The following is a 63,117-nucleotide window of genomic DNA, read 5'->3' on the forward strand; positions in this document are numbered from 1 at the left end:
ATCATTTTGTGCCAAATTTGGCGCTTTTAGATGATTTTGCACGAAAATGTGCTTAAGGCCCCCAACTACTATAAATCTATATTAAAAGTAGTACTCACATTTAATGTGAAAGCTTAAGTATGAACACAATAAGTATGATGTTGTTGGTGATGATAAAACAACAAATTTACATATCGATGTCGGGCGGAAACCTCGTATTTAATTAAATACTGTCGTCGAAGTTGGTATTGTCGCTTTACACTCACCGGCCACTTTATTAGGTACACCTGTCCAACTGCTCGTTAACACTTAATTTCTAAGCAGCCAATCACATGGCGGCAACTCAGTGCATTTAGGCATGTAGACATGGTCAAGACAATCTCCTGCAGTTCAAACCGAGCATCAGTATGGGGAAGAAAGTTGATTTGAGTGACTTTGAACGTGGCATGATTGTTGGTGCCAGAAGGGCTGGTCTGAGTATTTCAGAAACTGCTAATCTACTGGGATTTTCACGCACAACCATCTCTAGGGTTTACAGAGAATGGTCCGAAAAAGAAAAAACATCCAGTGAGCGGCAGTTCTGTGGGCGGAAATGCCTTGTTGATGCCAGAGGTCAGAGGAGAATGGCCAGACTGGTTCGAGCTGATAGAAGGGCAACAGTGACTGAAATAACCACTCGTTACAACCGATGTATGCAGCAAAGCATTTGTGAAGCCACAACACGCACAACCTTGAGGCGGATGGGCTACAACAGCAGAAGACTCCACCGGGTACCACTCATCTCCACTACAAATAGGAAAAAGAGGCTACAATTTGCAAGAGCTCACCAAAATTGAACAGTTGAAGACTGGAAAAATGTTGCCTGGTCTGATGAGTCTCGATTTCTGTTGAGACATTCAGATGTTAGAGTCAGAATTTGGCGTAAACAGAATGAGAACATGGAACCATCATGCCTTGTTACCACTGTGCAGGCTGGTGGTGGTGGTGTAATGGTGTGGGGGATGTTTTCCTGGCACACTTTAGGCCCCTTAGTGCCAATTGGGCATCGTTTAAATGCCACGGCCTACCTGAGCATTGTTTCTGACCATGTCCATCCCTTTATGGCCACCATGTACCCATCCTCTGATGGCTACTTCCACCATGTCACAAAGCTCTAATCATTTCAAATTGGTTTCTTGAACATGACAATGAGTTCACTGTACTAAAATGGCCTCCACAGTCACCAGATCTCAAACCAATAGAGCATCTTTGGGATGTGGTGGAACGGGAGATTCGCATCATGGATGTGCAGCCGACAAATCTGCGGCAACTGTGTGATGCCATCATGTCAATATGGACCAAACTCCCTGAGGAATGCTTCCAGCACCTTGTTGAATCTATGCCACGAAGAATTGAGGCAGTTCTAAAGGCAAAAGGGGGTCCAACCCGTTACTAGCATGGGGTACCTAATAAAGTGGCCGGTGAGTGTATATAGCTATGGTCAGACACTTGCAGGTGTCATTATAAAATGACATTTTATGAAAATCAAGCTCAAATTGAGTTACAAGGTTTTTGACCAGCAAATGACAGATACAGTTTCTCTGTCACTGCAATCTGAGGCAGTATGTGCATCGCATTACGTTTTCATCAACGTACAGGTTACAAAGTTTAATATGGGCGCTCAGTTTTCTTGTTGTTAAAATCTCATGATCAAAATCTCATGATACAAAAGATGAAGCGCTACGCAAGATATTTAAAACACTAGGTTATATTTGCTTATAGACTAGACGGCAAAGACTACGACTATTCTCCGCTCTTCAAATACAAAAAAACGTTAGCCTTTATGGACAGTGTTTCTTGAGTAAATAAAACGCTGTACTCAAGCAAACATCAGTTCTTTATTTTCCATTGCATTGCAAACAAGCAGAGATCTCTCCAAACTGTGCGCGGGTGCGGTAAATTCTAAAAGGAGGCGGGGTGGAGTTATGAGGTTTGACTGACAGTTTGAGGAGCCAATGGTTCAGTCACAACCTCTTTTAAATGCTTTTTATTGGTTCAATATTTGTAAAACCCACTTTATGCTGTGTTGTGTTGTATATCCGAGTGTAATGGTTCATCTAAAAAAAGTAGTGCGGGGACTTGGTTCTATACATTGATTATTGATTGTATGTTGAGATGTGGGCGTGGCATTCAAAATCGGAGGCTTAATGAACGCAAGCTTAATTGGGTAGAGTTTAAGTGGACTAAATGATTGGTGAAGTCCTGCATACGTCACCAGAGACAAGTCATTTTCACCAGAAGAGCCAGTTATGACATTTTTATTAAATAATACTTTCACGTTTTCACTGACTCTTATATTCTTTTGTCTTGTTTTACCTGTGTTGAGTTCCTGTGTGTTTAGTTCCTGTTTCCTTAGTTGACATAGTTATTCATTGTTCCATTGATTAGGGTCTCACCTTCATCTTGTGTATTTAAACCCTCAAACTTCGTCTGTTCTTTCTCTTCTGTTAAAGTTTCATGCTGGTGTTTCTTGTGATGGTTCCTTGTGTTTATTAAATGTGATTTTCTCGTTTATCTGTGTCAAGTCTCTTACATCTGGATTACCAAGTCAAGTCAGTATGTGACAATTATGAGGTCAAATATTTTGTTTTAATGAAACATGCACAGATGAATTATGCACAATAATATTTATAACATGCAACTTGAAAATAGATTGTATGAGTTTTCATTTCATTGCGACTTTAAACTTCAGCTTCACACCTCCTTGACATTTCATTTATGAACTGCCCAGATATGGACAACAACCAATATAATAAACGTTGGCAGATTCACACTCAACTGTTTCGGATAAACGCTTTTAGACCTGCCTTTGAAAGTGTCACAAACTTGCAAATATAATTTTGGTACAGGTACGTTCTTCCAATGACCCTAGTTGCTAAGAAAAAAAAAAAAAAAGATTTTGTATCGTCTTCTTGTCAGGGTCATGTTCCTGAGTTTTTGTGACTAGTTTGTCTCCATAGTTTCTGATTGAGCTACACACCTGTTTCTGGTTCCGCTGATTATCCCTGTGTGTATTTAATGCTGCGTTCCAGGCAGGTTTTTGAGCACGTAAATCACGACTTCAAACCACGACTCACGACTTTGTAGCATTCCAGGCCAGTCACGCCAAACTACCTGAGCGCAATATACATACTTATTTTTTCAGACACATAACATTGTAATACATAATCGTGTGTGTATATACATACTTATTGTTTCAGACACATAACATTGTAATACATAATCTTGTGTGTATTATTATCATTATTATTATATTATTATGAATTTGACTGCAACGTTATATTGTCCTAAAGTGTATTCTCACTGTGTACCGCCTGCAGAAACACTGCATCCGTAGGGGCTGCCATTGTTGTTTTGTATGGTTTTGCGGGCTATGTGACGTCAGAACTCGTAACTGGGAGTACATCGATCTAGTACGAGTTCACGGGTGGGAAGTCACGGGTTTGACTGCCGTTCCAGTGCACTTTCACGGGTATAAGGTTGGAAAAACACGGGTTACAGGTTGCCTGGAACGCGGCATAAGACTTCAATCCTTGTATCTCCTGCATTATGTGTGTTGGAAAGCCACACTGTCCTGACACTTATAGGCCCTTATTTGTACCTTAATAATGGAAATTCTTATGTCATTGAAATACAAAAACTTTCTTTTAGATTATTCTATGACCAAAATTTCTTCACAATATTTTGAAGCTTTGTGCTCATAAGTGCTTCAGACATGGATAAGCCTGACCTTGACGAGGAAGGTAACACTAGAAAATAAAAGTAAGTGGATTAAAAGAGTGCATGCTTTGAAGGGGAGGAGATGTGTAGATCAAATGCGAGGAGGACTGGAGTTCAATCAGCACGGCTCTCTCTGATGATGAGGATGAGATGTCTTGGCTAAAGGTCGCCTCTTCTTGAGTCAGCTCTCCCTGATGCAGAGAACTCACCACAGATATAGCTAAGTTACAAAATCATGAGACAATCATCTTAATAGTATGTAAATTGGTGATTATATAAGACAACCATGAGATGCAAATGGAAAAGTCTTCTGGTTCTCAGATGTTTCTCCTGCACTGTACTTTTTTACTTTTTTCGTTTGTCAAATCAACTTTGATAACGTGGTTCAGTAAACATGTTTAGAGTTTCTGTTGATTAAAGCAATCTTCTTCTTTGTATTAATACAATTTTTTAGTTTCAATAAACAAACATTTTTAAGGCAACCGGGTTACTTTTTTAAATTAAACCAGTATAGGTCTCCTTTTTGAAGAGATCTCAATAATGTCTCAAACTGATTTGCCAAGATACCAAAGTCTGCAATCAAAAGTCAGGGATCGATTCTCAGTATGAACAAATATTTCTCATCAAATTGAAAGACCAAATTATTGAGATTCTTGTATCTGTATAATAAGCAGGCACAATGGTGCAATTGTGTTTGTTTGAAGTGAATTCAGTTCTTCCATCTTCTGAATACAGTTTTTTTTGTTGATCTCCACTTCATGGTTTTAAAATAGTCTGCTTTGAACTAAATTTTCATGAAAGAGAAAAAAAGATTAAAGTATCATCATCAAGCACATTGCACTCCATGGCTTTTTGCCTTGCTTTTCTCACATAGGCCTACATATACAGAATATTTCTTATATCTCTAGAGACAGTGGGAGAGAGAGAGAGAGAGAGAGAGAGAGAGAGAGAGAGAGAGAGAGAGACAGAGAGAGAGAGAGAGAGAGAGAGAGAGAGAGAGAGAGAGAGAGAGAGAGAGAGAGAGAGAGAGAGAGAGAGAGAGAGAGAGAGAGAGAGAGAGAGAGAGAGAGAGATGTAGAGGAGTGAGGATCTGGCTGGTTTTCTCTCAGAATGAGCCCCTGAAGGGTGAGCATCAAACCATCATGATGCAGTCACAAGCTCACATTGCCATTTAACACTTTCAGCATCTCTGTTAATAATAGTTTTATGTCATTCATTGCTCAATTTTTTGATCCTGGAATAACATTCCAATCAACCATTCAGATTTGAGAGACAAGTATACAGTTTATGACAAGTTTAGGATTACAACCAGGGTTAGGTGCTTCTACATCAGTGTTAATCACCGATCATTTCCCTCTGATTTTAGGGAGAAGTTATAGGCTTAAGTTTAGGGGTAGGGATAGTGTTAGGACAAAATTTTCGCACAGGAATATTGTTCCAAGATCAACAAAATATGTTGATCCAGGAACATGTCTTACTTGGCAAAATCACAGTGACCATTTAGTATTATTTATAGATATTACATATAATGAGAATATTCTTGTTGTGAGGCAACGTATTTCATTTAATATGTCCATTATACAAACTGCATATGGGTTGGTTATTGTTTTTAGGTGAGACAGGATGAGTCTTTCAAACTCATTAACTGGGGTCAGAGAAAAGAGCCTATTTAGAATATATTAATGACTTTTATTTATGGACTAAAGTTTTGGGACACCTGACCATTACACCAACTGTAACATCACATTCTAAATACATAGACATACATTAATATGGAGTTAGCATGGCCGCGGGAACTAGGGGTGCTGCAGCATGGTTAGGGTTAGGGTTAGTTATTTTAAAGATTATTTATTATTTATATGTTGTCGAATAGGTTTTTATGACTTTGAGAAATTAATTTCAAAAGCCGATCTCGCATGGAGTGACTACATTGGTTGAGGACCAACATGTCTCAGAACTTATTTGACTCTTATGCATGTTCAGACACACGTCGGTGAAACTAAACGTCAAACTAAACACAAACGTCTAAAACTAAATATAGATTGAATTGATTGAATACTTGATTGAAGTATTCATCGGCATTAGGGGCTGTTCACACAGAACGCGCTTTTCCTTTCTACTTTCCTTTCTTACTTTTCCATTGTTTTTCTATGCAAATGCGCTATGGGAGTTAGTCCCCCCTTTGCAGCTATAATAGCTTCCACTCTTCTGGGAAGGCTTTCCACAAAATTTGAGAATGTTTCTGTGGGAATTTTTGCCCAATCATCCAATAGAGCATTTGTGAGGTCATTGATGTTGGATGAGAACGCCTGGCTCGCAATCACATCTTAAGTGACATGTAAAGGCCAAGTATGGTAACATACTCACGCATTTAAGTAAGTAGTGAACACACACACTGCAAACCGTGGACACACACACACACGGAGCAGCAGCCTTTTGCTGCGGTGCCTAGGGAGCGATTGGGGGTTAGGTGCCTTTCTCAAGGGCATTTCAGTCATTTCTTGCCAGTATTGAGAATCGAACCCACAACCTTTGGATTACCAGTCTGATTCTCTAACCATTAGGCCACAACTGCCCTAAGTTCTACTCTGCCCTACTCTCCGTTCCAGTTCATCCCAAAGGTGTCCGATGGGGTTAAAGTCAGGGCTCTGTGAAGGTCAGTCAAGTTCTTCCACACCAAACTCATTAAAAAATGTTGTAGCAAAGTTCATTGTTATGGGAAGAAGGAGGTGGGAACCAGCAAACATTCAAATACTTTAATAACAAATAAATAAACAAATACAAAATGAAAGTAAAGGCAGATTATATAAAGGCACATATAATTAAACAAAACAGCAAATAAAATAGTCCAGGCCTGGTCCTATCTCGATCTTCACTGTCGTCGCTCCTCCTTCTTGCTTCCGCTCCTCCGTGAGAGATACGAGACCGGTGCGTCGCGCAGGTGTCGCTCATCAGTAGTCACGCCACCGCCACAAGCACTCGTCTTGCTCACCACACGTCTTTATGGACCTTGTTTTGTGCACTGGTGGACAGTCATGCTGGATTAGAAAAGGGCCTTCTCCAAACTGTTTCCACAAAGTTTGAAGCATAGCATTAAGATTTCCCTTCAATGAAGTAAGGGGCCTAGCCCAACCCCTGAAAAATAGCCCCATACAATTATTCCTTCTCCACCAAACTTTACAGTTGGCACAATGCAGTCAATGTTCTCCTGGCATCCACCAAACCTAAACTCGCCCATCACACTGCCAAACAGAGAAGTGTGATTCGGAATTCTACAGAACACATTTCCACAGTCCAGTGGCGGCATGCTTTACACCACTCCATCCAACACTTGGTATTGCATGCAGCTGGTCAGCCATGGTTACCCATTCCGTGAAGTTCCCGCCGCACAGTTTTTGTCCTGATGTTAATGCCAGTGGAAGTTTGGAACTCTTCAGCTATGGAATCAGCAGAGCGTTGTTGACTCTTACTCACTCGGCGACCCCGACTTTTTGACTTTGTGTGGTCTTCCACTTCGTGGGAATCGTAGCTGAGTTGCTGCTGTTCCTAAACTTTTCCACTTTCCAATAACACCATGTATATTTAATAATATTAATTCATTACATTTATATAGCGCTTTTATAGCGCTATAAACCAGTTAATGCTAAACCTTTCACAACTTTTTCTTCTGTAATATGAATGAAACAAGATATTAAAGGAGAAAGGCTATGGGGACTTGATTTTATCCATTGCGAACAGATTCAATTTAAAAAAAGTGGCCGTTAACAGAATGGAAAAATATGATTGGAGAGGAGTTGTTGACAAAATTAGAAGAATTCATAGTTTGACGTCACACCCTTATTGGAGCGAACTTTTCCAGAAAATTCACTTTGGAGAGATGTTTTGAACTCCCGAAATGAACTCCAAATGTGTTTTGGCCTGATTTTCTTCGAAATGATGTCACACCAGTTTGTTCTTCGATTTCGCTTGAAGTATATCGGGGCTTTTTGTTTGTGTGTTTTTGAGCGAGATTGATTGTAAGTCAAGGAGGTACCCAAAGATGCATGGGTGTCTTTTCTTTGCACTTTCACACTGCTGACCCCCCTTGCCACCCAGCTCTTTTTCTAAAACCAGACGATGAAACCGTTTACAGCCCTTTGTTGTTGTTTTTCCCGTCACTCCTTCTTTCTTTTGTTGATCCCTCTCTCTTGCTCTCTCTGGAGAGACTTTGGTACTGGAGATTAGAGAAGGGTGCTGCCTAGCAACTAGAATCAAAATGGAAGTGCCCTCCGTGTCTAAACGCCTGACCTAGATAACACAGCGCCTGTGATCACACTTTGTGACAACCTCCGATGAAAGGCCTCGACAAGCGCCCGTCACTATGTCACCCCGACAAACACTTGCCATCACTATGTGCTCACGTCACTTTGAAGAGAGGAGGAGGAAAAAGTTACCTCGGATCAATCGAACACAGTCACTACTGACTCTGTACTCCTGAGGGCAACATGTAAAATGTGGAGAAGTCGACAAACAATATCTCATACTGATATTAAAATGAAGCTGGCTGTTAAATACTAAAATAGAACAAGCGTTCTTTTCAGGGACTAGGAGAAGGGAAGACGTGAAGATGAGTACTTGAGTATGCTACAAATCTCTTGACAACCACTGGCATCTCTTCTGCGGCATGATGAAACAGACTGGAAATTTGCGCAAAGCTTTATGTTCTGTTAAATACCATTTTTCACAGTGACTAAGAAGGGGAAAGGCTGATTTTTTAAGACCTAAATCTCTGATTTAGTGGGTTTCGCATGTCTGGAGATGATGGAAATCATGACCCATTAGCTTTCATATTTTCTTCTATTCCTTCCTTTGAATGACACAAACTATTTAGTATCATGGACTGTAAGGCAAAAAATATGCTCAATGCCTATGCAATTACAGATGCGAATGCATAGCAAGTTCCCCCTTTTTTTACATTCTTAACACATTCCTCAGTTACTGTGGAGGTAAGAAACCTCAATACTCAAGGGGGCGATAGAGTTTCCTAAAATGTCTGCACCATTAAATCAGAAGTTTTATTCAGTTCAGTAGCTATAAACATGTCAGCAGATCAGTTAATGCTAAACCTTTCACAACTTTTTCTTCTGTAATATGAATGAAACAAGATATTAAAGGAGAAAGGCTATGGGGACTTGATTTTATCCATTGCGAACAGATTCAATTGTAAAAAAGTGGCCGTTAACAGAATGGAAAAGTATGATTGGAGAGGAGGTGTTGAAAAAAATAAGAAGAATTCATAGTTTGACGTCACACCCTTATTGGAATGGCCACCTGGAGGGCAAAACAAGGCTGTCCACCAATGTAGTAAGACAGTGAAATTAAAAGACCAAGTTCAGTATACACCTTATTGATGAGGCATACTAGGTACAGACAAGCAGAAATGAATGTAACCGAATATAAACGCAATGCAGTTTTTCATAAAGCGTTTTTCCAGGAAACCATTATAAAAAAACTCTTAACCATTTAGCACATTGCACTGAGCTTGATCTTTTAATATCACTGTTTTAGTAGATTAACCCACGGTTTCAGACTAAAATGCATGTTCGACCTATTTTTACTGAAAGTAAATTATACTGACAAATCTTAAAATATGTCAGTGCCATTGTTTTGTCTCAGGATGCACACCAATAATGTTTTTTATAGGAACAATTATAAAAGCTATAAATGTCCTAATTTAACTAAGGCCTACTCCTAGCTTAATCTAAGCCCTGTCTGTGAAACCGGGCCTAAGGCACTTTTAAAATCTTTGACTGTTTTTACCCACATATTCTCTGGCCCATTTCCGGTCCACACAACCAGTTTTTGCTCGGCCCACGCCACATACACCAATGAATTATGTTGATCGGGGGGCCCAGATCTGGATTAAAGACAATGGCCACATATATGTGCCAAAAATCTCAGCCAATTTAAAATCTTCAACCGGCCCTGAACTGTTCCAGAACAAGTTTTAATATTGGTATGGATTCACGGCCTTAAAGGATTAGTTCACCTCAAAATGAAAATTTCCTGATAATTCACTCACCCCAATGCCATCCAAGATGTTCATGTCTTTCTTTCTTCAGTGGAAAAGAAATTAAGTTTTTTGAGGAAAACATTTCAGGGTTTTTCTCCACACAATGGACTTCAATTGAAACCAACATGTTGAAGTCCAAATCAATGCAGTTTCAAAGGGCTATGAAGTGCTTCAAAGGGCTCTGCACGATCCCAGCTGAGGAATAGGGTCTTATCTAGCGAAACGATCGGTCATTTTCTAAAAAAAAAGTAACATTTATATACTTTTTTACCACAATTGTTCGTCTTGTGCTGGTCTGCGACGCGCCAGGGATTACGCCATCACGTTGGAAACGTCACGCGTCACGTCATCTATCTAAGTTATTTGTCTGTGTACTCCGGTTCAAAAAGGCAGGGAAGGGCGAAAAACTCCATCTCGTTTTCTCCCGTTTTCTCCTCCAACTTCAAAATCGTCTGACATCTTTATTTTAATTTATTATTATTATTATTATTATAAAAATAAAATTTAAAAAATCGTGACGTTTCCAACATCCTGAAACATCCATTTCTTTTCCCCTGAAGAAAGAAAGACATGAACATCTTGGATGGCACTGGGGTGAGTAAATTATCAGGAAATTTTCATTTTGAGGTGAACTAATCCTCTAAGTAAACCATATCTACCAGAAACCCCAAAACTGAGCCACACCAGAACCCAATATGCAATTGCCATCACACAATCATAATGTTTGATATTGTTATATTGTATATTTCTCTTATTTGCAATTATTGGTGTTGTGTAAAAATGGCAATCCTGTATATAAACATAATCATGGCACTTAAGTACAAAACTGAAACAACCATAAAATCCACAAATCACCTGTAGAAAAAAAAAGTGCCCTCCAGGTCTCTGTGCCAGTTACATGACTGAATAAAATGAATTGATGATGTAAGATCAAAAGGAAAGTCATTTAAGAGAAACAGCAAGTTATTTCATTTTGATAAGTTATTTCTTTGGAATATGAATTGTGGGTGCTCCGGTGTCCCCCAGAACCCAAAGACATGCGGTCAGGTGAATTGGTGAGACTAAATTGCCCATAGGTTGCCTTTAGCCCAAGACAACAGCATCCCTCTGACCCTACATAGAACAAGCAGTTTAGAGTGGGCATAAGACAGAGAAAGTTTCCACAATAGTGCCCCTTGTGGCAATTAGTTGAGAACGTAACTTGTTTCATTATGAATTGTGTTCTGGCTTGGGCCTTTGGTGAATTTTGGAGTGCATGGGGTCAAATCCAAGTGTGCCCGTGCTAATACAGAATGCAGTGAAATCAAGCTGTGGCCATTAAAAAAACAGAAGCACTGAACACTTGAACAAGCACAAAGACAGAACCAATGAGGTCGATGGGTTATGGTCTGTAAAAATTCAATTCAAAGTTTCTTATGTGTTTTTTTTTTTTTAAACATATTTGGGGGTCTTTCGTTAACATAAACTCTGACAAAGTCTGCACTGTTTTAGTATTTTGGAATCTGGGTAGACTTCATGTTATTCTGAGGATCTCAATGCTTGTTTAAAAAATATTTTTTTGGATATTTCGTGCATATTTTCTTCATCGTAAGGAGACCCCCTTTTTTAAACCTGAACTTTGGCTGTTCCTTTGGCAGAAGGTTATGTTTTGTTTGAGTGTACGTTGTGGTTTCTTCTATGTACTGTATATGTGCATGTGTGTGTGTGTGTGAAAGCACTGGCGATGATACACAAAACCTGCAATGCAATGTGTGTTTCTATTCATTCTATTCAGTTTGTGCACGTGTTAAAGTCAGTGCTATTAGTGCTAAAGCATGCTATTACTGCAATTAAACAGGAATTTGCTGTAACTCAGGTATGCAATGTCCAATCTACCCCAAACTTAATATGTAACATGCTAGAAACATGCTAACATGCTAACAACACTTAGCTAAAAGCATGCTAGAAATGCTAAAGGAAGTTGTAACTTAAGCATACAATGTCCAATCTGCCCCAAACTTCACTTGTTTGATAAGAGTCCTGCCCTGAACACTTCTACATGGCGATATTCAGTTACAGTCATAGCGCCACCTACTGGCAACAGGAAGTGACATGGTTAACACTGTAATGCAGTAATCATTATCGCGTTATTTTATAGACATAAGATCGCTTGTTTCTGCATCTTCTTCGCATGTGTTTTGATCAGGAGATTCAGTACTCTTTAAGCATGATCTAAGATCATGCTTAAAACAAGAGAAAACAAATGAATATGCCAATCGAGTCAGAAAAATACATTTCAAATGTAAAACAAGATTATTTTTCTGACCCCACAGACACATTTTTTTGTTTGTTTTAAGCATCTTCAGAAAACAATACTTAATATCTTTAGTCATTTTGCTTCTCAAGTAAATGCATCCTGATTTAAGAATGTTTATATTTGTACTGGAAAACAAGACAAAAATACAGAGTAAGAAAATTTATTTATTTTTGCAGTGAGTTGAGGGATCGAAAAATAAAAATATCTGTGGCATCAGCCGAAAAGAACATTTATTTCAGAAACGGAGAAAGATAGCCTACTAAATGGATAAAAGATTTTGAAGACAAACATTTTTGTGTACTTGTTAGAATTTGCACTGATGAATCGTGCACAATATTTAAAAAATTTTTAAATAGGGTCAGTTTTTATGCAATAAAATATATTTTAAGAAATGTCCCAGAAATGTTCTTTCATTGTTCTCCAGCTGGTTTGGTTACCAGCATTCTTTAAAATATCTTCTTTTATGTTCTGCAGAAGAAAATCAGTCAAACAAGTTTGTCATGAGGGTGTGTATGATGATAAATCTGTCATTTCTAAATTCTGGGTGAACTATCAGTAAGTAAACCATCAGTAGCAGCAGGTGAGGTGACAGCTAATCACATTGTAAAGAAAACCTGAACGCTACACACTCGCTGATGCTGTATATGCCTGCAGCTATGTGTGTGCAATAAAAAAGAAACAGTTCTGGACTGAAATAGGTGTTAAAATATATTTGAGATCGAATGCTTACCAACATATAACTCCATTGCTATGTCGTAAATAAATTAATTTTAACATCATAAGTGTCACACACGCTTGCTAGTTTAGCTCCAACCTATAGGCAAGTTACAACAAGAGACATATCACTGTACAACCCATAAATGTTTCAATACGAACAGACATTGTATTTTAGGAACAATATTTTTTTGCGGGGAGTAGCACTGATGAATTGTTTACAATAAGACCTGGATTGTGCATGAAGAAAGTTTCATGTTGACCTTAATGTTTATATCCAGTCTGCTTATGCATGAGTTGAGTATAGCGATTTTCCTACATTCCAATGTTTCGTTTACATGAATGTACTCATACTTGTTTGTATACGTTCATATTAGTAAAAGAGGAGCATCAGTGCTGAGCGAGGCAGACTCGCTATGTGTGAACCCCTCTGCGAAGCGACTGGCGCATTTTCATGGAAAGCTTCTCTTTTAGGCCAGCAGGTTTTCAATGCGCTCATTTACACATCAAAACAGTGCAGAAAAGGGATAGTTCTCTGGAGGGCAGGGGAGGGTGGAGGGGGTGGATGAGTGTAATGAGGGCTTCTTTTATTCTCTTTGCTCTCCCTCTCTCTCTTTCTTCTTTCCTGAGGGGTGGGTGGATGGTTGTGGACTGATAAGCATGGCTTGGGTTCGCTTGGAGGTGGGTAAACACCTCATAAAGATCCTCTTTTAATCAAACACATGACCGGACAGGGTCTCTCACACTCCAGTCAGCCGGACTGAAGAGAGTGTGGCTAACCGACCCGCGGTGGGGCCTAAAAAGAGTCTGAACACTTTAACTCTTTAAAGGTGCATTAGATAATAAAATATATAAAGAAATTCATTTTAGAGTGAACTATAGACCTTAGTCAGGTTAGACGCCATCCTGGATTTTACTCTAGACTTACAGCATGCTGTATAGAAAGGTCCTAGATCACATGTAACTATCTAAATGGTTTCTATTGAAAGTCTTATAGGTCTTCGTTTTCATTCCTGTCAGAAAATAATAAGGCACTACCCTGATTAATGTCTATTATAGGCTTTAACATCATGAAAGCTTATTTAAGGTTTGTGAAAGAGGAAGTTATGGAAGCCGCAAGGAATAAAAGAGTAAAAAAGCGACTTTATATGTCCTAATACAATTTTTTTTCCAAGGAATTGCAATTTTATCTTGCAATTCCAACATTATAACTTGCTATCTCACAATTATGAGAAAAAAGTCAGAATTGCAAGATATAAACTCGAGTTTCACATTTTTAACTTTTTTTCCCTTATAATTGTGAGATATAAACTCGGAATTGTGAGAAAAAAGTCAGAATTGTGACATATAAACTTAAAATAAAAGGTATTTGTCTCACAAAGGTATTTTTAATCTCACAATTCCCCCCCTCGCAATTCAGAGTTTATTACTCAGAATATTTTTTTTATTTTTTTTTAAGAGACAGAATTGTGAGATAAAAATGAGCAATTTTCTTTTTGTGAGTGAGTGAGTGAGAGGATGTGAGTGAATGCATGTTTTACTCCAGTGTTGACCTCACATTTGTGGTTGGGCAGGTGCATTTCAGACATAAGCCACTGGCCTGAGTTATTTTAATTGGTGCCTTTAGACACACACACGCACACATACACAGACACACACACACACACACACACACACACACACACACGCACGCACACACACACACACACACACAGTCTCGTACCCGATGCAGTTTACTGACATTGTGATGACGGTAAAGCACTCCTCCAGAGAGGTAACCTGAGCTGAAAAATACCAAAACACTCTGTCATAAAACGCTAGCAGACCTCAACGACCTGCTCTGAAACAGTGGTTGCTGAAAGGATGTGTGCACTTGCCAAAGCTCTCTCAGAGGAGCCGCTTTGTTGTGATGACGATGGGTAAATGACACTACAGCTGTCAGTTTAAACAACAAAACAATGTGGCTTCTATAACTCATATACACCTGTCAGCAACTGCCTGTAAAATATTGCAGCAGTGTCAGAAATTATTATATAGGGCTATATTTGCCACTTATAATTGATTGTCAGGGACATTTTTTGGACAATTGAACAATAACTGAATAATTATTACTTGTGAAACCAAATCAACATAGCTATATGTAATGCACAAGATTAATTATAGTAGGGCTTGAATAGAACATTATAAAATATTGCAAAGTGTACATAAGTTTGATTTTAATATAGGTAAATGTTCGGTCACATTTTTTTGCGATTTTATTCAAATCTTTTATAAGGTGGAAGAAATGTAATAAATATGGAAATGCTGAGACACTTTATATTAGCTTGACCAGATGAACGGAACTTAATTTTAGTGTGTTTGGGAAACCTTGGTTGTAAGCAAAGAAAGGACTCACTAAGCTCAGGGGGTAACATATTTAAATATATATATATATATATATATATATATATGATGTGAAATCTTTCAATAACTGTGTTGAAAACAGTGAACAGCAACATTTAATTAAATATTTTACAAAAAAAATATATATATATATGGGCTTCGCAGGGACTCAAATGAATCACAATGTTTTTGTGAACAGTTTGAATTACATGAATTGTTAGAACAAATAGATTCGGTAAAATGAATTATACTTCACAGTGTTACTTGGAGAACGAGGGCAGTTTAGGGCCATGTCTAGATTGTTCAGTGAAACTTTTTCAAAATTCATAATTTAGACACAACTGCAATTTAGTTTGTGGAAATAATGTCACGTTAAAACTAGATTGTAGTGTTTTATGAAACTAAACTACACCAGTACTTATTGAAAAGTATATTTATTTACTTTGACAGTGTGTATATGTAAACAGTAATCTTCTCACCAGCACCAAATTTTCCATTATATCACACTTGAAGAGGGCCCATATGTTGCTATCCCTATGTCCATCAGTTTCAGACTATTCAACTATTATGAATGGAAGACCAAATAGACCATTCTTTTCAGGGATATTTAACATACACCCATGCTACAATATATATATTACAAAAATAGGCCTATATATGTAATATGTTTGCTCATAATGCATAGCCTGTTGGCTTGGCATATGCATAAAGTTTTTAAGCCGATAAACATATTTAGAGGCTAAAATAAGAAAATGAGCTGAAACAAATATGCAATGGCATACAAATGAATCATCAAAATCGGTAGGGTGAAGAAAATACAATTCAAGCAGCCATCGGAGCCCTACATGCTCCGGATCAAGCGTTGGAGAAAAGTGCCTTTATTTGCATGAGTGGCTCACATCAAAGAGTGGAGGGGGAAGAGAGAAAGCGACACACAACAATAGGAGAATCTGGATGTGTTTGTGTGCATGTGCTGCTCCTCATTAATGAAATATAATTCCAGAACAACCTCTGCGTTTAAAGGTGATGATGTGAACGTTCGCACAGAGAAATCCAGGCTACTGTCTGTCGCTCTGCTCAACGATTCCCTTTGAGGATGAAGGAGAGTAAACCACCAGGGATTTCTGTTCTGATAAACGCGCTCAAAGGAGAGCGTGCCCAAAGCGACTGCGTCTGTCATATGGAAGGGGAATTAAAGAGAGAAAATAGAGCAAACAGCTGAAAGGAAAAAAAAAACAGCGAACATGGACTATAACGCGATTCATAAACAATGTGCTATAAACAAAAATGAGGCCTTAGCTACAAGCTTAATCTTCAAGATCCAAGCTTAGTCACAACTCTGACCAATAGGCCCTTAAAAGTGACATAGATGTATTCGTGTCAGGGGCGTACAAAGCCACATAGCCTTGTGTTATTCGGGGGTAGCCCACTCTTTTGAAGGCTCCTGAAAGGGTCCCTCAAGGATCGATTTGCATTTGAATTGGGGCAACCTTTCAGATGCAAACCTAGCTTTCTTCATCAAAATATTTGCATTGCTTTGACGCATTTTCTTGTTACAGTCCATGTGAAAAGTCTCACCAAGGCGCTTCTCTTTAACTTCCACCTCTAAATAGATGCAAACACAGCCGTCCGGCTCAAGTACTTGAATGAAGTTGAAATAATAGTGTCACTTTGTGTAGCAACACTAAACCAAAAGTACAAGTAAACACATTTAGGCTAGCAGTTAACTCTTGAAATGCCTACTTCAAAGAATAAACTTCAGTCATGTTGAAAATATATAACATTTTATTATCTTCTTCAAAAAGGCACTTTAAAACAAACGATCAATGCCATCTTGTGAGAAACCAAGACCAAGAAAAATTAAATATATTTATATATACAATAAATAATGTGTCCTGAAACATTTGAACAAGTAAATTAAACATATTAACAAGTCATCGAACAGCTTTCAAACGGGAACACTGTGCACTTCTCCATGCAAGAGCAATTGCAGATATTTAGAACTGATTAGGATGTGCATATCTGTCTTATTTATTGCTACAGCAAGCAATAATACAAATTCTCCCTTTAAGAAAGTACTGTTAATCCATTGTTTAGCTGCAATGTTGGGTTTTAAGTTTGTTTAGTTCGCTGTAAAGCTTCACTGCACTGCATGTCTTATTCTCACAAAGTCCACAGTACAGGACATCAGAGTCTCAGCGCTGTGCTCATACATGCGTGGGACAGTCCGAGTAGGGATCAGTCTTGGACATGTGCAGTATGACGGCAGGTGCTTTGTAGTGGCAGTGACTAGTGCTACAGCTCCCGCTGCACTGCTTCCTGCAAGTCCTGTCTGTAAACTTTCTGCTACACAGACCCTGCCAAGTCTGCAGCGTCTTGGAGCTCCAGACCCAGACGCCACTGGTGATGCCCACCACCAGCGACATGAAGATCTTCAGCATGAACACGGCCACGGTGGGCACCGAAGACTCCAGAGAGCAGTCCTCGTTCCTCCGACCTGGGAATGTGGTGCACTTGCTTTGGAGCCCTCGGAATTTCCAGTAGTCCATGTTGAGCCGCTCATAGAAGTAGCAAATGATGACGCAGGTGGCAGGAACCGTGTACAGGATGGAGTAGATGCCGATTTTCACCATCAGCTTTTCCAGCTTTTCCGTGTTGGTGCCTTCGGTCTTCATCACCTTCCGGATGTGGAAAAGCGCCACGAAGCCGGTCAGGATGAAAGACGTCCCAATGATGAGATAACAGGACAGAGGCACGAGGACGAAGCCTGTTAGCGCCCCCACATCCATGCTGCCCACATAGCACAGTCCGGTGAGCTCGTCGCCCGCCACTTTCCGCATGGTGAGGATGACTATGGTCTTCAGGGCAGGTATGCCCCAAGCAGCCATGTGAAAGTAGCTGCTGTGCGACTCAATAGCCTCGTGACCCCATTTCTTACCAGCCGCCAGGAACCAAGTGAGAGTGAGGATGACCCACCAGATGGAGCTTGCCATGCCAAAATAGTAGAGGATGAGGAAGACTATGGTGCAACCCGTACTCTCCAGGCCTTCTTGGATGATGTACAACTCGCCATTCTCACGGTCACACGCGATGTTCTCCGCCCCGGCGACAGATCGAATGATAAAGGCGACTGAGTAAACGTTGTAGCACATGGAGAGGAAGATGATGGGCCGCTCTGGGTACTGGAAGCGATGTGGGTCAAGGAGGAAGGTTAGGACTGTGAAAGCTGTGGATATGAAGCACAGAGTAGACCAAACCGCCATCCAAATAAAAGCAAAGTCCTTATCCTGTCTGGACCAGAACATGTCCACAGCGGACGAGCATCGTGGAGCGCACGTCTCGCTCTTTTCCACGTACTGGAACTTTTCCGGGTTCTCACAAACTCCCATGCTGCCCCCTGAGCGTCCGTTCCCAGTGCCAGGCTGCCTGGGTCTGGACGGCACAGGCAACATGCCCTCTCCTTTCTTAGTCTCAGTTTTGGTGTCATTTTCCGGGGCTTCCATGCACAGAGCGTTGGGGTCATTTCTGGTGGGCAGTTTAGAGCAGTTCAAAGAATCAGGCCAAGCATAATTAAACTTCTCCATGATGGGCGAGCACTTCTGACGCGCCTGTTCGCACATCGGACGGCAGGCGGGGATGGATGTGGACACTTGGTCAGTACACATAGGGGCATAAAGAGAGCAGAGGAAAAATCTCAAATGCACATCACAGCCATATTCCACCAGAGGGGCGAATTCATTCAGTTTAATCGCAGCTTCCCTCTGATTTTCGTGGCCCATAAAGTTGGGCATCCGGGTGAGGTTGTACCCGATGCCCTGGCACATAGGGATGACGATAGGCTCACATTTAGCTGGTCTTCCTCTCTCCGGGTCATAAGAGCCAATCTCTAAACTGTAGGCAGCAATAACCAGCTGACACCACAGAGAAATCACAATTTTTAAAGGTGAGCCTCCCATGCTGGATTTTCAGTCACCTTTTTTTTTAATGAAATAAGTCAAGAAAAACTTTCCTGGCATATACAGTTCCAAAAGAAGATTCTTTCTTCTTTTTTTATGGGTGATTATGTAGCTCCATATACACTGCTTATATTAATATGCTTCAATGAATATTTCACGTCATCCAAATAAAACGCTGAAAAATAGATATTCCTCTGAATTAAACTTCTCTGAAAAATCCTCTTTCAAAGTCTTCATATCATACAAAAAGGATGCTTAATGTCCAAGTTCGTATGTTAATATGAAAAGCGCGCGTGCACAATCACTTAAAAAAACAACCTAATATTTCACGTCAGTCATTACCGTCATTATTGGGACAAATAAGGGCATCGGGAGGAGCTCAACAAGAGAAACAACAAATCTGTCCGTGTCTTCGGTTATCTCCAAACTTCTGTGAAAGGTATAGTCCGACTGCAGCTTCTCTCTGTTCTCCTCACATCTCTGTGGCTCACACTGAACTTTCGCTCTCCTCTCTCAGTGTCCTTTTAATACGGGGGCGGGGTATTCATGACGTACTCGACTGGTTCCCCCCACACACTTCTACGCCGAGAATATGCTCCACCTACTTACTACTGAAAATATATTGCGTCTATCGTGGCTCCGCCCACCTACAACATAGAAGGCAAAACACAAACGCTCAATCTGGAGATTTACCCTTGGAAAAAATGTACCATGGCAATCGTAGTTCGAGCGAAAATACCATGTAATTTTTCTGACTGCAAATTAAAACAATTTATTACATAGGATTTCATTCAAACAATGTAGGCATTTCCGAATTTCTTTCTTTTTTCATTTCTTTCTTTTTTTATTATTATTAACGGTGGCTATACAGCGGCTAGCCTACTTTTTGTAACACTAAGTGTAAATATATTTTAGTGGAAAACACCATTATGAATTTTTGAAAGCTTCCATGTAAATTGTCTAATGCAATAGGATTGTTTGTTTTAGACTAAACATTTTCTTTTACATTCCTTACAAATATATTTAAATAGCTAATGTAAATCCTTGCATATGAGATTTCAACCATAGAATTAGTAGAATCATAAACAGCCGAAGCAGATATAAAATGTCTCCATGTGGCACTGATATTATTATGGCCTAATAAAGCAATGGCAACAGTGGAAAATTAGGGTGCAAAGGAATTTATCAAAATAGCTGCTATGATACTCAACACCTCAGGATATTACTGTCAAGGAGAGAAGTTCATTCCAAATTTAATGAAAGAAAAACAAAGTCCAGACAAGAAACTTTAATTATATATAAAAAAAACAAGTAGACCTAATCTGTCACAGATTTCAATAAACGTAGTATTTTATTAAACATCATTATTTACACTGGAAAATCCCACATCCCGAGATTCCTCTAAAAGAAAAAGATTATTATTACCATCTAGTGGCTATACAATGTACAACACTTACACATAGACAGGCAACAAATGAGACTTCCAACTGCTTAAATGTTTTTTAAGCTTCCTTAAAAAGCTCAAATGTAAAGAATGTCCAGAAAATGTTTATAGCACTAATATAGAAAAAATATGTTTAAAATAACCTACCTCTATCATTCCAAGACTCATTATAGGCCGAGCTCAGTTCTCATGCCAAACGTTTAGTCAAAATAAAACAGGCCAGATTAGAATCCCTTCTGTTTGATGTGGTTACAGTGGGCATTTAAACCTTTTCACCCGCGGTGTTAGATTTTGAGCAGTTATCAGATTTGGATTTGGCATACTAAGCCTCACTTAGTCTGAAAGAGCACAGAGTGAGTCTGATACCCCTCCAGCCTGAGAAGGAAATACATACCAGACAGAACGATTTTTATCACCCTCAGCGTTTGCACGTCAGACCCCAATCCAATCCAATTTTGGAATAATTTTTACATTTATGCAGACAATTTAATTCAAAAGCAACTGAGATTGCATAACAGTTCATGCATTCCCTGGGAATCAAACCCATTAGCCTAGTTAGCATCATGTTCTGCAACGTTTTACTGATCAATACATGCTATTTGAAACTTGACAGAGAAAATAAACACATTTTGAAAGTGTAGGGTCCTCTCAGGTGCCATATTCTCTCTGTCTCCGCATGTGAATGGACTGATATGAGATTTTTATCAGGAAACAGAACTCTCCATGTTTTCATGCCACCTATCAGAAACATTTCCACCCTTTTAATCTTATCTGAGCACTCAGGCAAACCTCTGTGTTCCCGACTGTCACGAAATGCGCCATTAAAAAACAGCCCGCTACGTCACCGCTACAAGCAAGCCTCCAGGACCGATCTACTTGAGAAGTAGGGCGACTTGCCTAAAGACTTTACAAATTGCGGGTGACAGATGGAGGCCTTAATTAGAGCTCACCCAACTGTGAATTAAAGCGATGTGAGATCATGTCATGACACCATATCCTGTTTGGGTAGCCGTGCCATGGTGGTATCTCTCTCACTCAGGCTAATGGAGCTCAGAGCACTTAGGCTGTCACTATTTATCAAAACGGCCACCACGTCCTGTGACTCCGCTGCACTGGACTGCACATTCTGTGGTTGGAAGTCCTGCATCATCAGTGTTCACTTTTCTTCTTCGCGTTGTACGTGAATAGAGAGAGATTATTAAGGACACTCTCTCGGAACGCTTGACATAATGGAAGTGTGGGTGCTTCTTAAAATATGATGGAAATCACAAGGCCCGATACTGTCTGCTGGGACAGTGTTGATGTGGAGAGTGTGTCGGGCTGTTTGACACGTGGCAGGGTAAGATATCTGTGTCTGAGTGGAGCAGGGCCTGACCCAGGATAAGAGAGGTATGGGGACAATGCCATCAGCTGGAATTAAGAGAGGGGAGGCAATCACACTCCTTTCCATTGCATTGCAACTTATTATAAGCTTGAGAAGAGTTCTAATAACCTGCAATACAAAGATATAGTGTCCCCAAAAAGTATTTAGACATTATTTAGTGTAAAAATATTTAAATGCTATTGCATTAGATACAAAAATTCAACCTTTGTAAAAAAAAAAAGAAAGGAAAAAAAAGTGTTTAATTGTATTGAATGTGCATTTGTAGGGCACATAAAAAGTACTGTAAAAAATGTCCTCCTATTTCAGCTTAAACCCGACTAACCTTACATTTTAAAGAATAATCAACTTGGTTGTACAAGTAATTTCAACTTGAATTATATTAAACTGACTTAAATAAATGGAGATGAATCTCAAATAGATAAAATAATGATGAGGTAAAGTAAAGTAAAAACATAAGTTGAGCATTTAATTTTTTATACTATGCACTTAACCATATATATATATATATATATATATATATATATATATATATATATATATATATATATATATATGATAAAACTTTATTTAGATGGTCCACTTTAGACATTCTACTAACTAAGTACCTTACATGTCAACTAACTCATTAGAGTATTAGTAGACTCTCTGCAAAGTACCTATTAAGACTTAATTTAGATAGTCCCCCAACAGATATTCTACTGACTATAAGTAACTTTGCAACTACATGTCGACTTGTTCTACTAACCCGAACCCTAACACCTAAACCTAACATAACAGTCTACTGACAGTCTACAGCCTACTGATACAGTTAGTTGACATGTAGTTGCAAAGTTACTTAGGTAGTAGAATGTCTAAAGTGGACCATCAAAATAAAGTGTAACCATATATATATATATATATATATATATAAATTATTATTATTATTATTATATTAATCATTATTATATCATATACAATCTACAATATAATTACATACAATCAACGTGGATGTATAAGTAATTTCAACTTAATTTACATTAAACTGACTTTAAAAAATGTGTTGAATCTTTTAAAGTCTCTCTCTCTCCCTCTCTCTCTCTCTCTCTCTCTATATATATATATATATATACATACACACACTGTAAAAGATTATATGATCAATAAGTTATGACAACATATGGTTTTACATTGCTTTAACTGTACAAGATTCAACTAATTCAGTTAAGTCAGTTTAATGTAAATTAAGTTGAAATTGCTTATACATCCAAGTTGATTGTACTTAAAAATTTAAGGCAGCAACTTTTTTACAGTGTGTGTGTGTGTGTGTGACTGTGTTGTGTATATACATATAATTTTTTGTATTATTTTAAAGTATATTATTTTCATAATAAGTATTCTTTTTAAAAGTAAACTTATTTTTCACAAGGGAAACCACCATCTGGACTTTTGTTTTCAGTCTGCATCGTTTTCCATTAGTTAGGCCCTGTCCACACGGACACGGGTATTTTTATAACCGTGACTTTTTTTACGCGGTTCGGCCGTTCGTCCACACGAAAACGCACTGAAACCGAACATTTTTGAAAACCCCTGCCAGGGTGAGGATTTTCAGAAACGCTGGTTACAGTTTGTCGTGTAGACAGTGAAACCAGGGTTTTTGCCTTGCGACGTCAGAGTGTGCGCCGTTATCCGCCAGCCCGTTCTCATCCCAAGGCGTCATATACTGACGCTTCAAGCGTCTATATCCAACGCACATGGCACCCTTTAGCGTCAATATGAGACGCAGATATATGGCGCCTCCTAGTGGTCTAACCCTAACACTACCCCAGACCTAAACCTACCAAGGGGGTAATCCATCGACCGGAAGTTGAAGCCGGCCGGGTGCCGCCATGTTGTAGCAGAACTTCACTTGCGTTAGCATTTCCATTGACTCCCATTCATTTTGGCGTCACTTTGACAGCGAATAACTTTACATCTGAGGCGTTTAAAGACTCCATTTGTCCATTATTTATTTCTAAAGAAACACGACAATGTATAAAGGGCTCCATTACCTTCTATGTTACATTATGGCCCCGCAGAAACAGATTTAGTAAAAATAGGCTAACGATTGCGTCATAACCACTCGACTCTCTGTCGCGCTGTACAGAAGTTACCGTACAGACAGGAGGAGAAGCTCGCAGGCAATCGGGGGGACGTCCCGTCAAGGGAGAAGCCCATAGATAAAGAGTCCATAAAAGCAACGGAATACTTACTCCTGCTCACTCACGCCAAAGAACTCTTTGCTCAAGTTCCCCGTCTCTGCAAGATTAACGTTGGCAGTTTTAACGCACAGCTACTAGAAGATTAACGTCTGTCAGACAGGTTGCTCACGTCATCAAGCTTAGTTTGAGTCGGTTTGAGTCTGCGCGTCAGGAACGGAAGTGCTCAAAAATCGCTAAAAATGGGCTTCAACTGTCTCAACTGAGTTCCAATGAGATGGCTCTGTCTACTTCTTATACTGTCTATGAAACCTACCCATAACCGAAGCGTGTTATATTGACGCTAAAGGGTGCCATGTGCGTCGGATGTAGACGCTTTGGCAAAAGCGTCAGTATATGACGCTTTGGGATGAGAATGCGTTGTATCCGCTGTGTTTGACGTCAGATTTGCGCTTCTGATTGGCCAACGTGGCTCTACGGTTAAGGTTTATATCGCCGCCTGCTGGCGTGGCATGCTCTTGACCGCGCTTGATAGCGTGTTTTTGCGTTTTCATGTAGACGGAGACCGAGCATGTGTGGACGGGATTTTTTTTTTAAACGCTGTAGGAAAAACTCCGGTTATAAAAATACCCGTTGACAAGGCCTTAAGTATGTTGATTTGACTTGTTATTCAGTTCAGGTGTGTGTCATTAATTTATCCTGGCTTATAACTTGACTTCCTTTCTTTCTGTTCATCACAGTCTGCTGAATCCGAAATCGCTCCCTAAACCCTCACTAATACAGTTCACTTGAAGGAGTGATTGAAAACGAGTGAGTGAATTCAGACAGCCGTTGAGCATACATCAGTTGTACACTCGTTATTGCAGTGCAATGTGGGATTGAATAAGTGCACTCAATAACGTCCGCTATGGTTTCGAATGGATGTCCCCTCAAATAGCGCCCTATTTGAGGGTATAGGGGGGCGATTTCAGATTCAGCCTGTGTAGCCTACATCTCGTCTATGTTTGCATGTGTTGTATGCTACTCTCATTGTGTGGATTTGCCTGTGGATTTATTAAAGACTGCCTTATTGCCTTCATCTTCGTGTTTATGTGTGTTCTAGCAACACATATCGTGACAACAGTACTCTGTGGACATATTTAAATCTTCAACGTAATCGTTGTTTGTCAGTTAAAATAAACTGAATATTTACTCTAAGGCCTTGAAATAAATGGTGGGATTAGCATAGTTATTGCGTACCACCAGTCAAATTCAGTTGTGCAGGGGAAGATGGAATATTTAAAGAGGAAAGAGAAACAGAGGGGACCGATTATCTCTCAAAGCTCCTTAAAACTGACTCAAATGGAGTTGAAAATGAGTTCACAGTGATTTTGTTTTTAAAAGGACACATTGGCCATGACGTGAACAGAGAGCAATGGTCTCATTAAAGAAATGAGAGAGCAAAAACATAACGCATCATCTACAAATATGAATCTTATGAAACCTGGCAAGAACTTGTCCAGGTCATATTTTGTAAAAAGGAAGTGTATTTCATGACCTCATGTGGATTTTTTTTAAAACAATTTTTTTTTCATTATTCTCAGTGGTTATTCTACTTACATAACAACATGTTATACAACAATTAAAAAGATGATTCAAATGATCACAATTAATTTAATTTAAATTGCAGAAATCAAAAAGAGTACAACATGAACTGCCAATACTTAGTTTAAACAAGACACTCATAAAAAAAATTGTATAATCGTAATAATACATTTATAATGATGAGAATTTGGGGGAAAGTGTGCTTTATTTTCATGTCAGAATTAAAATAACCTATGCAAGATATTTTTTGTCTTCTGATTTTAGGCTGAAATGTGATCTGAATACAGGTTTTCTGAGATTCACCCATGTTTACACTCTAATGTCATGATAGAGACACTATTAATTAACACATGTACCAGCAAATATGCTGTCATCGCAGCTCCACTGCATCAATTTAAAAGGCAGTATTCATATTCAAGTCAGCTATGACTTCACTCTTCTCATCAGAAAAACAGGGATTTGATTTCACAGCTGTTCAGGTGTCAAGTACAAATACAAAGACAATAGAAATGTCTTTGTAATTGCACCCTGTCCCATATGATTATATGTCTCTCTCTTTCTCTTAGAGTAAGACAACGCGTGGAGGAGTGTGGCAAGGCCTGATGGATTACCATGATTAAAACTGAGTGTAACAGGAGAGCTGCTCTCTCACATCTGGAGTCCACACACACACACACACAGTCACTCACAAAGCACAATGCTAACACTGTTTGAGCTAGCATTATGTAATTGCCTGCTAGTCACACACTGTTTGCAGTATAAATTGTGGAGTCTGGATGCTGTGACATGCTTCCAGGTGAACGCCAAGGAACTTTTGTTCCTAAGCTAGTGGCAGAGATTTGGAGGAAAGGATAGTGGGCTAAATTTATTTTGAAACAACAACAACAACGTCATTTTTCCCCATCCACTTTCACTGTATTCACTTGTGAAAAAGACGCGTGCTAAATTGTATTATAGTGTACTTAAAATCTTAAAAGAATATTTAAAAAAAACTGTACTTGCAGTTAATATAATAATAGTGAAATAAAAGTCCACTTAAATGTATACATAAAGAGAGTCCAATTTATCTCTATTATTTTATAAAAGTACACTTTTAAAATGCGAATTTTGGGTAACACTTTTTTTATGGTACCCACAACAGATATTCTACTGACTATAAGTAAATTTGCAAGTACATGTCAACTTATACTATTAACCTTAACCCCTTATTCTACTAACCCTATCCCTAACAGTCTACTAATACTCAATACTCTAATGAGAGTTATAGGTGCAACATTATTTATAGTTAACAGAAAAGGGCAGGGTTGCCAGGTTTGTTTTAAAAAAAACAACAACTAAAAAACAGCCCAATTGCTATTCAAAAATATTCTGGAGTTCGTTCCCGTTCAGGGAGGATGCTTAAAGCTGCAGTCCGGCATTTTTCCTCTTTGTCGCCATCTCTGTTTGAAATCTGTAATTGCAGTTATTCGCGGAATTATTAACTTTGCGTGAGTTGCACATCGGCATGAAACAGCGCGGATGAACACAATGTTTTGAGACTGCGAGTCTGTCAGTCACCGCGCCGATGTGGAAACTGGCATTCAGAATCACACATTCTACTTTTGGAAGTAGGCCTACAGTATGACCATGACAACATACGAATTTTCATCGGAAAATGTCATCTGAACAAGTAAGTAACATCCACATCAACTAAGGGGGGAAAGCCTTGCAGTAAATCGTGCTGATTAAATATAACGATTGCGTCAAACCTTTCAAATTATAGTTTGTTCTCAAATTATCAACATCAGCATTGTGACTACATTTAATGTGTATTATGATTACCCTGTAGTTCAGTTTCTATTTCTGTGCAGTCTAATTTCTAATTGTCATACCAATAAATTAATGTTTCTTTACTGGTTTTCTTTGAGAAAAAAGAAAAGAAAAAAAAACCCGATGCATATTTAAAACAATGTATAATTTCGGAGGAGGCCGGTTTGGTTTGCTTGGAGTAGAGGTGAATTGCTCCCTCTCATAGCTAGCACAAAATATTTACCATAATAGCTAAACGAATAAAGACAGGAAACTCCGTAACTGTGTGAATTAAGCGAACAAGTGTGCTACTGTTACACGATTGAACTATTGAAATGTCTTACCTGTCCTAAAAGAAAAAAAGCCGTCTCTGCGTCCGTTTTGAACCGATGTTTATCCTTGTTTTCGCGTGGGCCAGTTGCAGTCTCTTTTTTCTCTACCCACTCCGAAGTCCGAATTATTTGGGGTTTTACAAGTGGTGAATGTCCAGTTGTCACTGGTGATTGTCGTTTGAACCTTTCTGGATCCGCCATAAGTTTAATTATTTAATGCTGTGAGAAAAGGCTAAAAATGTCCACCTCCAACATCCTCACGCAATATAGCCGACTAGCCGGGACGCCTTCTTTATGTGTACAGATGTGACGTAATGACGCAAAGACATGCTCGAATTTCCCGCGGAAATCCACCAGTACCACTGGAATTAAAATCATTATTACAAGCTAACCGTTTTGAATCGGGCAAAAGCAAGCAGATATTTTTGAACACTGGCTGGTTAATTTTTTTTTAATTATTATTATTTTGGATAATTTTTAACCCAAAAAAGTTACGGACAGCAGCTTTAAACCCGTGGTGGAAAAAAAAACGCGGACCATCACCATAATGGGACCATCCAAATGAAGTGTAACTATAAACCAATTTTGTAATATACTTACATACTAAAGCACATATAAATTGCTTGATTATAATTTGGTAACACTTTATTTTACAGTGTCCTTGTTACATATTTTACATGTAGCCTATACCATATAACAGTAAATTATGCATATTACATGCAACTAACTCACAACCAAACCCTAATCATATACCCTAACTCTATAGTATATATAATTAATATTACTGAGTACTTGAATATATATAATTTATAATTACACTGTAACAATGACACCTTAAAATAAAGTGTAACCTAATTTTAACTGTAGTGTGGTATTCGATCATTACACTATTACAAATGTGTGATACAAATATGTTTCAATGCATTACATACAATTTCAATAGAAACGACATTAAAATATATTTTAGTTTAGCATAAATGCTTGTCATGCTTGTACATTCAGCAGAACAAATTAACCATATTTAAAAAAAAAATCGAAATAACTGTGCAATTACATATAAAGATGTACGGAAGTTGGTCAAAAAAGCACTAAACTTCATCAAATTACATTTAATATCACTTTAAAGTATCATACAGTTTCATTTATCTGCAAGTAACATGCAAATAACAGTTAAAAAACATCCAGTTCGCACTTAAGTATATTCGTTTAAAATTTTTCCGTAATTAGTACTTAAAAAAACAAAGAACAATTGCTCTGCTCCACGGAAGATCATACAGTTTTGGAACCACATGAGAGTGACTAAATATTGACATTTTGGGGTGAGCTGTTCTTTTAAAGGATACCAACAGAGATTCTTTTGGTGTCAATTGAAGCACATTTTTGAATGTTTAGAATTTTGCAATTCAATTAACTTGCTCTAAAACATGGCATAAGTGAGTGGTGTTCAAACAGCAAGACATCCCTTCAGGATAAATAGGAGGAAAACCAGGGCTGTCTGCAGATCACTGTCGGGGAAAGTCTGCCCCTCATCTTGACAGTGTTTGCACTGCGTCTGTCACTCTTTTTAGGGTTTGTGTGCTGATAAAGGAATCAGTTTTTTTTGGGGGATGTGTATTTAGGAGCTGGAGGAGGGAAAGAGGGAGATAAATAGTGTTCTGCAGCTTTTGTGGAAGATAAACCAAGGATCAGAAATACCACTCCTCACCTCCTCTTCCTTCAAATCTAATTTAAAAGAAAAGTGAATATTTAGTAGGAATGTTCCAAAAGCTTAAATGAAAAACAGGGGTTTGATTCATTTTGAATAAATTTGCCACAACATGACCATAGTCACATTCAAGTATAAATGAAAAGTCAAGGATTTAAAATATATAAATCAAATGCTGCTGAGAGGTGTGGGGTCATTTACTGAACTAAGACCTCAAAGGTCAGAGAGAGAGAGAGAGAGAGAGAGAGAGAGAGAGAGAGAGAGAGAGAGAGAGAGAGAGAGAGAGAGAGAGAGAGAGAGAGAGAGAGAGAGAGAGAGAGAGAGAGAGAGAGAGAGAGAGAGAGAGAGAGAGAGAGATTCAGGAGAAAGTAATCCGAAAACAACAGACCGAACAAATAAGAGCAAGTGTGAGTGTTTGCAGCAGTCAGCCTTCACCTCATTGTTTTACAAAGCTGAACTTTCTGGGCAAACACACAACTCCTTTTAACCTCCCAGTGGGGGCAATGTAATGGAAATCCACTCTACCGCAACTGGACACGTGGATGGCCAGCTCTGTCTATCCAATGGGAAGTGCCACGTATTTACAGTACAGTAGGCTATGTACGAATAATATAATGTGTGTAGGGGTGTATACAAATCTTTTACGGTATGATTTTAAAGGAGATAAGGAGCATTCTGGGGTGATTTTTGAAGTGGTTCATGTTTCTGCATAGACAATCCCAGAAGGGCTTATTGTTTGTGTAACTCACAGGCCACACATTCACCTTCCATTAATGTGTTTGCTGTGATTGGATAACAATCAGATCCCTTGACCGTATTAAAGGGCCATTGTATATGCACCCAAGATGCATTGTGATTCACTAAACTACATTTGGAAATCGATTCTGACCACTAATGAAGGTGTAGCTAGCCTACATTAAGGTACGTAATGCAACACATGGCTCATTGGAAAAACGTATACCCGAGGCAACATTTTTGCAAAACGCAATATAAGTAGGCTATACATATCAGTTTCTAACAGAAATGAACAGCAGTAAAACAAGCACTTTTAATCGTTTTCACACACAATTATGATTACAGGGGCAGATTATGGATTAATAAAGACTTGTTTTCACGCAGCTCCTTAATTATGACCTCAAAACACTTTTTTACCATAGTGCATGATATGTAAACGAATATATTTTGGAGTTTGCATCAGTAGCTCCATATCGTCGGTTTTACTAATTTGCTAAGCTTGCTCAGTAGTTCAGCTGTTACAGAAATGTACTTGTCTTGCGAAGAGCTTGGGTTTGAACCCCGTGAAAAACGAGTCAAGATAAAAGAGTTCAAAACCAAGCTAAATTGGCATGGTTACGATTGCATTTTTGTGTCACATTTGCTTTTGTTAACACTATCCAGCCCGTTCTCATCCCAAGGCGTCATCTAACTGACGCTTTTGATCATGCGTCAACATCCGACGCACATGGCACCCTTTAGCGTCAATATGAGATGCTAACTCTACCCCAGACCTAAACCTACCCATAACGGAAGCGTCATGTAACTGACACTAAAAACGGAAGCGTCATCTAACTGACGCTAAAGGCGTTAGATGACGCCCGAGGATGAGCGTCATCTACCTGACGCTAAAGGGTGCTATGTGCGTCGGATTTTGAAGCATGGTCAAAAGTGTGAATAAGATGACGCCTTGGGATGAGAATGCGTTGCACTATCGGGTAGGTTTAGGCTTTAGTGTAGGTGTATGTTATTTTAAAATGGAGCATAAGCTTTTAGCGCCACTCACCGGACATTTCAATTCAGAACTGCGGTGAAACCATAGACTGTAAAAAAATATGGACGTAGTGTCCGTGACGTCACCCGTAGGTTTCTGAAGAGCGTTTTTGAAGCCTAAAGTGGGCGGGGCCGGCCGTCACCATCTTGGCAGCGCGTCACCTCTCGTCACTACCGGATAAAATAAAATGGGCAAAGAGGCGGGACGTGGGTGGAGCTGAGGTGCTAATGCTATATGCTACTGGCCTCGTGCTAAAGTGACAGCTGATTGAAGAAGTAAAGCCAATACTTAAAGTTCATGTTTTTGCCCTTCGAAATATTATAATAGTTAAAAGACGTAACTAAAAGTGAGACTGTGTATCGTGATGTATTATTATTTTGCTATAAAAAGGTATTATCATGCAGTAACTTACAATTTTGCTCTGAGCTTGTGCGTGTGACAGTGATTCATGCACATACATGTCAAAGTCAAAGTCAAAGTACCTTTAGTGTCCCACAATAGGATATTGAATTTGCAGCAAATGCTCAACATAAAACACATAACATATACAACACTCACCAACAAAACCAACCAGCAAAGAAGGAATTCACATTAGCGCCCAATGTACATAATGTATAATAAATAAATAAATAAAGTACTGGACACCATCAAGTGCAAAAATGCAACTTGTGCAAGTTAATATAAAGTGCTAAGTGCCATTAAGGTGCCTCACAGCTGCCGGAACGAAAGATATGTGCATCCTCTTTGTTCTGCAGCTAGGAACTCGATAACGCCGCTCAGAGGGCAAAAGCTCAAACTCTGTTCTCAGGGGATGATCCTGTGAATGAGCTATAGCTCTAACTTTCCTCTGGACCTGTTTTATGTATAACTCCCCTGGTTGAGCCTGACTTCTCCTGGAAATCTTGCTCGCCACTTTGACCAGACTACCAAGTCTGTTTTTATTTGTCAGGGAGACGCTTCCAAACCAAGCAGATATGCAGAAAGATAAAACCGATTCAATGAAAGCACGATAAAACAGAATCATCATGTCAGTCCAGCCCGTTCTCATCCTTTGGCGTCATACATGTGACGCTTTGTACATTTCGTTGAAATTATACGCACATGGCATCCTTTAGCATCAATATGAGACGCAGAACCCAAGGCGTCATACAGGTGACGCTCGTCTAAATCCGACGCACATGGCATCGTTTAGCGTGAATATGAGACGCAGAACCCAAGGCGTCATAACCGTACCCTACCCCAGACCTAAACCTACCCATAACAGTGCGTGTTATATTGATGCTAAAGGATGCCATGTGCGTAAGATTTCGATGAAATGTCATGGCGTCACCTATATGACGCCAAAGGATGAGAATGCGTTGGTCAGTCAGCATGGCATCGCACGTCAAGTCTATAAAGAGCTTTATTCAGTCCATTTTAAAATATGATTTTGGCCGCCTCTCAATTTCTCAAATGGGTTAAACCAAAGATATTACCTCAGAAGTTAAATAAAATGTTAAATAAGCATATCTGTTCCGTGAGAGCAACAGCAGCGCATAACGAGTGTGGTCTCTATATCTATAGACGTTTTTAGCAACGAAATTGTCAGACATCCATTAACGTTAGTGCATGCGAGGAAAACAACTGGAAATACAGCGCTGGTTGTTCTCTCCATACTCGACAACGACGGAATCCAACGGCGTGGGCGAAGGTATAATGCCTGTATTAAATTGTATGAAATAATCCCGAAAAAAGCACAAACACGGCAGAGATGGCAAGTACAGCAGCTGCTGGAACAAGCTGCAGAGTGACGTTAAAGCAGCACTAAGTAGGAATTCCGTTTTTGTCAAACAGCGACCCCTAGAGTCGCTGTGGAGTACTTGTACTGTCGTGAATAGCACTCACGCAGAGATGGCTCGCACTCACGGCCGGATCCCCTCCCCCTGTACACCGGTACTTGTTCAGGATGGACGCTGTAACGAGTGGAAATAAGGTATGGCCCCTTTAAGAGCTGCGCGCGCCCTGTTTAACTGTCGGCAGTCTGTATTGTATGTGCGCCTCGAACACCACATGTAAACGGCGCCGGGTTATTTCTGTTTGATGCTCATTTTATCAGAATTTTATCAGATCTGTTTTTTGCCGTAAAGCAATTCGTTACCTCGCGAGACCTGATATCACACGATACTTCCTAACACTGAGGCCGGCGGGCCGCCGGCCCAAAGTTGCAAGGGTGGTTTTGCGGCTCACAGGCACCAGGGGGGTGCGAGACGACCACCATTCAACACGAAATCAGTAATATAAACATTACAATGACTCCAAAGCTGTTCGGTTAAGGTAAAAAAGTTACTTAGTTCACCTTTAACAGACAGCAGACAAATGGCCGCAATCCACCTGTCACTCAAGTGGCCACGCCCTTAATTACGCAGGCTTAATACAATTTAAACGGGTGAGTTGTAAAAAAATTCACCCCCCTCACAGTTGTCATGAAGGGCCAAATAAGCTATAAAGACCAAAACCACTTTTTGCTCCAGGCTGTAAACATGTTTTTTTCTGCTGTAAAGTTGGGCATTTTAACATGGGGGAGATGCAGATTTGACTCACTTCTGCAGCCTGCCTCAAGCGGTCAGTAGATGAATTGCAGTTTAATTCACTTCCGTGTTGGTTTCAAGAGAGAGACAGGGAGGTTGCCGCTTGGGTGAAACGTACAAACTCTGACGGAACATTGCCATATTCACGTTCATCTGTTCTGGAAAAAACTAAACGCTTTTTGCGCCACTCACTGGATATTTCACTTTCAAATTGTCGCGAAAAGTTCACAACGACACGTATTTTGCGTTTTGCAAAAAATGATGTCACAGGTAAGCCTACTTTTTTCTAATAAGCCTGGGCTTAATATAATAAGGTTACAAATGATAATTTCAGTCAGTTTGATGAACAGAGTCGTTCAAGTGCTGCTGTGTTGTAAATTCTTGGCTTTGACATTTTATTTAGCTCGAACTGACAATTTTCTCACCCGATTCAATTAACATTGAATTATTTATCAAAATATTTTAGTCGATTACAATTGGAATTGTGTTTGTGATTCATTTTGGGAAAACACATTGACAAAGACCTGTTTTTGGCAGAATGCATATAATGATCTGTGAATGTTTTTAGAAATAAATGTTTTGTTTAACACGACCGCTTCTGTAATATATAAGTAGGTTCTTTCTTTTGCGTGGGTATGTGTGATAATGAAAAAAAAAAACCTATATGTAAATATTTGGCCTCTATGAAAGGATGCAATACACAGTATAGTTCGTGAATAGGTTTCATCCTTCAACAGTTTGGGATCAGAAAGAATTTTATTTTTATTTTTTAAAGAAGTTAACACTTTAATTTAGCATACAATTGATCATAAGTGACAGTATGATAATGTTACAAAATATTTCTATTTTAAATAAATACTGTTCTTTTGAACTTTCAATTCATCAAAGATCCTGAAAATATATATATATATCACGGTTTCCACAATTTTTTTTAAAGTGCCCAGATTATGCTATATTTTAAAGGTTCCTACATTCTCCTACAATTGATTTGCATGCATCAAAAAGGTATATATATATATATATATATATATATATATATATATATATAAACGCTTTAATGTTCTCATAATATACAGTACATTGCATCACCTATTTTCTCAGAAAACGGTTCGTTCGAAGATTCAGGCTGAATCCGAAATCGCCCCCTAAACCCTCATTCACTATTCCCCACTTGAAGGAGTGAATGAAAAGGACTGAGCGAATTCGGACTGCTGTTGAGCGTACATCGGCTGTACATTCGTTATTGCAGTGCAATGTGGGATTGAATAAGTGGACTAAATAAAGTCTGCTATTGTTTCAGACACCACTACAAATGGATATCCCCTCAAATAACGCCATATTTAAGGATATATAGGGGGCGATTTTGGATTCATCCTCAGTCTCTCTAAACCCCTCCTTTCCAAGAGCCTACTCTACTCTGATTGGTCAGACAGCCCAGTCTGTTGTGATTGGTCTACTGCTTACAGCGCGTGTCGGAAATTAAACGGTCATTACCGTATTTGAATTTCAGCTGCGGATCTTCCTCAGTGCTTGATTCACAATGATACGAACAGTAATGATGGCATAATTTTTTTCCATATCAATTCCAGCGTGAGTCATCATCCTTTTGAAGGATGTTTACAGAGTAGATTTGCAGTGCTGAAAACAGCATCTTCTCGACATGTGGACAACACAAACCAAACTCTTCCAGGCCTCAGCTACAACTACAGTGTATGAGAGCGAGTCAAAGTAGACATTGTTCATGGTCAGCCAATAAAGACCATAGACTGGTATTAAGCAAATTTGTTACATTTGTACATAGGTATGTAACAGGAAGGGAGACTGGAATTACTGACGACTCATTTCGGCAGTTAAGAATCGATTCTTTCTTTTAGGAGACAATAACTTTATTCTTTGATAACTTTGATCTTTAAAACTTTGCAGACATTATACATTCACAAACAGCTATATTACACACCACATGAAAGGTAATATTCGAAAAAGCATTATAGGGACATGTTTTATGATCACAAAATCATCATATTAGAATGATTTCTGAAGGATCATGTAACACTGAAGACTGGAGTAATGATGCTGAAAATGCAGCTTTGCCATCACTGGAATTAATTAAATTTTAAAATACGGTAGGCTATATTCAAAAATAGAAAACGGTTAGAATTGTAATCATATTTCACAATATTACTGTTTAACTGTATTTTGATCAAACAAATGCAGTCTTTGTGAGCATAAGAGAATATTTTTGACAAAAAAAAAATTCACCGACCCCAAACTTTTGAACAGTTTTGTATACTGACCTACCAGCATCCAAGATCGAATTTTTTATATTTTATATTAAGTGATCTTCCACTTTAATAATCATATAGAACCTGAAGAAATGCGACAGTGATCAACATAAATGTTGGCATTCTGATTACTAAGTGCCAACCTGATGCTTTCTTTGACTAGACTGGAAAAAGCAAGCAGCGTTGTGTTCATTTCTCTCCCTCTTACCCGTCTAATCTTTCCATCAGCTCCTTTGATCAGCGTTTCATATTAGAGGGGGGCTGATTCAGCTTTGAGACTCCAGCATAAATCATGTACTCGGCTGTCAGGGGCCACATGAATAACAGCCCAATCATCTCAGTTAACTAACACATGCGGTTCATCCCTGCCCTCCCAACAGAACAGCTATCAGCACCTGGCGCAAGAGAACACACACACACACACACACACACACACACACACACACATACTATCCGTGTTTTGTCTATCACACACACATTTCAATTCCCCGCTGCTATCACACATGAGAGACCTATAAGACCAAAATAACAGCAGATATGGGAAGACCTAGAACACTGTCCACACTGTCAGTTTTTGCGTGTACATACAACTAATTTTCTTGCTGCTATTTGGGTTCTTGTAACATATAATGTGTCTTTGGTTGGTAAGAATTTTTTATGTTTTTGAAAGTCTCCATTTATTGGATCAAAAATACAGTAAAAATATAAATATTATTACAATTTAAAATAACTGTTCTCTTTTAATATATTTTTAAATGTAATTTATTCCTTTGATGGCAAAGCTGAATTTTCAGCATCATTACTCCAGTCTTCAGTGTCACATGATCCATCAGAAATCATTATTATAAGCTGATTTGCTGCTCAAGAGGGATTTCTTATCATCTATGTTGAAAACGGTTGTTTTTGTGGAAAACGTGATACTTTTTTTTGTTTTTGATGGATAGAAATCTTTTGTAACATTGTAAAGTCATGTAGTTGTTGACATACAGTAAGAATATAGCACATTAAAATGAATGTTGATAATAATTAATGACGGTGGAAATATCTGTTCATATTGAAATCTTGTGATTGCAGTCTTCAGTATCTCTGTAAATCTGAGCACAGTTTTCAGGATACATTTCTGGGAAGCAGGAGATTGAAGCAAAAGTCATTTTGCTCCTCATTACATCATTGCTGTTTATAACAAACAATTGAGATGATTCGAATTTGACTGAATTTCTCTTTCTTATGGTTACATTTGCAGACAATGCATTGTGAGTAATGTGTAGTCTGTGTCCAGGCAGTTGCCTTGGGATGATTAGAGGACATATGCAATGTGATGGTGGCTATCTTCACAGAAAGATTAAAATAAATGACCCCTTCCAAACACACACACACACACACACACACACACACACACACACACACACACACACACACACACACACACACACACACACACACACACACACACACACACACACCTGAACTCATAATACATCTAACTCTCCCTCCATAGTTTTACTATCACACACACACACACACACACACACACAAACACACACCCCACCCTGATGGATTGTTAGCGCTTCTGTCGAGCCATGCAAGGCCTATTAATAACGTGTGGATGGATGGAAGCGTCAGGTGGCCCAAGGGGGAGACATCTCGACATGCGGCCCAGCGAAGAGGCCTACTGCTCAGTTACTGAATGACAAACAGCCCCTTAGACAGATCCAGAGAGTTGCTGTTAACCTGCATCACAGGCCAGGAGAGGTGTCAGTGTTAAAGGCTCTTTATGCTGTCAGTACAAGATCTACTCAGTGAGCAATAACTATATTAAACCACGAGACAGACACTACATGTCTACATAATACTGGAGCATTAAAAAAAGTACTATAATAATAATAATAATAATACGTTTAATCGCTTTACAATATGATACAAATAAACATGACAATAGACAAAGAAACAATACAGATAAACTGAATAGGTATCATAATAAAACTGAAAAGATAAACATGACAAGAATCAGATCATAAAGTCAGGGATCAGAGAAACAAGAAGCAAAAAGATATGTTTTAAGGTGGGTTTTGAAATCATGTTATGATTGAAGGTCGCGAATGTGTTAGGGAATGGAATTCCAGAGAGTGGGGGCAGTTCTACTTTAAACACCTAAGCAACCCCCCACAACACCTAAGATACTACATAGCAACATCCTGGCAACCACCCAGAACACCTAAGATACTACATAGCAACATCCTGGCAACCACCCAGAACACTTTAGCAATGACCCACAACTTAAACCATCCTAGCCACCACACCTGCCAATCATGATGCATGACGTATTAAGATGCATTTTGGTTGACCGGATCATGGATGACGCTAAACACGGGTGTAAATAAAACATTTAGAGCTTGTCCACTTTCGACCACTTCCAGAGGTAGTCGAAAACACATTCGACCGGATTGCTTTCGTACCAGAGACGTTGATGGTCAAATGCATTCGAACAGCCACAAAAGACCGCCTACTGACTTAATGCGTAAACATTATGCCAAGCGCAGCTATGACTTTGTCGGCTTTGTTTGGTTTGAAGACGAAAACGTACCAAGCACAATGTTCTCTCACCATTCCTGATTTCTAACACTCAGTCACTGTGGTCTTGTGGCTTTCAGAGCTGAATCGAAAGCTGATACTCTGCGTATGTTTTTCTTTTGTCTCCTTTCATGTTCATATGTAAATTAAGTCCATTAGATCGAAAGATCTGAACAAACCCATATTTACCCGCCCATAGACCCTCCCCTCGAAGAAATCAGGACAGAAGTGGTTAAAAGTGAAGAGACGGATTCAAACACCAGGTGTAAACGGGACTGTGTCTCCCTCGTCTACTTGTGTTCTGGTCAACCAAAACACATCTCAATACCGGGTGCAAACAGGGCCTTAGTAACCACTTTAAAATACACTAAAAGCAGTAAAGCAACATCCTAGCAACTACTGGAAACACCATAACAACCACAGACCAACCCCCCTTTCAACCACTCAGAACACTTTAGCGTGTTTGACATAGAAACGCCCTGGTAACCACCCAAAACACCTTAGCAACTACAGCATGCAGTGGAGTTGGCAAGTATATTTTCTTCAGAACTGCCAGTACATATCTTGATTTCAGTTGCAAGAGTGTGAGGCTTCTGTTTTTGTCACATGACACATGTGTTTGCCACCAGGGCCCCTGAGCATGCTGTAAGATTACACACACACACACACACACCGATGATGCCATCAATCATATAGCAAATGAGACAGTCCAAACTTAGCGGACTGGCCTAACACTCACCTCTGAATGCTCTCTCACACACACACACACACACACACACACACACACACACACACACACACACACACACACACACACACACACACACACACACACACACACACACACACACACACACACACACACACACACACACGTTCCATATACATAATACATTTTATACTGTACATTCTATAATTGTATATTTTATCCCATAACCCTAAATCTACCCCAAATTAATAATTTTGTACGATTTATAAGCTGTTTTCCTCATGGGGGCCAACAAAAATCTCCACAAGACAATGTTTCCAATGTTTGTGGAAATATCACTATGTTAACTTTTTCTCCCTTTTTTCTGTGGAACAAGGTCTCCTTCAGAGCGACTGATAATTTATCCAGTGTTTCCTTTCACGGAGCTCAGAAAAACCGAAGGCCTGGAAACACGGGAGTGTGGGTCAGAGAGGTTCTCAAAACCTCAAATCCACAAACTCTTCCTGGTTTTCAGCTTCAGACCCATGGGGGAACAACCTCATAACTGTGTCTCCTTACTGAACATGAAAATACGAATCAATCAATGCAGCCATTAGGAGCTGGATCGCTGCAGCGTCTCGTTAGTCATTCTTACGACTTTTACACAGCGTTCCTTGACCAGACGAGCTGTTAGCCTTGGAGGTGGATCGTGTTGTTTCATGCATTTGAAGGCATTGTGGAAAACCACTAAACTAAAGCATTTACTTCCTCCTCATGTTTCACAAAACTGAGAAAACTCTTTATTTAAAAACCTAGAACAGGAATGCTTGGCTGTACAGTTGTAGTTGCTTCCAAGGTCACAAGAATAATGATGGAGATGTATTATCATGACAGTTAGGGCTTTGTTTTATTATTATCATCTTTGATCCAGAAGTATGATTCTGAAATTACGTTTGATAATGAAGAACTACCTTACCTGGATTTAAAGCTTGACTGTACACTCTAAAAAAATAAAAAATAATAAAAAAATGCTGGGATGTTTCAACCCATTTTTGGGTCAAATATGGACAAACCCAACCTCTGGGTTTAACAATTGTATTTTAAAAAATTAAAACGATGGTTGGGTTTGTCCATTTTTGAGTTACTCAGTAACAGTAACTCATTTTCATGATCTTTTTTTGTTATGATTTAAAGTACACTTGTTTTGATGTGTTGACTAACATACTAAAGCACATTTTAAGTATTTGATTATAATTTGAGCTGTAGGGTGTTATTACAATATAAAAGTTCCTATGTTTTAAATGTACTAAATTGCAACCTTGTCATTGCAAATGTGTAATTACAAATATATTCAAATACAATACAAAGGTTCAATATAAATTACATTAAAGTACATTTTATACAGTACAGTTCGGCAGTCAGTAAACTTAACTTTTTTTCACTTTCACTTTACACATTTTTCAAAGACATTAGAAGTTACTATGAAATTATATAAAAAGATGTATGTACGTCAACTTAAAGGCACAAATATGTATGATTGGATTAAAATATCCAGAATCACTAGAACAATGATATACACTTTGTTGACTTGTTTACTTTATCTCTTAATATTTCCAACAATGTTTAGATATAGATCCGGGTCGCTAAAGACCCGAAAATGTAATATTGATTGGCGAAACATTCATGCATTTCAGGGTCAAATCCAGAGAAATCAGCAATTTAAACCACGGTCCGTGTCATTGCGTCGCCTGTCAATGACGTAATTTCCTTGATTTTTGGTTTTACCTCCATAGAAACAACACCAAAGACGCTTTAATATATTATGTGTTTTATTAGACAAGTTAGCAACTTTAGATACCTTTATCGACAGAAAACAAATCTTTGTTATATAGCTTAAGTCATCGTAAGTCTGTGAATCTCTTGGTTTCTTGATTTACCGTGAGTAACATGTTTGTACCATGCCTCAGAGACACCACTACTTTGTCAAGTGGCTAACATAGCAAAATCAGAAAGTGCTTTATTTGTAGTGACAGTAATACAGCATTTTCTCCACCTTACAATATATTTTTTAAAATGTATCGCATACCATTTAGCAAAACAAGTCATCCAGCTTTTATTAATATGATATTCTAATGTCGATCTAGTTTGTATTAGCATGCAACAAGTGCCGCTAGCGCACAGAGTAACATTATAACATAACTTTCAACACACTCAAATGTATTTTAGTATGATGGTTTTGACCAAGTAAAACAGCGCTGCATTACCCCACAATTTTAATATTTCAAATAAAGTGACCCGTATGAGTAGTAACTCAGCACTTGTGGCTATTTCATTAGAATGAAATAAAATAATGTGAATTTAAGTGACCAAACGTAACTGAAAAAAGTTCAAGTTCAGGAAAGAAGGAGGCGGATGTTAAACATAACTTTAATCGTAACTTTAAACGTAAAATATGCATAAACAACAAAATGAAAGGAGAGGTAGCGGCCGACTGTGGCAAATAAGCATAATAAAAACAGCAATGTAAAATATCCCAGGCTCTCGGCCACGACCTGCTTTATACCACAGTAACGTTAATGAAACTTCAATACATTAGCTCACCCATAAATATGATTTCTGCCCGAGTCGGATTGCTTTCCATCGGCCGTGGAGGTGAAGACAACAACTCCCATGATTCCACGCTCATTCATGGCGTCATCAAGCTACGCCTTTGTTATTGTTTTGAATAAGCAACCTCTATCTGCGAAACACATACTATGCCATTAAGTGGGTCAAAAAAGCACTCTAAAGTTAAATTAACTGCATTTAACGTACAGTTAAATAATGAGACATTTTTATTTATTCCAACTGACATGCAATTAAGTGACTGAAAACATTACATTCAGTTCTTAAATATATTCTCTTAAAGTTCACTCCACACCAGCCACTTTATTAGGTACACCTGTTCAGCTGCATGTTAATGCAAATATCTAACTCATTTGCATTTAGGCATAGACATGGTCAAGACGATCTGCTGAAGTTCAAACTGAGCATCAGAATGGGGAAGAAAGGTCATTTAAGTGACTTTGACCATGGCATGGTTGTTGATGACAGACGGGTTGGTCTGAGAATTTTAGAAACTGCTGAAATCTACTGGGATTTTCACGCACAACCATCTAGGATTTACCGAGAATAGGGTGAAAATGCCTTGTTGATGTCAGAGGTCAGATGAGAATGGCTAGACTGGTTTGAACTCATAGAAAGCTCATAGCTTTAAATCCTCAACAGTAACTCAAATAACCACTCGCTACAACCAAGGTCTGCAGAAGAGCATCTCTGAACACACAACACGTCGAACCTTGGAGCAGATGAACTACAGCAGCAGAAGACACACCGGTGCCACTCCTGTCCGCTAAGAACAGCAAACTGAGTTTGCATGGGGGTTTACCAAAATTAGACAATAGAAGATTGGAAAAATATTGCCTGGTGTGATAAGTCTTGGTTTCTGCTGTGACATTCAGGGTCAGAATTTGGCATAACAACATGAAAGCATGAATCCATCCTGCCTTGTATCAAAAGTCCAGAATGCTGGTGGTGTGGGGATATTTCCTTGGCACACTTTGGGCCCCTTAGTACCAATTGAGCACCATTTAAACGTCACAGCTTACCTGAGTATTGTTGCTGAACATGTCCATCCATTTATGACCACAGTGTCCCATCTTCTGATGGCTACTTGCAGCAGGATAACGCGCCATGTCACAAAGTTCAATAAATCTCAAAATGGTTTCTTGAACAATGAGTTCACTATACTCGAATGGCTTCAACAGTCACCAGATCTCAATCCAATAGAGCACCTTTAGGATGTGGTGGAATGGAAGATTCACATCATGATGGGAAGTGTGGTGCAGGAACCTGGCAGACCTGTAACAGCATTGATGCGCAGCCGACAAATCTGCAGGAACTGTGTGATGCTCTCATGTCAATATGGACCAAAATCTCTGAGGAATGATTCCAGCAGCTTGTTGAATCTATGCCAGAAAGAATTAAGGCAGTTCTGAAGGCAAAAGGGGGACGAACTAGCAAGGCCTATATTTGTGGCTTGAAAATAAAAATCACCACTCACATTCAGTGTATGTAAAATAACAGCTCAGATATTCAGTAAAATATCTTAGGTAATATTTTTGTAGCACGGAATGTCTGGTTGGTGTTCCCTGGGTGTCCACTTAAGAGTCCTCTTCCCCATACCATCACCACCTCATCATGAATTGCATTTCCCATAATCCTTCCCATGATCCTGAACTCATCACTGATCATTGCACACAGCTGTTCCCACTCACCTTGTTTGTACCTGTCTATTTATACCCTGTCTGTTTCTGTGATTGTTGTGGTAAAGATGATATCTGTTATGTAATGTTAGAACATCTAGGTGTTTTAGCATCTACAAAGTTGCTGGGGTTTTATAATAAAGTATGGGATTTAGGGAAATTACCAGTTGGGTGGAAAGAAGCAATAATTATTCCTATCAGGAAACCAGGGAAAGATTTGTCAAGCCCAACAAATTATAGACCAATAGCACTTACGTCACATGTAGGAAAGATAATGGAAAGGATCATTACAGATAGATTATCCTTTTATATGGAAAAAAGAGGAATTTTATCACCTCATCAGAGTGGATTTAGGAGGGGTAGAGGAACAATGGATTCGGTTATGTGTTTGGAAACCGAGATAAGGAAAGCTCAAGTTAATAAAGAATCCGTAATGGCAGTGTTCTTTGATGTAGAAAAAGCCTACGATATGGTTTGGAAGGAGGGAGTAATGATACAATTAAAAATGATAGGAATAGCAGGTAGGACATACAATTGGATTAAGGGATTTTTGGATGAGAGAAGTATACAAGTAAGAATTGGGACAGCTGTTTCAAGAAGGTACATGGTAGAGAATGGTACTCCTCAGGGCAGTGTTATTAGCCCTATACTCTTTTCCATAATGATTAATGACGTTTTTTCACAAGTGCAGGGGGATATCGGACAGTCACTGTTTGCTGATGATGGAGCCTTATGGAAAAGGGGAAGGAACATCAATCATATTAAAGGTAAAATACAAGAGGCAATTAATGTGGTGGAGAGATGGTCAATTGCATGGGGATTTAAGTTTGCAATTGGGAAGACCAAGACTGTAATTTTCACTAGAAAGAGAGGGGTTGAGGCTCAGGTAAAGATGTATGGACAAGATATAGAGAGAGTAAAAGTTTTTAGGTTTTTGGGTATGTGGTTTGATGATAAGCTAACATGGAATGAACATATTAGAAGGATAAATACCAAGTGTAAAAAGATACTAAATGTGATGAGATGCATAACAGGGTCAGAATGGGGGGCAAGTAGGGCTGCTAGTAAAAATGTGTATATAGCATTGATAAGATCAGTATTAGATTATGGGAGCATTGCTTATGGATCGGCAGCTAAAACATCATTAAAGAAGTTGGATGTGGTGCAAACTCAAGCTCTAAGAATATGCTGTGGGGCTGTGAAAACAACTCCTGTGGCTGCTCTTCAGGTTGAGATGGGGGAAATGCCGTTGCACATTAGACGTAAGCAATTAATGATGCACTACTGGATAAATTTACAAGGGCATTCTGGGGATCGACATCCTACAACTAAGATACTTCTCCCATGTTGGGAGAGTGAAAGAGCTAAACGGGGATGCTTTGCATGGAGATGTGAGGAAATAGCTGAAGACATGACATTAAATCAAGGAGGATATATCCCGACAGTGCCATTATCAGTGACACCACCTTGGTTGTTTCCTCCAGTGTCAGTAGATTTATATTTCCTGGAAAAAATGCAGGGTCAAAAAGGATTTGGAAATATGGCAGTACTGGTGGAAGATAGACTACAAACACAATATAAACAAATATGTTCAAATATATACAGATGGATCCAAGGATCCTAATACAGGGAAAGCAGGTTTTGGTAGTATTCCTACATTGCATGTTTCTGGTAAAAGAAGGACTTCAGATCATCTATCAGTCTATACAGTAGAGATGTTGGCAATTGTAATAGCATTACAGAAGGTAGAAGAATTACAAATTAAAAAAGTTATTTTATGTACAGACTCATGCTCTGCATTAATGTCACTGCAGTCATTTACATCTAACAGCAGGCAAGATATAGTAAATGAGATCTATGAAACATTGTACAGAATTAAAAATATGAATATGCAGGTAACATTTATGTGGATTCCAGCACACAGAGGGATTAAGGGAAATGAAGATGTGGATGCATTAGCAAAACAGGCTCTGATGCAGGAGGAGGTAATGTGCGTTTCCCTCAGTAAGTCTGAAGCCAAAGGAATAATTAAACGAAACATCATTAAGGAGTGGCAGAACAGTTGGGATACAGGAAACACAGGGCGACATCTCTATTTATTACAGCAAGATGTGGGTACAGGAAGGATAACCAGAAGAAACAATAAAGAGGAGAATATCTTGACAAGGCTAAGGGTAGGACATACTAGGCTTAATAAAACTCTGTACTTAATAAATAAACATCCTTCAGGAGTGTGTGAACATTGCCAAATAGAGTTGTCAGTTGAGCATGTAATTCTTCACTCTCAAAAATTCTCTCGAGAGCGGGAAGTATTAAGGGAGGAAAGTAGAAAGTTGGAACAGGATGAATTAAGTTTAAAAAATGTGTTTGATATTGAAGTAGGGAAGTTTTTCTGTTATTTGAGAGAAACTGGATTGATAAATAGAATTTAGGGGCAGGTGAAATTAATAGTATTATTACTGTTATTAGGTGTTTTTTATTTTATTTTATTTTTTTTATTTAAGGGAAGGAAAGCTCTGGCTCACACTCCAACATAGTAGGTGGCGGTAATGCACCATAATGCTGGTTGCCACCCGCCATTAAACATTACAAAGAAGAAGAAGAAGAAGTGATTGTTGTGGATTCCTTGTTTAATGTCATTTTGCACTTCTCTGTTCCACTCCTGGTTGTTTCTTGTTTTTTGGACTGTCTTGTATGGATTTTGACCTTTTGCCTGGCTGGATTGTGAGTACGGATTACCCCATTAAAACTGCACTTGGACCTTACCTTTTCTTGTGTGCATGTCGTGACAGAAGGAATCCACCAAGATGAATGGTTCCAGCAGTACGGGGTTTTGTTTCCTTCCCCCAAACACTGAGAAGGAGAGGAGGGGACGAGTCCGAAATTTAATGGCCCTACGTCAGCAGGGCCAGACGGTGGGCTGCCTGTCTCAGGCATTTTTTACTCTCTCGACAGGCTTGGGTTATAACGATGCTACACTCAATGATCTTTTTAATGGTTGCCTTGATGACCCTTTGCCTCGATGGGAGATGAAGGGGCTGGAGATCCTGGGCTTTTGGGGTTTTACCAGTTACTTACATCATTGGAGCCAATGGGCAGCACCAGCGATGTCCGTCTCTCCTGACAAGATGGCCACCATGCCCTTACAAGAGACGGTGGCGCCCCCAGAGGCTCGATACCACCACTACGCCATCAGAAATGGAGAGAGAGGAGGAAGCAGGCGTCCACAGTCCCTCAAGTCCCGGAGTCCGTCCCCAAGCAGCCCGCTGTCGTCCCGAAGGCCGTCTCGGAGCAGCCTGCTAACGTCCCGGAGTCTGTACCCGAGCAGCCAGCTGTCGTCCCGAAGGCCGTCTCGGAGTAGCCTGCTAACGTCCCGGAGTCTGTACCCGAGCAGCCAGCTGTCGTCCCGAAGGCCGTCCCGGAGCAGCCCGCTATCGTCCGGGAGGACCCGACTTCGGTGGTCCCAGGTCCGAGGGTCCGGGAGGAACCGACTTCGGGGGTCTCGAGTCCGGTGGTCCGGGAGGACCCGACTTCGGTGGTACCAGGTCCGGTGGTCCCGGAGGACTCGACTTCGGGGGTTTCAAGTCCGGTGGTCCGGGAGGACCCGACTTCGGGGGTCCCAAGTCCGGTGGTCCGGGAGGACTCGACTTCGGGGTCTCAAGTCCGGTGGTCCGGGAGGCCCCGATTTCAGTTGCCCCAGAACTGTCCACTCTCAGTCACGACTCCAGTGGTAGCTGAGGAGACTGCAGCACCCTCTCGCTCTCGGAGACAGAGGAGGAGAAGGAAGACTTCCTGCATCCCACAGGGCCTGGAGGTTGTTCCTAAACCTACTGTCAGTCCAGAGGTCATCTCCATACTCCTTGCCCTGCTGGCGCCACCCCAGCATCTTACCCTGCCGGCACCGCCCCAGCGTCTCGCCCTGCCGGCACCACCACAGCGCCTCACCCTGCCAGCGCCGCCCCAGTGTCTCGCCCTACCAGCTCCACCCATACAACCTACCAAGCCAGTGCTTCTTCGGGTCAGTTCTGCTGATCCAGAGACTGTTCACGTCACGTCTGCAGATCCTAAGACTTCGGACAAGATGTCCGCATACGAGCCGGTGTCACAGTGTCTGGTAATGTCACAGTGGTGTTCCCTGGGTGTCCACTAGAGTCCTCTTCCCCTTACCGTCACCACCTCATCATGAACTGCATTTCCCATAATCCTTTGTCTGAACTCATCACTGATCATTGCACAGAGCTGTTCCCACTCACCTTGTTTGTACCTGCTATTTATACCCTGGCTGTCTATTTCTGTGATTGTTGTGGATCCCTTGTTTAATGTCATTTTGCACTTCTCTGTTCCACTCATGGTTGTTTCTTGTTTTTTGGACTGTCTTGTATGGATTTTGACCTTTTGCCTGGCTGGATTGTGAGTACAGATTACCCCATTAAACTGCACTTGGACCTTATCTTTTCTTGTGTGCATGTCGTGACACGGAATAAGTCACACTGGTTTGGAGTGACATAGTAAATGTTGACGTATAATGTCACAAACATATACCCAATATATGCAAATATACATTCTCAAGTCACAAAGCAAACGTTCCTAAAATGTAAAGACACGTACAAACATGCAATCCAGCTTACTGCCATGAGAGCCTTTGCACAAGGAGCGCTCTTTGAATCGGGCCCCTTTTCTCTCTCTGTATGTTTTTCTAAGAGCAGGAAGCTCATAAAAAGCACAGGTTTCTAAATTACTGTCACTCAAAGAGCTCCTTTCTTGCTTCCCTCCACTCCTTTCCTTCACTCTATACCTTACAGTTCTCTACCTTTCCCTTCATTTACTCAAACCAGAGTCTCCCTCACTCTTTTTCTGTCCTCTGGCCCTGAAGGTAGAAGAGTAAACAGTGGAACCCCGGCCTGAATAAAGACTTGATTCTTCTCTAGCATGTTAAAAATGGATACAAAGGCAAATCTGTATGATAATTTCTGGCATATGGTGGCAGAGCCCGGCAAGACACTGTTGTTCTTTGTTCTCTTAAAACTAAAAACTAACTTAAAGTAGCAGCTCTCCTAACTTTTTTTTTTCAGTAGCGGTGACAGTAGCACAGCTTTTTCAGAATTGTGTGGCTTTTCTAGCTTTCCTAGAGCAAACATTCTTTCTCATATAAGGCTGGGAAGTCTGGATTGTCTGGACAGTTCTTGGAAATGAACCTGTTTACAAGATTCGTTGATTTAATTGATTCCCTGCAATGACATTTTGTTGTGAAATATTTTTAGATGCTGCTGTTTGTCACTGTTTGTATTAATGTTTCTAGATTTATTAAAAAACCTGCCTTCTTCAAGTAGCTTTAATATAGCTATTACTTTGGTGACACTTTTTTAATGTGTCTTTGTTACACAGTAATTATACATTCAAGTACTGAGTAATATTAAGTAACTACATGTACTTACATTAGGGTTAGGATTATGGGTTGGGTAGGGTACATTAGGTTATGGTTTGGTTTATGGTTTGGTTTAGTGTTAGTTGCATGCATAACTTAAAGTTATTACTATAGTAACTACATGTATATAATATGACACCGTATAATAAAGTGTTACCATTCATTTTTGTTTCTTGTAGTGTAATAAAGCTAAAACTAAACTTTCGGGTCCCACTTTATATTAATGTCCCCCTGTGGTGAAAATCAAGCTTTTAATGTTGTTTATATGTCTATGTGGTGTTTTTTAATATGCTTTAAGACAAACCATGTACAAATTCATGTCAACACCATTGCTGAGTATTTTCTCCTTAAAACTGCAGTGAACCAAAGACAGAATCAAAAATGCGGTCTGAAATCGCTAGCGTTTCTGATCTCACAGACTAGCTTGAAACCAATCACGTCAACGTGTGATCGTCAACGAGTGGATCTCTGAGCTAAGTGAGTTAGTGGAGGCGGCGCTAATTTGCATATTTATAGAACCGCGTATACTAAATGAGGCAAGGGTAACATTCAAGCTATTCAAGGAAAAAACATTTAGGTTATTTTGGAGATCAAAGATGAGCTTTAAGGGATAAACTTATTGACTACAAGGAGACTTTAAGTTTCTTTAAATATGTGCATACACATTTATTGTGCATTGTGCATGTTTTATATTGCAGTGAGCACAAGTGCTTCTGTGCATGTGGCACGTTTTTAGGACTCTGCTGTGTCTCTACATGTCTGCGATGTGTGTTTGGAAAGAAGGACAGCTTTCACAACTCATTCACTGCTGGGTGCCAGGTGGGGATGTTTACACAAGGCTGCCTGGTGCCAGGCTGACAGACGGCTCCTCTTTACCAGGTACAATCTGGAAACATGACACAAGTTACGAGCCAAAAAACTTGACGGTCGACTGAGGGTCTTTGGGACATCCTGCAGAGCATGGCACTGTTGGACAGGGGTGTTCTGGTTTTAATCTTTTGAGAGCTCTGCGGACAGATTGAAAAGTTCAGAGATATTTGCCTGCTATAGAGAAGTGTAATATTTTGTTCAAAGTTAAAATCCCAGACAGCAACATAGTGTCGGCTCAGATCCGGGCCACATCTGGTACATGTGGATTCAACGCGTATCAGATGTGGGCCGGATCTGGGCCGACACTATGTTGCTATCTGGGATGCTTTCTTCTATCCCAGCCTAATGTGCAGAGAAAACCCATAGTTAGTTTGACTATCTGACTAAGTTGTGGTGTAAGTTGCTTTGTCATTATATAAAAGTGTCATTATATACAAATTATACAAATACAGTTTTAACAATGCAGGTTTTTCATATAAATTGTATAATATACAAATTACGTACAGATTTAACACAGTTTTTTCATAAACATGTCAAACAGGCTAAATGGATGTTTGTATTTCTTTACCATTTCTTTTTATCTTTATTTATTTATTTATTTATTTTTTCGCAACAATGGAAAGACATTTATGTTCACTAACTGCCACACGACAGAAACTAATACAAATGGCTCCTGTTAAATTTCCATTCATCTAAATGCTTTTCACTTAAATGTTAATTCAGTACTAAAAAGGTAAATATTTAATCATACATAGTACAAAAATCTATCCAAATAAACATGTAAAAACACATTCTCTCCATCTACACCCACCACGTCAAACACAAAGAAATTTTTCATAACTTCAAAATGAAGCCTAAATGTTTTAAATGTTCTAAATTGACTCACTAACAAATGTGAGTCAAAAGCTTATTTCTTATTTCATTTCGACTGCCAGGACATAGTGTGACCAAAAAAATAAATACATAAATCGTTTGTTAGCAAAGTGAGGAAATGGGTTTGCTACCAAGAAGGAATATTGTATTAGAGGTTTATTAGAAGATAGGATCTCCCCTCAGCTGGAGATCCTGTCCATCATCTGTCCATCCACCAACTGTATGACAGTTAGAGGCCAGAGATTGTGACAAAATGAGAACGAGAGAACGATAAGAAAATCAATGTACAAACACGTCCACAAAACAGTGCTTTGCTCATTGATAGCATTCAGCATCATATCAAGTTCTGATGAGCATCTTTGACCCATAGATCCCTTCAGAGTGCTATCAGTCAGCAGAGGGAGAGCAGGCCTGCAGTCAGACACGTTTTTGACAAGCACCACCGGGAGAGAGGATGAGACAGTTTATCTGCAGAGATAAGATTACAGAGACGGCCGAGTGATATGACAGTGAAATAATGGAGGTAATGGAGACGTAACAGTCCTGTAAAAAACATTGTTAATTCACTAAGAGACCAGTAAAAAAATATCATCGTGACCATAGTTTCCAAAAAAAATACATAATAATTGCTACTGATATTGTTACTACAAAAATATTTTTTAAAAAAATTAGCAAATAAAAAAAAAATCTTAAAAAAAATAATGATAATAATCAGGTGCATTTATTAAAAACATACATTAAATGTTTCTGTTCCTTAGAAATGAAAAATTATTTGCTAGCATCAATGGTTCCATTCAGAACCTTTAAAATCCACAGAACCTTTCCATTGCACTAAAGGTTCTTTGTAGTGGATAAAAGGTTCTTTACACTGAATAACCATTCACTGAAAGGTTCTTTGAAGAACCCAAAATGGTTTTTCAATGGCATCAATGTGAAAACGGTTTGAAACCGTATTTTTTTATCTGTAACATTTACTTTTCTTGTGCACTTTAACATTTTTGCAGTGCACATTTTACACATATGTTCATCAAAAAAAAACATTAGCACGTTTATTTGATCATGGATCTTCAACTCTAAAACCTCACGATTCTTTGTTATATATAAATTAGGCCTATACAAATATACAGTTTTAATAATACTGTTTTTTTCCCTTCTTCAGATACTTCAGATAAAACAAAACTGTGGTCATGTTTTGCAAGGACAAATAATGTTCTAATAATAAGTAAACAGATATATTTTATTGGTCTCCAGCATTTCATTTCATGGTGACGCTGTGCCAGTAAATATTAACTCCTCCTGACTGCCAAGTTTCTTCCAGGAAGAGTGAGATCAATTTGTTTTTAACTTAGGAAGCATGGGTACAGTACAGCTACCAAACTTTGAGACTGGACAGAACAATAACACGTCAATTCCACAACCAAAGACGAAATGTGACACAACCCAGCTCCCCGAGGACAGAGTGACTGGCCCTGTCAACAGCCCAATCAATGTGCAATTTATGGCTTTACATCACAATTCACGCCAATGAAACATCATGTCAGAAATAATTGTGCCCAACAAAAATAAATAAAATAAATAAAGGATGAATGAAAGGTTGGCTAAGAGGGCTAATTGACATCTTGTGTTCTTTATCGTGAGTGCAGACACCTCAGACCAGGTCCATAATACCCCAGTTCATTACGTGAGGTGTGAGAACACAAAGCAGGCATTCACTGCAGGCCAACAGACACAGAGCCACAGGAGTTCGGAGGGGGGGATATGAAACACAGGAGCCGTCGGCTGTTTCTCTTGTAATTGTCCCAAAGGCTGCTGCTAGTTTTTACCCCATCATAGACCCCCTCTCTGTTCCTCTGCGCAAGCATCCAGCCTGCCCTGCCAAACCATTGGAAAAAGAAACCCATGCCTCAAAAGACTAGCCGCTGTGGGCAGGGGTGCAGGGCATTCAGTGCGAACATCAAATGCAGCCTTTTGTGCATTGTTATAGAAGACAATGAAGGGGATATTTATCAAAATTCTAAACGGAGTAGGAAAAAACCCTACTTAACAATATGAAATCCTTCACACTGAAAGCGTATACTTTGTTTTGACAAGCCTAGCCACTGCTGGTGCCACTAGAGAATAAATGCACTGCTAAGTTGCTTATTTAATAAAAGCTTATAAAAATAAACTATTAATAATAATAAACCAAACATATATGTTACAAACCATACTAAATGAACTGAAAATGAAAACATTGTAGGCTACGTTTATTTTTAGGGAGCCAACAATTTGCTAGAAGTCTAGCTTGTATGGTTTTCTTTCAAAAATACCCATATGAAAAAGTACATTTTAGCATGCTTTTTAAAAAGGAATTATGTAAATAATATACTTTGAAATAATATACTAAAGTGCTAACTGAATGTAATGGTTTTTGATTACTTAATTGCATTTCATTTATAATCAAATGAAAATGCAGTTAGTTGAATTTAAGAGTGCTTTTTTGACCCATTTAAGTAATATTTATATGTAATTTCATAATTATTTCTATTGTCTTTGAAATATGGTTACCGTGTACTGCCAAATATTTATGGTGAGCTAAAATGAACTTTATTGTCATTTCTAATGAAACTTGTGTGTCATATATTTAAATAAGAGCTGTCAAATCGATGAATCACTTTAAATCACATCTAACATAAAAGCTTGTGTTTATATAACATATGTATGCATATATATATACACACACACACTTATATGAACACAAAGTTTTATGTTAGATGTGATTAATCGCGATGAATTGATTTAAAACATACTTTGAAATGAGTACAAAGTACAATTATTAAAATGGTACTTAATTGTGTTTAGAAACATAGTCATGAAAGTGTACTTCGGTAAGCGGTCTGGTGGTTGGCGTTGTATGTGACCTATCAGTCATAAAGCACTTGCGTTTCCATTGCCTCCAGACTAACATTCCATCAAATTAGAGAAAGAATGATAGAGTGAAAATGAGAGAATACTCCCCCCCATCCTAAACCTCAAATCCATTAAATGTTTCAAAAGTCTCTTTTATTCAGCTCAGGTTTGACCTCCACCGTGAATGTCTGTTGTGCTATGTAGTGAAATCTGTAAGTAATTATGTCATAGCTCAGAGAAGAACAGGTCATTTGTAAGCAACACACAAGTAGAAGAGTTCAAGCGTTCAAAACAAGACCGATTCAGGCCTGCTCTTCTCATTCATAACCACACTCAACTGAACGCAAACAGAGCGAGGGATTGAAGGCCCTCATCCTCTGCTCAGGAAACAGATTGAAGAGATAAAAGGGCTGATAAGGTGTGTCTGCGCGCAAGAGTTTGTTTTGCAGGAACTAACGCAGACTTCCTAGAGTAAAGAAGAAGAATCACAAAGGAGGAGACAATAAGACAATGCAGTGGCTTAAAATGAGAAAGAAAGAGAGAGTGAGATAAAGAAAGGAGACGCTGATTTGGAGAAGGGGACGGAAGCGCAAAAGTACCTGACAGAAACTGAGAAACATAACATCCTTTTACCCTCAGATGTTTACAGAGCTGGGATTAAGCAATCGAAAGTTCGATAGCAAGGTCAACATCACCATCTCAGCCAGGTTTTAAAGAACAGTGTTACATAATAACACATATTCCAGAGATTGTGGCTTTACTTTCACAACTCAATCTGTTTCACAGTTCTCCACAAGCTATACATGTAAAGATTTGGTAGTAAAGGTGCTTTACACACAGACAAACTGATTTTGAATCTGGCTTGGATCTTTTCCCGATTCCAGGCCCTACCCTTGTGAAAAAGTAGTACACTTTAGCATACTTTTAAAATGAGTACTTGTTACAGATATAATATACTTTAAAAGAACATACTTAAGTGTGACGTGAATGTAATGGTTTGGACACCTTATTGCATGTTATTAATTACAATGAAATGAAAAAATGATCACGAACTGTGCTTTTGTGTGGTGTGCGGATGTGCCTGGAGCTTTCAAAAGGCAGGATAGACATCTTTGCATGATAGCATCGTCTCTGATGGGCGACTTCAGCAATCAAACATGTCTGACTGTATGCATTTCTGCAGAGGTGGTCTTATCATACTTTGACTTTACTGAATGATGCCAATCAGACCTCAGCAGACAAGAAATTTGATTTGTGAAGGAAGTACTATATCCCATACAAAACTGATAGGAAACTCACTGCACTCACAGATTGAGAAAATAAGGTTTCATTAGTTTGCCAGTTTACTATATAGTCTGCAGCGTCTATATGTCTTTACAGCTTTTTTCAACACAAATAACCCATTTACAATACTTTTGAGTTTTACTATTTCTATTTAGATGCGAGTCGTTTTTACAATTTATTTCTTATTGTTATGTTACTGTGAATGTCTGTAGTGTTTATCGTCATTATAAATCACTACCGTGTTTATGCAATGCACGTAAATGCTAACCTATTACAAAACAAATATAGCTGTGCTAATTATACATGAATATAAAACATGAACATATCTTGGCATATCTTATTTTTGACTTGACTTTTTATTAATAAATAAGTCAATCCCTTTAGTTGTGCTTTTTTTTGTTGTTGAAATGATGCTGTCAAACTTTTCCAATGCAATCTCCTGCTGCATATACTTCCATTGTAAATGCATTAAAGGGATACTCCACCCAAAAATGAAAATTCTGTCATCATTTACTCACCCTCAAGTTGTTGCAAACCTGTATGAGTTTCTTTCTTCTGCTGAACACAAAGGAAGATATTTTGAAAAACGATTGGAACCAAACAGTTGTTTGGCACTCTTGACTTCCAAAGTAGAAATAAAATACTATGGAAGTCAATGGTGCCAAAGTTCCAATCGTTCTTCAAAATATCTTCCTTTGTGTTCAGCAGAAGAAAAAAACTCATACAGGTTTGCAACAACTTGAGGGTGAGTAAATGATGACAGAATTTTCATTTTTGGGTGGAGTCTCCCTTTAATGTAAACATGATTTTGAAATAATGATGGCTGAAAAAAAAAACCTTTATGTGAAAGCCAGCAAACACTACTCCATGTTTTTAAGGGTAACCATCTATCACAAGCCTTGACTTGTGGAAGCGGTGTGGTGGATTCAGTGACAAACTGACCGCAAAATTACGGACTCCTGAACCCAACATCTAATTACCACATTACCAAAGCACCATAGACAGGCTTATTTTGGGTTGGTTTAGCCACAAATTCATCTGTGTTTAGATCAGCACGTGCTACATGTACACTCACCAGCCAATTTATTAGGTACACTTCGCTAACAGCCAATCACATGGCAGCAACTCAAATAGGGATGTAGACATGGTCAAGACGATCTGCTGAAGTTCAAATTGAGCATCAGAATGGGGAAGAAAGGTAATTTAAGTGACTTTGAACATGGCATATTTGTTGATGCCAGATGGGTTGGTCTGAGTATTTCAGAAACTGCTGATCTACTGGGATTTTCATACACAACCATCTCTAGGGTTTGCAGAGAATGGTCTGAAAAAGAAAATATCCAGTGAGTTGCAGTTCTTTGGATGAAAATGCCTTGTTGATGCCAGAGGAGAATGGGCAGACTGGTTTGAGCTGATAGAAATCCAACAGTAACTCAAATTACCAACGAGGTCTGCAGAAGAGCATCTCTGAACGCACAACACGTTGAATCTTGAAGCAGATGAGCTACAGCAGCAGAAGACACCGGTGTCACTCCTGCCAGCTAAGAACAGCAAACTGAGACTACCGTTTGCACAGGCTCACCAATATTGGAAAACTATTGCCTGCTCTGATGATTCTTGATTTCTGCTGTGACATTCAGGGTCAGAATTTGGCGTAAACAACATGAAAGCATGGATCCATCCTGCCTTATCAATGGTTTAGGCTGGGTCCATCTTCAGGATAACGTGCCATGTCACAAAGCCCAAATCATCTAAAAATGTCTTGAACATGACAATGAGTTCACTACTCAAATGGTCTCCCCAGTCACCAGATCTCAATTCAATAGAGCACGATTGGGATTTGGAGGAATGGGAGATTCACATCATGTGTTACGGAAGCAGACTCAAGAAATGGATAATGAAGTTCATAGGAGTTTATTGACAACACTGAGCGGAGACAGAATGCAGGTAAGTGATATGAACAATGATACTTTGGAGAGCGGTGTGCAGGCGAGTGGAATGGCTCTTCTTACAGGTATGGAGACTGATTGTGGGTGAGATGGATGCCTGGAACAAAGAACACTGGAGACACATGACAAATGAACCGGAAGGTAAATTAAATACTTATTTTCCCTGTAAATTATCTTTGGCTGTATTATAATGATTTCTTAATTCAAAATATAATCGAGATTGCGTAGGTGGATGTTTTCAGGGAATTTGGCTGTTAAAAGTATAACATTTAAAGCCACTTAAATGAACGAAATGACTGAAATAAAGATTCATTCGTTTTAATGAACCAGATCGAACGAGAGAGTCTGTAAAATGATCCAAACTTCCCATCACTAAAACTGGAGTGGAGACATTGGAGGCAGAGACGTTGAAGTGGAGACTAGAGAATAGTTGATTGGCGAATCAAGGTTAGCGATAGCAGTGTATGTAGTCCTCTTCGTATGAACGAGACCGGACAGTGAACAAAGGTGAAGAGTGTGGCTGTGTCCGAAATCTCCCACTACTCACTATATAGTGGACTATAGTGAGCTCGCCATTTTGTTGTGCTGTCCGAATGTATAGTGATGATTAGTATACCCTGGCCTATATAGTCCACTCAATGTATCCCAGAATGCATTTTGAAAAGTAGTGTACAACCGATGGTCACTAACCCAAGCCCTACATACCATCATGCATTGCGCTGATCGTAAAAGACCTATCAGCATCATCTTCATCTTTAACTTACAATTTGACGACATCTCGCTAGCGTAGCAAGAACAGCATGTCGTTTTCTGTGTCTAGAAATCCTGTTTCTTTTGCTAATCCGCAAAATCTTCTGAATCACGAGAACAAACAAACAAAAAAGATAAATATTGAGTGGCATCTCCACAGAGTCTAAAAACTGTTTTATTAAGAGTATTATGAGCAAGATATTTGATAACGTAGATCTGTTTTTTTTCCCTTCGTAGCGCGAAAATGAAAATATATGAAATATGTGTATTAATTTTATTTATGTTTATAAGTTATAATCATGTGTGGTGTAACGCATTATAACAGAAACGGACAGAAATTACTTTTAATTTTACAATTTAGGAGAAATAAGCTCAATATAATGTAATGTATTTATAAAAAAAACGATTTAGCCCAGAGCTGGCTCGGCACCAGCTGACAGATGATGGCGCGTTTAAATAGTGCGACAGTAATGACGTAATCAACGGCGCCGAGAGATGATCGAGTAGTGTCCGAAAGTGGTGTTTCTATTATGCTGGTGAGCTCACTATATAGTGCTCTACTCCCTACCCCTACATAGGGGTTAGGGAGTAGTGGTTTGAGTGGAGATTTCCGACACAGCCTGTGTCTTTATAGTGGTGGCGATGATGAGGTGCAGGTGTGTTTGATCAGGAATGACCTGCAGGTGGGAACAGAGGAGAGTGGTGGGAAGTGTAGTGCAGGAACCTGTCAGACGTGTAGCATCATGCATGTGCAGCTGACAAATCTGCAGCAACTGCGTGATGCTATCATGTCAATATGGACCAAAATCTCTGAGAAATGTTTCCAGCACCTTGTTGAATCTGTGCCACAAAGAATTAAGTCAGTTCTGAAGACAAAAGCAGGTCCAACCCTGTACCTATAATAAAGTGGCCGGTGAGTGTTGTGCAGCTCTATCAGACTGCAGGCATCTGGTAGCTATGGAATAGAGGCAAAAGAAAGGAACAAAAATAAGACATGCAGGTGCTCAAGCACTGACTTGATTAGCCTAACAATCAGCTCAAAGAATGTTGAAATAACAGTCTATCTAAAAGTTTTATTCTTTGGCTGACAGCTATACTTTCTGTACTATAAATCTCAACCATTTCAAAATGTCTTTCTGTTTAAATGCTAAAACGTTATAAATTTGCTGTGTAGCTGCTGCCGTGTGTAAACAGGAGACTCGCTCTAGTGCTGAGTTATGAATCTGTTTCTTGCTCAAGAGTTTGGCAGCTCTCCCTCACTCCCCCTGGGTCTTTGGGCCTGTTGCCTGGAGCATGTGATGTACAGCCTCCGTTTTATCCACTTCCTCAAGCTAGTGAGCTACTGAACATCATTCAACTGAGCGCTGTATACTTACCAATTTCTTTAAACAGAGTTTCTTGTTAGTTAACAGTAGTTACTAGAATTTAAATATTGCATTACTCGTTTGTTTCTGTGTAGTTATGCATTAATGATGGAACAGTATTCTAAAGTGTCACCGCAGGATGTGCTGTTTCAGGCCAGTTCACCACAGTGTTTCGTTTGAGATACCAAAAACGTATAGAGTCAAAGATCCGTATCTCTAGGTGGATTCATTTCAAACCACAGAACTACTGTATAATTTCCCATTTAATCTTCTGACAGCTGTGGACTTGCCAAAAAACAAAAAGTCCAGGTGAAGTGAGCTTTAATAGTAGCTCCGCTTTTAACCCAAAGCAAGCCTTACGTGTTTCATCTTTAATTCATTATAGAACTAAATAGGCAAAACAATGAGAGCATTTTAAGATAAGACAGCTTTGTCTATACTTGCAACCAGGGTGTGATGTACATTTCCCCATTAGGAAAGTCAAAAGAAAGAGTTTCTCTACTTTCTATTTGACAATACAATGAAATTTTACCCAGCACTGAAGAGAAAAAAAAACCTGGCACCTGCTGTTGCCAGAATAAGTCTGTAAAAATACAGAAAAATTTAATTTACAGAATAACCTGTAAATTGTTAAAGGAGTCATAATGTAGTATTAACTTTGATACCCACGCTCTATTATAGTCATTTCATGCCCTTCTAAAAAAGAAAAATTGGAAAAAAATAAACACAGAGCTCGTTTGACCCTTATTTCTGAATGCATTATTGTCTCGCGAGATCTGATGCGAGGTTTTGGCTGTCGTGGACGGTCATTTTAATAATGCAAATGAGGGGCGCGTTGATTGGTGGTAGGAAGGAGGGGGCTTGACACCGCAGGTAACTTCAGCATATCATTCCAAAAAGAGATCATGGCGCAAGTTGTTAATGAACCCGACCTGGCCGCGACCTACGGGATTCAACCGTATATGTTTGAGCCAGACTCTGAACCAGAGCTGGAAACGGAAGAGGAACAACAGTCAATTGAAGGACGTCTACATCAACATGTCTCTGAATGGTAAAGACAATTTTTTTGACTGAGACATACATTAACATCAGTAACGAGCTAAAACGTTTTTTTGCTATTTTCTCCCACATAAGTTTAGCTTTAATTTAATGTAGATTACATTAACGGAGATGTAGTCTACTTTATTTTCAGCTTACAGTGGTTATAGAGATTAACGTTTGCTATAATGTGTTGTTTTTGCCTTTTTTGACGTTGTGGTTTTTTAGATATTTAATCATTTTCATCTGCAGACATGTAACGTTATGTTTTTCTTTATGTTTATTAATTCTTGACTGTTTTTTAAATGTATCTATCCTTATCACATACATTAACCGCATTAGTAGTTAGCTGCTGTTTGTTACACAAAATATAGTAATAAAAACACAGTCTTACCGTTTCAAATTCAGGCAAGTCCCTGATTGTTGGAATGGCACCTTTTTCCAAACGTAGCTTCGATGCCAACTTCGCCTGATATTGCCCCAAATTTGTAAAAGATTCTTTTGTGAAATGTTTAGCGCAGACACCTAACGTTGAGCAAGTTGAGATGGTTGTTGGAACAGCGTCATTAAAAATAAATTTCATCCTCTTGTCCCTTGTAGTTTGGTCAGTTTTGGGTAAAGAAAAAACATTAGAATGTGGATTATGACAGTCAACCACAGAGCAACTCACGTGTGCACTACGTTTCTGCATCTTTCTTGACTGAATATGATGGGGAGAGGGGCAGGGCGGGCCTCCTCTGCGGTGTCCATATATGGTATATCCGGCCCCGTCTTGACGTCATGTCGGGGGAGAAATTGAAATCTCGTATTTGAGTGCGCGTGCACGTTGGCTAGTTTAAGAACCCTGGGGTAAACAAACGCTTCACTTTTGAATATCGGCATCCCGGCAAATGTATAATCGTTAGTCAATCATAACATACATTGATTCTCATGGAAAAGTGAAAATTGCACATTATGACTCCTTTAAAACTATAAAATTACAAGTGGTAAATCCAATAGCCCTTTTCTTTAGTAATGCTGTTACTAAAAATGTCTTGTATTTTTAACATATATTGGCATCCACAGTATATGACACTGGTGGTAAAAAGAAAGCAATGTGATGAATCAAAGTTAATCACAAGGACCTTTTACACAAACTGATACTGAACTTTGTTCTTTTTTACTTCCAAAAACAGTACATTTAACAGTATTTTTACTGTAAAATTACATTCATTGTAAGGTTAGCTCTATTACAGTTTTTCCTATAAATACTAAAGGAACTTAATCAATTAACAGGTTTTTACTGTAATTTTTTCAGTGTATCTCTTGTGAGCTTTTTGTCTTTAAATATAAGCATTATATTTTAATGCTTATATACAGTATATAACAGCATCTCTAATTTTTTTTCTTCTGTCCATGCATGTTCAACATCTAGATAGTTGTGCATCCTATAACGTTAAAACAGCCAGCAGTAGAAACACGGAATATTTAAATTCTGCCATGTACAGAACTTTACAGTATACACAGCTTTGTATAATGACATTTTTGTAGCTTTGTGGCATATCACTACTAAAATGAATGATTAAATGATTTAATAAATAAATCTAAACATGCAAATACGTTTCTGTGAGAGATAGGGGTAGGGTATTTTAGTAGGGTACCAACAGTAATTTAATATGAAACAATTCAAGTTAATGCAATGTATTCACCATGATGTGATCTAGAAAAATGGAAAAGTGGACACAGAGGAATTGTTTAGAATTGGGAAAATCTTTGGCCAAGAGAGGTAAAATACACTGTCAGACAGACCCAGGGCAACATCTGGGTACAGTGTGTGTGTGTGGGTTTTTTTTTTTGGTGGGGGGCAGTATAAGAGTTATAAGAGACAGTAAAAACAACTTTGTGCATACAAACCACTCCTTAGAAATGAACTTGATTTTCAAATGTAACATTTTTGAAAGTGAAAAAACATTTTTTCATGATATTTCATTTGAATGTAATTTATTTCAGTATTCTCTTTATTTTGTTCCAGTTTGGGTAAACTTCTCTTCGAATATATCATAACATGAAAACAACTAAATTGCAATGGGCCACTTTTCATTTGAATGCCAAAGGTCAAACAGGGGCCAAAAAAGCAGACAGAAAGCTATAGTGCAATGAAAGTGCAAAGCCAAGGATGATCACATGCCAGAGAAACCTAAAAATATGACTAACATATTAACTTACAGGAGTTCTAAACATAGGTCTCGTCACCAAGGCATTTTCAATAGGCACTTGGGAGTCTGGACATGCGAACGGCATACCGGACCAGCAAACCACATGGCACTCTCATAAAGAGCAAGAAACTAAAAGAACCTGAAGGGTTCAAATGTACAAAATATAAGCTATGAATCCCAATCTGCTCTAATGATGGAATATGTGGATCCAGTATTCCTAATCATATTTATTTTTAGGCTGGTATAAGAATAACTTGTCTTGAACTGTTCTATGGAAATAAAAATTTGAAAATCCCATATCCCTTATCTAGTGACCTAAATATCATAATATCAAAGACTTAAAGGGATCATTTACCCACCCTCATGTGGTTCCAAACTTTCTTTCTTTGCCAGAACACAAAATAATATATTTTTAAGAATGTTGGTAACCAAATAGTTTTGGTAACCATTGACTTCCATTGTACGAAAGAAACAACAACAACACAGAGACATCTCATAAATATATTCAAAATAAAGTCATGGGGGTAAAAATAATTGTAGGCTACACTTTAGCATGCTTTTAAAAAGAGTAATTGTTATGTAAATCATTTTCGTAACACTTTGTTTTAGGGTTCAATTCTCGCTTTTAACAGGTTGCTTATTAGCACACATATTACTAGGATATTGGCTGTTTATTGGTACTTTTAAAGCACATACTAATGCCTTATTCTGCATGACCTTATTCTACATCCCTTAATCCTACCCAATACCT

At 38.9% G+C, this 63,117-nt stretch overlaps 1 protein-coding gene across 1 annotated transcript; it reads right to left on the reverse strand.

The window, feature by feature from the left end:
- Nucleotides 1–16,949: 16,949 nt before the first annotated feature.
- On the reverse strand, nt 16,950–19,653 carry fzd9b (frizzled class receptor 9b). Its single transcript, XM_056239374.1, has one exon. The coding sequence runs from the start codon at nt 19,136–19,138 to the stop codon at nt 17,390–17,392; it is 1,749 nt and encodes a 582-aa protein (XP_056095349.1). The 5' UTR covers nt 19,139–19,653; the 3' UTR covers nt 16,950–17,389.
- Between the last annotated feature and the right edge of the window lie 43,464 nt (nt 19,654–63,117).

Source organism: Rhinichthys klamathensis, unplaced genomic scaffold (genome assembly GCF_029890125.1).
Source record: "Rhinichthys klamathensis goyatoka isolate OS25496 unplaced genomic scaffold, OSU_Roscu_1.1 h1tg000561l_1, whole genome shotgun sequence".
Taxonomy (NCBI): Eukaryota; Metazoa; Chordata; class Actinopteri; order Cypriniformes; family Leuciscidae; genus Rhinichthys; species Rhinichthys klamathensis.

Excerpts from the sequence above, each read along its gene's own strand:
- fzd9b (XM_056239374.1), bottom strand. The coding sequence starts at position 19,138 with ATGGGAGGCTCACCTTTAAAAATTGTGATTTCTCTGTGGTGTCAGCTG.